General features: G+C 41.9%; 1 protein-coding gene across 1 annotated transcript; it reads right to left on the bottom strand.

The window, feature by feature from the left end:
• Positions 1 to 20,690: 20,690 nt before the first annotated feature.
• Positions 20,691 to 52,064, bottom strand: tomm70a (translocase of outer mitochondrial membrane 70 homolog A (S. cerevisiae)). Its single transcript, XM_063049832.1, has 12 exons — positions 51,797 to 52,064; positions 47,299 to 47,472; positions 42,232 to 42,358; positions 40,048 to 40,157; positions 37,701 to 37,855; positions 36,836 to 37,043; positions 35,861 to 35,995; positions 35,273 to 35,380; positions 33,337 to 33,453; positions 32,173 to 32,270; positions 24,834 to 24,956; positions 20,691 to 23,119 (listed from the first exon to the last, which is right to left on the bottom strand). The coding sequence occupies exons 1-12, from the start codon at positions 52,016 to 52,018 to the stop codon at positions 22,966 to 22,968; spliced, it is 1,731 nt and encodes a 576-aa protein (XP_062905902.1). The 5' UTR covers positions 52,019 to 52,064; the 3' UTR covers positions 20,691 to 22,965.
• Between the last annotated feature and the right edge of the window lie 8,094 nt (positions 52,065 to 60,158).

The raw sequence follows: 60,158 nt of genomic DNA, 5'->3' as shown, positions 1-60,158 counted from the left end.
TGGCTTCTGCCAAACATAGCATTTAGTCTTATGGCTAAAAAGCTCAATTTTGGTTTCATCAGACCATAGAACCTGCTTCCAGCTGACCTCAGTGTCTCCCACATGCCTTCTAGCAAACTCTAGCCGAGATTTCATGTGAGTCTTTTTTCAACAGTGGCTGTCTCTTTGCCACTCTCCCATAAAGCTGCGACTGGTGAAGCACCCGGGCAACTGTTGTATGAGCAGTCTCTCCCATCTCAGCCACTGATGCTTGTAACTCCTCTAGGGTTGTCAAAGGTCTCTTGTAGCCTCCCTCACTAGTCCCCTTCTTGTATGATTATTCAGCTTTTGTGGACGACCTGCTTTAGGCAGATTTACAGCTGTGCCATATTCTTTCCATTTCTTGATAATTGACTTAACTGTACTCCAAGGGATATGCAGTCACTTGTAAATTTTCTTGTATCCATCTCCTAACTTGTGCTTTTCAATAACCTTTTCACAGTTGCTTGGAGTGTTTTTTGTCTTCATGGTATAGTTTTCGCCGGATACTTACTCACCAGCAGTTGGACCTTCCAGATACAAGTTTTTTTTTACTACAGTCAATTGAAACACTGACTGCACATAGGTCTTCAAAAACAGATCTCCATTTAACTAATTATGTGACTTCAAAAACCAAATGGCTGCACCAGTGATAATTTGGTGTGTAATATTGAAGAGGGTGAAAACTTATGCAATCAATTATTTTGTGTTTTGTATTTATAATTAATTTAGATCACTTTGTAGACATCTGTTTTCACTTTGACATGAAAGAGTCTTCTTCTGTTGATCAGTGTCAAAAAAAAGCCACAATAAATCCACTGTGATTCAGTGTTGTAAAACAATAAAACGTGTAAACTTCCAGGGGCGGGATGGGCGGTGAGCACTTTCTTTAGTATATTTGTGTACTTACTGTTTCTGCCTCCACCAGCACCCCAGGCAGTGCATCCTCTGTGTAAAAATAATTGCCTTGCACACCTTTTTTGAACTCACCTTAAGTCCATGTCCTCTATTAGACATTTCAACACCAGGAAATAAATACCGGCGCCCTACTCCCATAATCTTATAAAACTCTATCATATCTCCCCTCAGCTTTCAGTGCTCCAGAGAAAACAACTCAAATTTAACCATCTTCTCCACGTAACACATGCCCTGTAAACCTCTTCTGCACCCTCTCCAAAGCCTCCATATCCTTCCCATTAGGGAACTGAATGCAATACTCCAGATGCGGTCTGACTAGAGTTTTATAAAGCTGCACCATTACTTCCCAACTCTTGAATCCAGTTCCTCAGCTAACAAAGTCAAGTATGCCGTATGCCTCTTCACCATCCTATCAAGCTCTGTAGCCACTTTGAGGGAGCTATGGATTTGGACCACAAAATCCCTCTGCACATCAACACTGTTAAGATTCCTTACACCAACAGTGTATTTCCTCTTTACATTTGATCTCTCAAAGTGCTGCACTTCACATTTGGCTCCATCTACCATTTCTTCACTCATATCTGTACGTGATCTATATCCCGTTGTATCTCTGCTAGTATTCTCTGTTAACAATACCACCAATCTTCCAAGGTGACAATCTGCAAACTTAATAACTTACCTATCTAAGTTTTCACTATATATCACAAACAGTAGAGGTCACAGTACAGCTATCTGTGGAGCACCTCTACACACAGACTTCCAGCCAGAATAAGTCCCATCGACCACTACCCGCTGTCTTATATGAGCAAGTCAATTTTGAATCCAAACTACTATTTCACTGTGGATCCCATGGATCTTAAACTTCTGAATGAGTTTCCCATGAGGGACCTCTCAAACACCTCACTAAAATCCATGTAGATAACATCCGGAACTCTACCTTTTTTAATCACCTTTGTCAGCTCTGGAAAATTCAGGTCAAGTTAGTAAGTCGCAACTTGGCCTGCACAAAGCCATGCTGACTGTCCCCAATTAGGTCATGGTTTTCAAATTGCTCATAAAGCCTATCCTTAAGATTCCTCTGCAGTAATTTACCTACCATTGAGGTGTTTTTGCCCACAGAACTGCTGCTCATGGAATTTTTAATTTGTTTTTTTGCAGCACATCCTCTGTAAACTCTACAGACTGTTGTGCTTGAAAATCCCAGGTCAACAGTGCATGAGATACTCAAACCACCCAGTCTTGCACCTACAATCATTCCGCAGTCAAAGTTACTTAGGTTGCATTTCTTCCCCATTCTGATGTTTGGTCTGAACAACAACAGAACCTCTTGACCATGTCTGCATGCTTTTATGCATTGAGTTGCTGCCACGTGATTGGCTGATTAGACATTTGTATTAACAAGCAGGTGTACATAATGAAGTGGCCATTGACTCTATGTTTCATTTTTCTACTTAGTTAAATTCACCATTTCTCTTGACATCCAAAGTTCCCTTACTTTACCATCCTTATCCTTCTGCCTTACTGGAACAGCTGTTCCTCGTTAACTTCCGCTATTTCCTGCTTAACATTCTTGTAATTTGTCTTGCTCCAATTTAATACTCTCTTGTAAGGTCCATACTTAGTTTTATCTATAACTTTCTTAAAACTTGGGGAGCTGTGATCACCTGATATGTATGGAGTTGACAATGTTGGCATAGATGGGAGAGTGGCTAATGACAGAAAACTGGGAGTCGAGGTAAATAGGTTATTTTCAGATGGGTGGCTGCAGGCATCAGCAAGAGAGCAACAACTATTTACAGCTGACATTGATGAATGAAGAGAGGGTAGCTAGAGTTGCTGATAGTTGATTCGAAGAAGGAGTCTGAGTGGGAGTGCCGAGAAAGACATTTTTGAAATTTTCGTTATTTTTTTTCTCCAACGGCGTTCTGAGAGGCGGGACTGCGCAGGCGTGTGACGTCGGGCAGTGCAGCGCGGCATATTTAAAAGGAACAGAGCCTCATAGAGCGGGCAGCGTAGTTTGCGGGCGGCGGAGTGAGCCGGGAGCAGAGTGAAGACTTAAGGGCTTCGGCTCAACGGGCTTAGGCGGAAACGGGCGAGGCGAGGAAGGTCTGGCATTCATTTTCTGTTGTTATTTGAGGAGAGGGGCAGTATGAGTGTGAGGGCAGTTTGCTGTTCTCGCTGTCGGATGTGGGAGGCCCTGGAGTCTCCAAGCCTCCCAGACGTCTACATCTGCGCCAAGTGCATCGAGATGCAGCTCCTAAGGGACCGCGTTACGGAACTGGAGCTGCAGCTCGATGACCTTCGTCTGGTCAGGGAGAGTGAGGAGTTGATAGAGAGGAGTTGCAGGCAGGTGATCACGCCAGGGCCACGGGAGACAGACAACTGGGTCACGGTTAGGAGGGGGAAGGGGAAGAGTCAGGTAATAGAGAGTACCCCAGTGGCTGTGCCTCTTGACAATAGGTACTCCTGTTTGAGTACTGTTGGGGGGGGACAGCTTACCCGGGGGAAGCGACAGCGGCCGTGCCTCCGGCACAGAGTCTGGCCCTGTAGCTCAGAAGGGTAGGGCAAGGAAGAGGAGGGCAGTTGTGATTGGGGACTCGATAGTAAGTGGGTCAGATAGGCGATTCTGTGGACACAGTCCAGAGACCCGGATGGTAGTTTGCCTCGCTGGTGCCAGGGTCCGGGATATTTCTGATCGTGTCCAAGATATCCTGAAGTGGGAGGGTGAGGAGCCAGAGGTCGTGGTACATATAGGTACCAATGACATAGGTAGGAAAAGGGATGAGGTCCTGAAAGGAGAATATAGGGAGTTGAGAAAAAGGACCGCAAAGGTAGTAATCTCGGGATTACTGCCTGTGCCACGCGACAGTGAGAGTAGGAATGCGATAAGGTGGAGGATAAATGCGTGGCTGAGGGATTGGAGCAGGGGGCAGGGATTCAAGTTTTTGGATCATTGGGACCTCTTTTGGCGCAGGCGTGACCTGTACAAAAAGGACGGGTTACACTTGAAGCCTAGGGGGACCAATATCCTGGCAGGGAGATTAGCGGGGGCTACTGAGGTGACTTTAAACTAGAATGGTTGGGGGGTGGGAATCAAATTAAAGAGGCTAGGCGTGAGGAGGTTAGTTCACAACAGGGGGATGGGAACCAGTGCAGAGAGACAGAGGGGTGTAAAGTGAGGGTAGAAGCAAAAAGTACTAAGGAGAAAAGTAAAAGTGGCAGGCCGACAAATCCAGGGCAAGCATTAAAAAGGGCCACTTTTCAACATAATTGTATAAGGGCTAAGAGAGTTGTAAAAGAGTGCCTGAAGGCTTTGTGTGTCAATGCAAGGAGCATTCGTAATAAGGTGGATGAATTGAAAGTGCAGATTGTTATTAATGATTATGATATAGTTGGGATCACAGAGACATGGCTCCAGGGTGACCAGGGATGGGAGCTCAACATTCAGGGATATTCAATATTCAGGAGGGATAGACATGAAGGAAGGGGAGGTGGGGTGGCGTTGCTGGTTAAAGAAAAGATTAACGCAATAGAAAGGAAGGACATAAGCCGGGAAGATGTGGAATCGATATGGGTAGAGCTGCGTAACACTAAGGGGCAGAAGACGCTGGTGGGAGTTGTGTACAGGCCACCTAACAGTAGTAGTGAGGTCGGAGATGGTATTAAGCAGGAAATTAGAAATGTGTGCAATAAAGGAACAGCAGTTATAATGGGTGACTTCAATCTACATGTAGATTGGGTGAACCAAATTGGTAAAGGTGCTGAGGAAGAGGATTTCTTGGAATGTATGCGGGATGGTTTTTTGAACCAACATGTCGAGGAACCAACTAGAGAGCAGGCTATTCTGGACTGGGTTTTGAGCAATGAGGAAGGGTTAATTAGCGATCTTGTCGTGAGAGGCCCCTTGGGTAAGAGTGACCATAATATGGTGGAATTCTTCATTAAGATGGAGAGTGACATAGTTAATTCAGAAACAAAGGTTCTGAACTTAAAGAGGGGTAACTTTGAAGGTATGAGACGTGAATTAGCTAAGATAGACTGGCAAATGACACTTAAAGGATTGACGGTGGATATGCAATGGCAAGCATTTAAAGGTTGCATGGATGAACTACAACAATTGTTCATCCCAGTTTGGCAAAAGAATAAATCAAGGAAGGTAGTGCACCCGTGGCTGACAAGAGAAATTAGGGATAGTATCAATTCCAAAGAAGAAGCATACAAATTAGCCAGAGAAAGTGGACTGGGAGAAATTCAGAGTTCAGCAGAGGAGGACAAAGGGCTTAATTATGAAGGGGGAAAAAGATTGAGAGAAAACTGGCAGGGAACATAAAAATGGACTGTAAAAGCTTTTATAGATATGTAAAAAGGAAAAGACTGGTAAAGACAAATGTAGGTCCCCTGCAGACAGAAACAGGTGAATTGATTATGGGGAGCAAGGACATGGCAGACCAACTGAATAATTACTTTGGTTCTGTCTTCACTAAGGAGGACATAAATAATCTTCCGGAAATAGTAGGGGACAGAGGGTCCAGTGAGATGGAGGAACTGAGCGAAATACATGTTAGTAGGGAAGTGGTGTTAGGTAAATTGAAGGGATTGAAGGCAGATAAATCCCCAGGGCCAGATGGTCTGCATCCTAGAGTGCTTAAGGAAGTAGCCCAAGAAATAGTGGATGCATTAGTGATAATTTTTCAAAACTCGTTAGATTCTGGACTAGTTCCTGAGGATTGGAGGGTGGCTAATGTAACCCCACTTTTTAAAAAAGGAGGGAGAGAGAAACCAGGGAATTATAGACCGGTTAGTCTAACGTCGGTGGTGGGGAAACTGCTGGAGTCAATTATCAAGGATGTGATAACAGCACATTTGGAAAGTGGTGAAATCATCGGACAAAGTCAGCATAGATTTGTGAAAGGAAAATCATGTCTGACGAATCTCATAGAATTTTTTGAGGATGTAACTAGTAGAGTGGATAGGGGAGAACCAGTGGATGTGGTATATTTGGATTTTCAAAAGGCTTTTGACAAGGTCCCACACAGGAGATTAGTGTGCAAACTTAAAGCACACGGTATTGGGGGTAAGGTATTGGTGTGGGTGGAGAATTGGTTAGCAGACAGGAAGCAAAGAGTGGGAATAAATGGGACCTTTTCAGAATGGCAGGCGGTGACTAGTGGGGTACCGCAAGGCTCAGTGCTGGGACCCCAGTTGTTTACAATATATATTAATGACTTGGATGAGGGAATTAAATGCAGCATCTCCAAGTTTGCGGATGACATGAAGCTGGGTGGCAGTGTTAGCTGTGAGGAGGATGCTAAGAGGATGCAGGGTGACTTGGATAGGTTGGGTGAGTGGGCAAATTCATGGCAGATGCAATTTAATGTGGATAAATGTGAAGTTATCCACTTTGGTGGCAAAAATAGGAAAACAGATTATTATCTGAATGGTGGCCGATTAGGAAAAGGGGAGGTGCAACGAGACCTGGGTGTCATTATACACCAGTCATTGAAAGTGGGCATGCAGGTACAGCAGGTGGTGAAAAAGGCGAATGGTATGCTGGCATTTATAACGAGAGGATTCGAGTACAGGAGCAGGGAGGTACTACTGCAGTTGTACAAGGCCTTGGTGAGACCACACCTGGAGTATTGTGTGCAGTTTTGGTCCCCTAATCTGAGGAAAGACATCCTTGCCATAGAGGGAGTACGAAGAAGGTTTACCAGATTGATTCCTGGGATGGCAGGACTTTCATATGAAGAAAGACTGGATGAACTGGGCTTGTACTCGTTGGAATTTAGAAGATTGAGGGGGGATCTGATTGAAACGTATAAAATCCTAAAGGGATTGGACAGGACAGGAAGATTGTTTCCGATGTTGGGGAAGTCCAGAACGAGGGGCCACAGTTTGAGGATAGAGGGGAAGCCTTTTAGGACCGAGATTAGGAAAAACTTCTTCACACAGAGAGTGGTGAATCTGTGGAATTCTCTGCCACAGGAAACAGTTGAGGCCAGTTCATTGGCTGTGTTTAAGAGGGAGTTAGATATGGCCCTTGTGGCTACGGGGGTCAGGGGGTATGGAGGGAAGGCTGGGGCGGGGTTCTGATTTGGATGATCAGCCATGATCATAATAAATGGCGGTGCAGGCTCGAAGGGCCGAATGGCCTACTCCTGCACCTATTTTCTATGTTTCTATGTTTCTATGTATGCAAGTTAGAAAATTGCAACTAAGGCACAAGGACCTTTCAAAGGGATAGTGAATGGATTAAGTGAATAGATAAGAAGTTGGTAGGTGGAATTTAAAGTGCAAAGATGTGAACAACACTTTGAAAGCAAGAATGATAAAGGACATCCTTATTTACATGGAGTGAAATTGCAAAATGTCATGATACAAAGGAATCTGGAGATCCTAATACATTAAAAACAAAACAAAAGCATGCAGTTGCAGCGAGTAATTAGGAAGGCTGTTGGCTTTTATTGCTGGATTTGGAGTATAAAGCTTTGTTGCAACTTTCAAAAGTAGCACAGAATAGGTCCCTTGGTCCACAATGACCATCACCCACTATTTACATCAATTCCACTTTATATCTCTCACATTCTTATCAAATCCTCCAGATTCTGCAGTTTACCTTCATACTAGGAGAAATTTACAGTGAAAAATTTGCCTACCAATCTGCATGTCTTTGGGACATGGACGGAAACTGACCGGAAGTTATACAGTCACAGGGCAAACATACAAATTACACTTAAGATCAGCTTTGAACCAGGGTGTCTGGAACTGTGAGTCGGCAGCTCTACTCATCACTATCATCCTTACGTCCTGTGTTGTATGACGAGGGCAATCATGGTCTTTCCACGACGAGGATTATTCTCGGCAAATTTTTCTACAGAAGTGGTTTGCCATTGCCTTCTTTTGGGCAGTGTCTTTACATTCGGGTAACCCCAGCCTTCATCAATACTCTTCAGAGATTGTCTGCCTGGCATCAGTGGTTGCATAACCAGGACTTGTGATGTGCACTGGCTGCTCGTACGACCATATACCACCCACTCCCATGGCATCACGTGACCCTGATCATGACCATGTTCCTGATCGCGATGGGGGGGGGGGGAGCGGTAAGCGGGTGCTCTACCTTGCCCAAGGCTAGTGATACACACCAGCTGCTTATACAACCATCTACCACCCGCTCCCATTGCGTCACATGATCCTGATCTGGGGGTGGGGACGCGCAGGTGCTACACCTTGCCCAAGTGTGGCCTGCAGGTTAGCAGAGGGAAGGAGTGCCTTACACCTCCTTCGGTAAAGACGTATCCCCACCCCACCAGCCAAGTAACTCTACCAGCTGACATAATAAAGTGCAAAAGTGAAGCCTCATTAAAATCTTGGTTTTCTTTTTACATATCAATTTTGAAATTAATATTGAAATATCTTAAGCAAAAAAATTGCAAAAACCATGGTTTTTAAGGCAACAGTGCATAACACTAGGGGTCATGTCATTGGCAATTCCTGAGATCATTTTGCAATTTTGTGTTGAAAATTGCAGTTACCAGCAGAAAATAATTTACCCTAACAAACACCTAAGAATTACAGAAATTTGCACATGTCACACAGTATTTAGTACAGTGGAGCAGGACTGGATAGACAGCCTTCCTAATTTGCTAATTATTAGTTAAACTACTGTACACATGAGTGTCAACTGGCTGCAGCTCGATTAACCCGTATATTCCACAAGAGAAGGATATCTTCAAACAGAATTAACTCATGTGTGATGACCGGAGAATCCCCTAATTTTGTAATTTGGACCTCAAAGTGTCTGTAACAGAGCAAGCCTTTCGATCCCAAATGCTATTGATATTAGAAGCACGAATCAATAACTTACTCTAATCATCCTTGTGAGTGCCCAGGCAAAGAGGCAGGTAGCTAACCAGCTTCTCAAAAAGCATTTATTTTAGAGCAATGGTGCACACTCTAAATCACAGTATCTGGCCCATGGGATCCAGAATCTCCAAAGTGAGCGAATAATGCAGGCTTACTGCTCCCATACTTGCACAAAAACCATCAGGCGCAAACACTCTTTACAATTGCTGAGCAAACTTGTGGGCCTGAAGATAAATAAGTCCCCTGGTCCTGATGGAATACATCCCAGGGTACAAAAGAAATGGCAGAATTTATAGTAGAGGATTTTGTGATAATTTACCAAAATTCTCTGGACTTAGGACAAGTCCCGGTGGATTGGAAGATGGCGAATGTCATGCCACTGTTCAAAAAAGGATGTAGGCAAAAGGCAGGTAACTATAGGCCAGTTAGCTTAACATCTATAGTTGGGAAAATGTTTGAAGCTATCACTAAAAAAAGAAATAGAGAGGCATCTGGAAAGAAATTGATCCATCAGGCAGACACAACATGGATTCAGCAAAGGCGGATCCTGTTTGACAAACTTACTGGAGTTCTTTGAGGATACAACAAGTGTGGTGGATAGAGAGGAACAGATGGACATTATTTACTTAGATTTCCAGAAGACGTTCAATAAGGTGCCGCATAAAAGACTTATCCATAAGATAAAGATGCATGGAGTGGGGGTGATGTACTAGCGTGGATAGAGGATTGGTTAGCTAATAGAAAGCAGAGAGTTGGGAGACATAGCTGTTACTCTGGTTGGCAATCAGTGGTGAGCGGTGTGCCACAGGGGTCAGTGCTGGGCCCACAACTGTTCACGATATACATTAACGATCTGGAAGAGAGAACCGAGTATCTAAGTTTGCTGATGATACTAAATTGAGTGGAAAGACAAATTGTGCAGGAGATATGGAGAGTCTGCAGAGAGATATAAATCGGTTAAGTGAGTGGGAAAGGGTCTGGAAGATGGAATACAATGTTGTTAAATGCAAGGTCATCCACTCTGGAAGGGAAAATGGAAGTTCAGTTTATTATTTAAATGGTAAATAATTGCAGCATGATGCTGTGCAGAGGGACTTGGGAGTGCTTGTGCATGAATCACTAAAGGTTGGTTTGCAGGTGCAGCAGACTACCAGGAAGGCAAGTGGAATGTTGGCCTTCATTGCTAGAGGGATTGAATTTAAGAGCCGGGAGGTTATGCTGCAACTGTACAGGGTACTGGTGAGGCTGCACCTGGAGTACTGCGTGCATTTGTAGTCTCCTTACTTGAAGAAGGACATCCTACACTTGGAGGCGGTGCAGAGAAGGTTCACCACATTGATTTCAGAGATGAGGGGGATAGACAGACTATGAGGCAAGATTTTATCGCCTGGGGCTGTGCTCACCAGAATTCAGAAGAATGAAAGGAGATCTTATAGAAACATATTAAAGTATGAAAGGGATAGATAAGATAGAAGCAGACAACACACATCAAAGTTGCTGGTGAACGCAGCAGGCCAAGCAGCATCTATAGGAAGAGGCGCAGTCGACGTTTCAGGCCGAGACCCTTCGTCAGGACTAACTGAAGGAAGAGTGAGTAAGGGATTTGAAAGCTGGAGGGGGAGGGGGAGATGCAAAATGATAGGAGAAGACAGGAGGGGGAGGGATAGAGCCAAGAGCTGGACAGGTGATAGGCAAAAGGGGATACGAGAGGATCATGGGACAGGAGGTCCGGGAAGAAAGACGGGGGGGGGGGTGACCCAGAGGATGGGCAAGAGGTATATTCAGAGGGACAGAGGGAGAAAAAGGAGAGTGAGAGAAAGAATAGTGCATAAAAATGAGTAACAGATGGGGTACGAGGGGGAGGTGGGGCCTAGCGGAAGTTAGAGAAGTCAATGTTCATGCCATCAGGTTGGAGGCTACCCAGACGGCCTTCAGTTAGTCCTGACGAAGGGTCTCGGCCTGAAACGTCGACTGCGCCTCTTCCTATAGATGCTGCTTGGCCTGCTGCGTTCACCAGCAACTTTGATGTGTGTTGCTTGAATTTCCAGCATCTGCAGAATTCCTGTTGATAGAAGCAGACAAGTTGTTTCCACTGTAGGTGAGACTGGAACTAGGGTCGTAGGCTCAAGATTCGGGGGAGTAGATTTAGGAGGGAGATGAGGAGAAATGGCTTTTCCCAGAGAGTAGTGGATCTGTGGAATTCTCTGCCCAATGAAGCAGTGGAAGCTACTCAGTAAATGTGCTTAAAACCAGGTTGGATAGATTTTTGCATAGTAGGGGAATTGAGGATATGGGGAAAAGGCAGGTAGGTGGAGGTGAGTCCATGGTCAGATCAGCCATGATCTTATTGAATGGTGGAGCAGGCTCAATGGGCCAGATAGCCGACTCCTGCTCCTATTTCTTATGTTCTTATGCTAAGCAACCATCAGAGATGCCTAGTGAGCCAGCTCTCTCCCACACTATGACAAATCAAACCAGCAGGCTGTGCTCCTTCACCCTGCAAACAATCAAAGCTAAAATGTGAGGCTCCAGTACAGAAAGTCAATTTTTTTCTGGAAATGTCTTTACAGTGCTGGTCTGAAGTAATAGATAAGACAATGTGACTGCTTTGAGTCAGTAGATTGGTCCATATTCAAAGACTCAGCAGCCGTCCCAATTCAGTATGTAATCACCGTCACACACTTTATAGCAAGTCAGTTGACGACTGTGTACCAAAGGCAGCAATCCAGGTGTTCCCAAGTTGTAAACCATGGGTAAAATGGGAGACCTACTCCCACTTTATTCTTCCTTATTTCTCTTCTAATATTTGTATATCTGTGCACTTGTAATGCTACTGTGACACTGTAATTTCCTTTGTGATTAATAAAGTATCTATCCATCTAATGAAGTTCAGGAATGCAGCGTTCAAATTAGGTGATGCTGACCTTTACAAGAAATCAAGACACAACCTCTGTAAAGCTATCAGGGATGCCAAGAGGCAATATCAGTCCAAAATTGGAGTGCCAGACCAGCTGTAAGTTGTGGCGCAGCTTAAATGCTATTAAAAAGCTACAAAATGAAATTGGGTTGCATCGCCAATAACAGTATATCCCAGACTGATGAGTTGAGTGCACTCTAAGCATGTTTTGGCCAGAAAGGGATTGGAATGCCTCCACCTGCCCTGACAGCCTCCAATACACCGGACCCACTGTCACCTTTGCAAATCAGTCTTCTGGGGGGGGAAATCTGTGGAAGGTATCTGACCAGCCTGGTGTCCCTGGCTGTTCCTTATATCATTATATCATTATATCCTGTACAAATCAGCTGCTGGGGTACCTGCCGATATCTTTAACCTCTCCCTGCTTCATCTGAGGGTTCACCTGCTTTAAGAAAATCACGATCATCATGGTAGTGAGAAAAGGGTAAGAATGTGCCTTAATGACTTCTGCCCATCAGCAGTGACATCAGCTATTGTGAAGAGCTTTGAGAGGCTGGTCATGGCGCACGTCAAAGTTCAAATTTATTATCAAAGAATGTATGTCAACTGTATATTACCCTGAGATTCATTTTCTTGCTGGAATTCACTGTAAGTACAAAGAAGTACAATGGAATCAATGAAAAATTACACTCAAAGATGAACAGACAACCAATGTGCAAAGAAAACACAGCGCAAATACAAAAAAAAATTATAATAATAAATAAATACTGAATAATATCGAGACCATAAGTTGTTGAGTTCTTGAAAATGAGTCCATATGTTATGGAATCAGTTCAGTGTTGAGGTGAATGAAGTTATCCATGCTGGTTTAGGAGCCTGATGGTTGAAGGGTATTGAATTAAATTGACTTTATTTCTTTCATCCTTCACATACTTGAAGAGTAAAAATCTTTACGGGGTTATGTCTCTGTCTGAATGTGCAATGTGCAATTTATAGTAACTTGTAATAAATAGTATGTACAACAGGACAGTCAATATAGCATAGACATACAATTGTATCAATGTGAATTAATCAGTTTGATGGCCTGGTTGAGGAAAGTACAGTTCCCATACCAAGCAGTGATACAACCAGTCAGGATGCTCTCAATTATACTTCTGTAGAAAGTCCTTAGGATTTGGGGACTCATGCCAAATTTCTTTAACTGCCTGTTGTGCTTTTTTCACCACACAGCCAGTACCTACAGATCATGTGAGATCTGCGGTGATTTGTCTGCCGAGGAACTTAAAGCTATTCATAGTTCCTGAACCTGGTGGTGTGGGACCTAAGGCTCGAGAACCTTCTTCCTGATGGCAACAGCAAGAAGAGAGCTTGGCCTTGTTGGTGGGGGTCCTTGATAAATGACACTGCTTTCTTGTGACAGTGCTTCTTGTACATGTGCTGAGTGGAGGGGAGGGTTTTTCCTGTGATGGACTGAACAGTATCCATTACTTATTGTAGGCTTTTCCATTCACGGGCATTAGTGTTTCCTTACCAGGTCACGATACAACCTGTCAGGATACTCTGCACTGTGATTATAAAGAAGTTGGTTAAAGTTTTAGATGACATGTTAAACCTGCACAAGCCTCTAAAAAAGTTGAGGCGTTGTTGTAATGGCAGTTACCTGCTGGTCCCAGAACAGAACCTCTGAAATAGTAACGCCAAGGAATTTAAAGTTACTGACTCTCTCCGCCTCTGATGAGAAATGACTCGTGGACCTCTGGTTTCCTCTTCTTGTAGTGAATTATCAGCTCTTTGGTTGCTCTAGCCTCCCAAACAACCTTGACACTACAATTCACCTGCTGAAACAGGTCTGCAGCATCTCTCTGGCCCTACCTCATTTCTGGAACACTTGCACCTACATTACACTATTGTTTATAAACTATAGCTTCATCTTCAATACCATAATTCCAAGCAAACTCTTCCCCAAACTCCTAGCCCTGGAACTCAACACCTCTATTTGCACTAGATCCATGACTTGTTGACCAGTGGGCTGCAATCAGTAAAGGCAGGCAGTAGCACTTCAGCACTTACATTTTCCTCAACACTGGTGCCCCACGAGGTTGCATCCTCAGCTCCCTACTCTTGACTACGTGGACAGATTCTGCTCTAACGCCATCTATAAGTTTGCAGTTGACGCCACACAGTGGTCTGAATCTCAAATAACAGTGAGTCAGAGTACGGGAAGGAGATAAAGAGAGCTGAGCGACGAGGTGGCATAACGTCAACCTTTCCCTCTCTGTCAGCAAAACAAAAAATAAACTGGCCATTGACTTCAGGATGGGGGTCAGTTCACATGCTCCTTTTACATCACTAGCGCTGAGGTCAAGAAAGTTGACAGCTTCAGTTTCATAGGGTCATAGTTCAGTACAGCATAGAAAAACACCCTTTGGCATATCTAGTCCATGCTAGTCTGGACTTCTGCCTCATCCCATCTACCTGCATCCGGACCATTCACCTCCATACCTCTATCATTCAAATAGCTATCCAAGCTTCTAAATGTTACAACTAAACCCACATTACCACTTCAGCTTGCACCATCCTCTGAGTGAAGATATTCTCCCTCAAATTCCCCTTTAATATTTCACCTTTCACCCTAAAACTATGACCTCTAGTTCTTGTCTCACCCAACCTGAAGGGAGAAAAACTGCATGTATTTATCTTATCTATACTCTTAACGTTGTATGCCTCTATAAGATCTCTGTACTTCAGGAAATAACTATTCAACCTTTCTTTATATTCCTAAGAATGAACACCACCAATAGACTGTCCTGATCCAATAACATTGACGCCCAGGGTAAGAAAGCTTACCAGTGCCTCTTCTTCCCCAAGAGCCTAAAGGAAATTGGCACATCCCCTTTGACCCTCACCAATTTTTATCAATGAATGTCAATAGAAAACATACTATTTGAATGCATCATGGCTTGGTATGGCAACTGCTCTGCCCACAACCACAAGGAACTGCAAAATGTTGTGGACATAGCTTAGCACATCACAGAAACCAGTCTTCCATCAATGAACTCTGTCTACACTTCCCAGTAAAGCAGCCAGCATAATCCAAGATCCCTCCCACTCTGGGCATTCCCTTTTCTCCTGCCTGCCATTGTGCAGAAAGCTTGAAAGCACATAGCTGTCATCATCGATAACCTTGACTCTGGAAACTTGCACTCGTTCCTTGATCACACTTTAGACACTTTGGACAAGGTAAACAGCTTGGCCCCTGTCACAAAACTGTTCTAAAGCTTGAACAGAGAAATACAGAAATCAACAAATTGGATATCTTCTAAACCCTTATTTGCATAATCAATCACCAATCACACTGCAATAATATAGGTATTAATAGTCAATAGAATATACACACAAAAAGCCAATAATACTTCTGAATTAGTAAATTAACTGTTCAATAGTAAGCGTCACACCAGAATCCTTCAATCGCATCCTTAACTTTGTCGTGGTATGCCAAATGGCTATGGGTCCCTACTGAAAAAGGGAAACTATGCTCTTAAAGCCTTTCCTACGTGGGTTGGCAGCACTCTATCTGCAAACTATTCTTGTCCGAGGATTATCTTAGCCCTTGCTTTGCCATGATATCCATAGTCCCACCAGGCTCAATGACAGCTTCCATCCATTATTGGAAGTCTATTGAATGGTTCCCTGGTACAATAAGGTTGGACTTGGACTCACACTCTATCTCATTAAGATCTTGCTATTTATTGTCTACCTGCACTGTACTTTCTCTGTAACTCTTTATTCTGCACTGTTACTATTTTACCTTGTACTAACCCAGTGCACTGTTTTAATGAATTGATCTGCATTGATGGTATGCAAGACAAGTTTTTCACTGTACCTCAGTATATGTGACAATAATAAACTCATTTAGCAGACTTCTTAATCTTACAGCACACTGCTGTAAACACCGCCCTCAACCCAAGATGTGATTTGACAGGACGTCTGTCAAAACTTTGAGCTTGTAATGGCTACAAATATCTCTAATCAGATGTTGAATAACATTTATAATATTAAATGTCAATTGGCCAAGAGTTTCAGCGTGAACACCTTTTTCAAAAAAAATTTACGATAACTATTTAAGTGTGCCCTTCTGCTCTGAACCTTGGTTCTCTAATAAAGGCTGTTTTTAAGCCAACCAAAGGTGCTTTTTCTCTTTGTAAAATTTGTTTTTTACGATGCAAAGAAAATTCTACTCCAAGAACATCGGGTACTGCAGAGTTACTCCTTCAGTGAGCTGCTGATTGATCAGAGCAGCTGGACTGGTGTCTGCGGCAGAGCTGGCCAAGGTGTTGAAGGAGCCAGTTGGGATATCTCTTCTTAACCTCTCTCTCCTCACTAAAATGGAGTTAGTGTTTTCAAGCCCCTTGTCTTTCATCCCACCTGCCTATGCACTCAGCACCTCATTCTTTACAACCTCCGCCAGCTACAATATGATCCCACCACTGGCCCATATACTCCCCCTGCCACTGCTTTGTGCAGAAGCCACTCTCACTCTGTCTCCCCGGTCTGTTCAATGCTCTCCAACCTGGCACTTTTGTCTGTAACTTACTGTAGGAGGTGCAGCATCTGTCCCTGCACCTTCCTTATCACCACCCAGGGGTGGCACAATGGCAGCATAGTGTAACGATTTACAGTGTCAGTGATCAGATCACAAACAACGCATTTCACTGTGTGCTTTGATGTACTTGTGACAAATAAAGCTGATCTTTTTTCTTTAAAACTCCCAAGTTCTTCTACATCTTCACCTTTTTCTCAATTTTTGTTCAATGTACAGCTTAATCAAAATTAACCACATTATTGCTCCATCACTCAGCTGCCATCAACAGAGGGCACAAGAGTAAAGACATGCACATAACAGTTTAGAAACAGCTTCATCCCCTCCGCCATCAGATTTCTGACTACAATGAACCCATCTACACTACTACTTCAATATTTTTTTCTTTTCTTGCTCTTTTTGTACTACTTAATTTTTTATATATATCATTGTAATTTATCATTTTTAAAAATTATTTATTGCAATGTACTGCTGCCACAAAACAAATTTTAATGTATGCCAGTGATATTAAACTTGATTCTGATTCACCATTTTGCCCAGATTCTCAGCCACTAACCTCCAGCCCTACATTCCCCTGAACTCCTGTGCTCCTTCGTTTGCCATTAAGCATCCCTAGCCTATCACGGACAAATTCACTGTGGTGACAGAAGAGTAAGGAAGCTGTGATAATTAAATAACACAAAGCCATGCTGAATATCAAGCTGCAAAGAAGGACTCATAGAGATGGAGACTGAATGTGGGCATCACTGATTTGTGGCTGAAGTAAGATTATAATTAGGAGCTTAACATCCAAGGATACATATTGTATCAAAAGGGCAGGTAGGTAGGCAGAGGGCATGGCATAGATCTGTTGGTAAAAAATGAAGTCAAATCCTTAGAAAGAGGCGACATGGGATCAGAAGATGTAGAAACCTTTTGAGTAAGATTAAGAAACTGCAGGGGTAAAAAGACCCTGTTGTAAGTTATGTACAGACCTCTGAACTGTTGTGGGCTATGAAGTACAGAAGATAGTAAACAAATGTAAAATGGAATCTGTTACAATAGACACAGAGAATTTCAATATGCAGGTAGATTGGGAAAATCAGGTTGGTGCTGGATTCTAAGAGAGAGAGAGAATTTGTAAAATGCCAACAAGATGGCTTTTTAGAGCAACTTGTGGCTGAGCCCACTAGGGGAAAAGCTATTTTGGATTGGGTGTTGTGTAAAGAACCGGATTTGCTTAGGGAGCTTAAGATGAAGGAACCCTTAGGTGAAAGTGATCATAATATGATTGAATTCACCCTGTAATTTGAGAGGGGTAAGCTAAAGTCAGATGTATCGGTATCATAGTGGAGTAAAGGGAATTATAGCGGCATATGGGAAGGGGCTGGCGAAAGTTAATTGGAAGGGGACACTAGCAGGGGTGAAGACAGAACAGCAATGGCTGGAGTTTCTGGGAGCAAATCAGAAGGCGCAGGATAGATACATACCAAAGAAGAAGTATTCTAAAGGCAGGATGAGACAACTGTGATTGACAAGAGAAGTCTCAGAAAATATAAATGGAAAAGAGAGGGCATGTAATAGAGCAAAAATTAGTGGGAAGTTAGAGGATTGGGAAGCTTTTAAAAACCAACAGAAGCTAACTAAAAAGCCATAAAGAGGGAAAAGATGAAATACAAAGGTAAGCTAGCCTTGTATCAAAGACGATACCAATAGTTTTTTGTTCAGATATATAAAGTAAAAGAGAGGCTGGAGTAGATACTGGATTGCTGGAAAATAACACTGGAGAAGTATTAATGGGTGACAAGGAATTAGCAGATGAACTAAATTAAATATTTTGCATCAGTCTTCATTGTGGAAGACACTAGCAGTATGCCGGAAGTTTGAATGTGTTAGGGGACAGAAGTGAGTGCAGTTGCTATTACCAGGGAGGACCCGCTTGGGAAGCTGAAAGATCTGAAGGTAGATAAGTCACCTGGACCAATTGGACTATATTCCAGGGCTTTGAAGGAGGTAGCTGAGGAGATTGTGAATGCATTAATAATGATCTTTCAAGGATCACTCGGTTCTGGCGTGGTTCTCCAGGACTGGAAAATTGCTAATGCCACTCCACTCTTCAAGAAGGGAGGGAAGCAGAAGAAAGTTAGCCTAACAACAGTGGCAGTTGGAGGCAATTGTTAAGGATGAGGCCTTAGGGTACTTTGAGGCACATGATAATATAGGCCAAAGTTCGCATGGTTTTCTGAAGGTAAAATCTTGCCTGACGAATCTGTTGGAATCCATTGAGGAAAGACAAAGGAGAATTGGTGGATATTGTGTTCTTAGATTTTCAGAATACCTTGGACAAAGTGCCATACATGAATCTCTTTAACAAGATAAGATTGGCTGGAGGCAAAGGGAGCCTTTTCTGACTGACTGCTAATGACTAACAAGAGAACATCTGCAAATGCTGGAAATCCCGGCAACACACACAAAATGCTGGAGGAACTCAGCAGGATCTAGGAAAAGAGTACAGTTGATGTTTTGGGCCAAAACCCTTCAGCAGGACTGGAGGAAAAAGCTGAGGAATAGATTTCAAAGGTGGGGGTGGGGAGGAAAGAGAGAAATATAAGGTGATAGGTGAAACCTGGAGGGCAAGGAATGAAGTAAGGAGTTGGGTAGTTGATTTGTGAAGAAGACAGAAGGCCATGGAAGAAAGGGGGAAGGAGATGGGCAGGTAAAGAGATAAGGTGAGAGAGGGAAAAGGGAATGGAAAATAGTGAAGGAGTGGGTGCAGGGGACATTACTGAAAGTTCGAGAAATCGATATTCATGCCATCAGGTTGGAGGCTACCGAAACGGAATATAACATGTTGCTCCTCATATCCAAGTATGGCCTCATCACAATAGTGGAGGAGGCCATGGATGGACATATCAGAATGGCAATGGGAAGTGGAATTAAAATGGGTGACTACTGGGAGATCTCACCTTTTTTGGCAGATGGAGCGTAAACGCTTGGTGAAGTGGTCCCCCATTCTATGTTGGGTATCACTGATGTACGGGAAGCCTTACTGTGAGCACCAAACACAATACATAACCCAACAAACTCACAGGTGAGGTGTCAGCTCACCTGGAGGGACTGTTTAGGGCCCTGAATGGTACTGAGGGAGGAAGTGTAAGGGCAGGTGTAGTACTTGTTCCACTTGCGAGGATAAGTGCCAGGAGGGAGATCAGCAGCACCTATCACCTTGAGTTTCTCCCTTCCCCCACCCCCCACCTTTTAAATCTACTCCTCAGCTTTTCTCTCTAGTCTGCTGAAGGGTTTCTATCTGAAACATTGACTATATTCTTCCCAGACACTGCTTGGCCTGCTGAGTTCCTCCAGCATTTTGTGTGTGTTGGCTGTCAACGACTAGTAGCTTTCCTCAGGGGTTTGTGTTTGGATCGTTTGTTTTTACATTACGTGTCAATGATTTGGATGAAGGAATGAATAGTTCTGTGGCCAAATATGCAGTGAAGGGGGCAGGAGGCTTTAGACAGGAGAATGGGCAAAGAAGTGGCAGATGGCATATAGTGGCATGAAGTGTACAGTCATGCACTGATACAGGGAATAAAAGCACAGACTGCTTTCTAAACGGGGAAAAGATTTTAAAAATCCAAGGTGCAAAGGGACTATGAGTCTATGTGCAGGATTCCCTAAAGGTTAACTAGCAGGTTGAGTTGGTGGTGAAGGTGGCAAATGCAATGTTTGCATTCATTTCGTGAGGACTAGAAATATAAAAGCAAGGAGGTAATCCTGTGGCTGTATAAGGCACTGGCGAAGCCTCACTTGGGAGTATTGTGAGCAGTTTTGAGCTCCCTCATTGAAGATGATCCCTCAGAGGGTGCGCTGTCATTGGAGGGGATTCAGAGGAGGTTCACAAGACCGATTCTGGGAATGAAGGAGTTACTGTTTGAGGAGTGTTTGATGGCTCTGGGCCCGTGCTTGCTGGCACTTAGAAGAATGAAGGGGGAATCTCACTGAAAACCATCAAACATTGAAAGGCCTCGTGGATTTTTCCTATAGTGGGGGTGAGGGCAGGACAGAGGTCACAGCCTCAGAATAGAGGGACATCAATTAGAATTAAGATAAGGTAGAGGGTGGTGAATCTGTGGAATTTGTTGCCACAGGCAGCTGTGGAGGCCAGGTAATTAAGTGTGTTTAAAGTGGGGGTTGATAGGCTCTTGCTTAGTCGGGACATGGAAGATTACGTGATGAATGGGGTTGGGGGGAAAATGGATCACCCATGATGAAATGGTGGAGCAGACTTGATGGGCCGAATAGTCTACTTCTGCTCTAGTGTTTTATGGAGTGAATTCATTCTGGTCATAAGAGAAAGATAGAGACTTTTTGTGAAAGAAGTGGGTGCCAAAAAAATGCTGGAAGTCAGTTTATTTAGCAAGGTCTTGTGGAAAAATCAATATACAATTAGCATGGAGGTAAAAATTGCCTTCTAAACAAACATTAGCTCATAAGTAATAATATAGTTCCAGAGATTTGCCTTCTGGTATCTCAGCCTAGTCATGCATTCATTAATTAGTATTAAATATCTGCAGGCACTGTAATCTCCCACTCCCTTGCCTTCACATTACCTCTGCCACTTTGTAAGTCATCTATGTCTAAGTTGCAACACTTTCATCAGAATCAGATTATGAGTTCAATGTTTCACTTTGGAAACTTGAACACAAAAAAGACTTGGGGTGAAAGTACCTGGTCATTATCATCCTGATGAACGTGGAACCAATACTGTGCGTCTTGAATTTCCAAATTACAATACCAACTATACATAAAATACAAAACTTAATTGTTATCACAACACCACTATCTTCTTCTAAGTTTGCATAAATTTAGCATGTCAAACTTCTATCGATGCACTGTGTGGAGAGTATCCTAACTGGTTGCATCACAACCTGGTATGGAAATACCAATGCCCAGGAATACAAAAAGCTACATAAAATGGTGGATACGCCCCTGCACATCACAGGCAAAGACCGCCTCACCTTTGAGCACATTTACATGAGTGCCGCCATGTAAATCTAGGCTATACCCTCCTCTTGTTACTACCACTACGCAGGAAGTACAGAAGCTTTGGGTCCTGTATCACTAAGTTCAGGGACAGTTATTGCTCTACAAAATCCGGCAGCTGAACTGTTGTGGATAGCTTCATTCACCATTACTCTACACTGATTCTACCACTCACAAATCCCTTTTCAAGCAGTCTCATGTTCTCGGTATTTTTATTTACACCCTTTGTCTTCATTTGAACATTGGCTTTTTATAGTATTTTATAAAATTCAATTGTATTTCTTTTTTCCTTAAATGCCTGCAAGAAAATGAATCTTCAGGTAGTATACGGTAACATGTATGTGCTTTGATAATAAAATTACTTTCAACACCTCACTGGCTGAAAAGTGCTTCAGAACATGGAGGGTGTGAAAGGTACTCTACCTGTGCAACGTTTCCTCTTTATCTCCAGACTGATGTTTACATGTGCACTCATGGATGTAGAGACAATGTCAAAACAAACAATCCTTTAATAGGTCATACTATTGTGGCCCTTTACAATGTAGTGACATTGAAGTTACTACTTTGGTTTGAATATTGTAACCATTTTCATTCTGAATGTAGTATTTATTGGGTACTTTTACATTGTATATCATTTACAAAAAAAACAGTTCAATAACTTTTTCAGTGCACTTTCCAACATACTTAACAGCCATTTAATTGTTGGTAATATGGAATGCTTTTATGAAGAACACATGCTTCCATTTGGGGTTCTTTCCAAAGAAAATATGCCAGACAAAGAACCTTTAGCAAGATCAAAATCTAATTCATTTTGTAACAATTGCACGTGAACGTATATTAAAAAAGATTTAAAAGTTAGTTCAAAGGCCAAGCTGGCAGGCTGACTATCTAGCACTGGTACTGGAAAAATATTTGGGTTCGCGGGTGTCAACAGAAAAAATGCAAAACAAGTATTCTTCCACATTGGAAAATTACCCACTTAAAAAAACAACCAAATTTTTCTTTTTCACCTTGTAATCTATCATGGACACAGCAATTTGAATAGGGCTTTGTTGTATAACATTATTTATTTAAATGGAAATTTTATCAAAGGTTTAGAATATTATAACTCAAATGATGAATGTAAGGACTTTCAAAACTATCTCAAGTTGGATACTATATGATGCATGCTCAACCTTTTAACTGTGACTGCCAGTCTTAAATATTTGTCATTACATTGTGCAATCTAAACAAGGAACATTTGAAAATGCAAATAAAATAATAAATTTTGCTCATTCTCATGGCAGAAAATATGAACAGTCACAATTTAATTTTGTTTATATTTGTTTGTATATCACAACATACTTTTAAAGGGCAGCTCCAAACATACTGTACATAGGTTTCTTTAAAAAATTGATCACCCTTCTGAGAATAACTAAAAGATGTTTCTGTGGCTTGCTCGTGTAAAACAAATATTTTGCTCAGTGCCACTTCGTAGGTCAACTTGTGTGCAAGTTATTTTGCACACATTCATCAATCACTATATAGAATACATATCAAATCTCACAAACTTCACTGTGGCATTCAACAAGTTAGAAAAGGATTCAAAGACTTAACAGAAGAATGTAAATCATGAGTAACTTTTTAATCACAGTGTTGGGGGCTTCAATCCATATTGTTTAGCAACTTCGGTCTGTGCATATGCAGCATCACAAAGTGAATACAGATGAGCCATCTCCATTTCGGACTTGGCCAGGTTAATGGCTTTGCTAAACATGTCAATAGCCTTTGCCAGGTTTCCCCTGTAAACAGATTTTGAAAAGAAATGCAACGTGAAAATTCTTTAAAACAGAAGTACAATTTGGACAATATAGAAAAAAATGTGAATCCAAAAAAACAAAAACTGCAGATGCTAGAAATCTAAATTAAAAACAGTAAACGCTGGGTTTAAGATTAAGAATAGGTTCAGATGTATCGGTGGGAATAGCAGAGCTGATATTTCAGGTGAAAGACCCTTTGAAGTTCTAATGAAGAGTCTTTGACCTGTTCTCTTCCCAAAGATGCAGCCTGATCTGCTAAGAATTTCCATCATTTTATATTTTTAAATTTAAAAATAAGATGCTATTTCCTGGGGTGTATTCACAAAGACTGAATGAAACTCTGAAATTTGACAGTTGAGTTATAAGGAATCCCAGCCAAGAATCTTTGGCACAAGAAAATCTGCCGATGCTGGAAATCCAAAGGAACACACACAAAATGCTGGAGGAACTCAGCAGGCCGGGCAGTATCTATGGAAAAGAGTAAGCAGTCAACATTTCGGGCCAAGACCCATTAGTCCTGATGAAGGGTCTCGGTCCGAAACATCAACTGTTTACTCCTTTCCATAGACGCTGCCTGGGCTGCTGAGTTCCTCCAGGAATCTTTGCCTGACTTTTGTGAAAAAAGGGCAGACAACTATGAACATCCTTGCAAACCAAACTAACTTTTATTGAATAAAAGAAAATCAATGGAAATATAGTAATCGACAGTGAATTATTGACAATGCAAGAGGAAATGTGAAATTAAGGGACCTCAAATTGAACTTGAATAAAAGTTTTACACACTGTATTCCCATCAATACATGAAACCATTAGAATTAACACAATAGTAGTATTGGTAATCGTTGCCCATGGGAATACAGTTGAGAGAACTAATGTGCAACAAGGGAGAAGAAAATGTGTTATGGTAGGCTTGGAGTAAAAATGGACATGATGGTTGCCAAGGACAGGAGGTACAAAGACCCTGACTCAATGCTGCCTCCATTACTTGATAACTGTTGCAGATGCACTAACTTCTTCAATATGCAGTAGGATTAAGAATGAAATGGGACAATTTTGGCGTACAATTTTAATTACTAAATTGATCTCACACTCTCCAGAGCAGTGTTTGGATGGAAAGGAGGCTCATTAGCCTCTTGGCTTGGTCTCCTGGAGTGAAAGAGGCCAAGGTGTGACCTGGTAGGGTAGATAGTCAGAATCTTTTTCCTCATAGTAGGAGTACAGTTTTACAGTGACAGGAACTTATCATTAGGGGGATCTGAGAGGCATAGAAGGATATGGATCTAATGGGGTTTGAACTGATGGGCATAATGGGGTGAATGGCCTGTTTCTGTGCTGTATAACTACACAAATGTTATCTGTGGAGAACTGCTGAGCATTGTTGAACAGGGAATATGTGGTACTTATAAATTCCAGGCAAGTTAGCCAGCACTTTACCAAACAAGATTAACTGATGGAGCATAACCCATAATAGCATTGGTCACTTGGAACTTTATAAAATCTATCGGTATGTGTAATTTATCTTATAACTAAGTATACCGGAGAAAAATTCTTGAGTTTTTACAGGTTTTGAAAACATACTTTTGTGGCAATCCAGAAGTAAGTACTTCACACTATCCATCATCCTCAACGCATTTCAAAGCACCCATCTTTCTAGAAACCAGATTTCAAGCTTGTAAAATCATATAAACTAAGTTACCTCTGGACCTCAATGGTACCCATGGTCTCGTACGCAAAATCACATTTATTATCGATTTCGATGGCTTTGCTGATTAATTCCAAACCTTTATCCAAGTCCTGCTTCCACTGAAGCTGAAGCAAGCTAAAATGAAGTAAATATATTTCAGTAATTATCAATTTATGTATTTGTGATGACCAGTGAACAAAACAACACTAACTTCTCTCAATGCAAGATAACACTGGGTCTTAACTTTTAAAAACCATTGAAAAAAATCAGAGGCTACTCTGATAGGTTCAAGACTTTAAATGTAGGGTAAGCTATACAAACTTGGTTGGTCTCTTTGTGCTTTGTACTTGACCTGAATTGAGTAAGCACAAAGACTTGGCCATTAATACAGCATTCCTAAGACAAAGAGGGCACACATGATTTATACTTTTATACATTAACCTCTGCTGAAAATGTGTATAACATATAGTTTGATAACAGGGAAGTGATTTCAGCTGAATACTCTATTGTTAGTTGCAGCTATTGTCCATGCTGAAGAAATCTCACTTGAGAACTCCATGCGTACAGAATGCCAGGGGCAGAGGGGGGATCGGCAGACACCAGGGGAGGTCACCTGATTCCAAACAATTGGTTTATTGATCATTACAGAATGTCTCTCTGGAGCTTACCGCTCCTTCCCCTTTTCCCATCCATAATTCCCCTCTCCCAGCCCTCTTCCTATTCTCCCACAACAGAGACCTGTATCAGAATCATAGAAACATAGAAAATAGGTGCAGGAGTAGGCCATTCGGCCCTTCGAGCCTGCACCGCCATTTATTATGATCATGGCTGATCATCCAACTCAGAACCCAGCCTTCCCTCCATACCCCCTGACCTCTGTAGCCACAAGGGCCATATCTAACTCCCTCTTAAACATAGCCAATGAACTGGTCTCAACAGTTTGCTGTGGCAGAGAATTCCACAGATTCCCCACTTTCTGTGTGAAGAAGTTTTTCCTAATCTCGGTCCTAAAAGGCTTCCCCTCTATCCTCAAACTGTGACCCCTCGTTCTGGACCTCCCCAACATCGGGAACAATCTTCCCGCATCTAGCCTGTCCAATCCCTTTAGGATCTTATACGTTTCAATCAGATCCCCCCTCAATCTTCTAAATTCCAACGAGTACAAGCCCAGTTCATCCAGTCTTTCTTCATATGAAAGACCTGCCATCCCAGGAATCAATCTGGTGAACCTTCTTTGTACTCCCTCTATGGCAAAGATGTCTTTCCTCAGATTAGGAGACCAAAACTGCACACAATACTCCAGGTGTGGTCTCACCAAGGCCTTGTACAACTGCAGTAGTACCTCCCTGCTCCTGTACTCGAATCCTCTCGCTATAAATGCCAGCATACCGTTCGCCTTTTTCACCGCCTGCTGTACCTGCATGCCCACTTTCAATGACTGGTGTATAATGACACCCAGGTCTCGTTGCACCTCCCCTTTTCTTAATCGGCCACCATTCAGATAATAATCTGTTTTCCTATTTTTGCCACCAAAGTGGATAACTTCACATTTATCCACATTAAATTGCATCTGCCATGAGTTTGCCCACTCACCCAACCTATCCAAGTCACCCTGCATCCTCTTAGCATCCTCCTCACTGCTAACACTGCCACCCAGCTTCGTGTCATCCGCAAACTTGGAGATGCTGCATTTAATTCCCTCATCCAAGTCATTAATATATATTGTAAACAACTGGGGTCCCAGCACTGAGCCTTGCGGTACCCCACTAGTCACCGCCTGCCATTCTGAAAAGGTCCCGTTTATTCCCACTCTTTGCTTCCTGTCTGCTAACCAATTCTCCACCCACACCAATACCTTACCCCCAATACCGTGTGCTTTAAGTTTGCACACTAATCTCCAGTGTGGGACCTTGTCAAAAGCCTTTTGAAAATCCAAATATACCACATCCACTGGTTCTCCCCTATCCACTCTACTCGTTACATCCTCAAAAAATTCTATGAGATTCGTCAGACATGATTTTCCTTTCACAAATCCATGCTGACTTTGTCCGATCATTTCACCGCTTTCCAAATGTGCTGTTATCACATCCTTGATAACTGACTCCAGCAGTTTCCCCACCACCGACGTTAGGCTAACCGGTCTATAATTCCCCGGTTTCTCTCTCCCTCCTTTTTTAAAAAGTGGGGTTACATTAGCCACCCTCCAATCCTCAGGAACTAGTCCAGAATCTAACGAGTTTTGAAAAATTATCACTAATGCATCCACTATTTCTTGGGCTACTTCCTTAAGCACTCTGGGATGCAGACCATCTGGCCCTGGGGATTTATCTGCCTTCAATCCCTTCAATTTACCTAACACTACTTCCCTACTAACATGTATTTCACTCAGTTCCTCCATCTCACTGGACCCTCTGTCCCTTACTATTTCTGGAAGATTATTTATGTCCTCCTTAGTGAAGACAGAACCAAAGTAATTATTCAATTGGTCTGCCATGTCCTTGCTCCCCATAATCAATTCACCTGTTTCTGTCTGCAGGGGACCTACATTTGTCTTTATCAGTCTTTTCCTTTTCACATATCTATAAAAGCTTTTACAGTCCGTTTTTATGTTCTCTGCCAGTTTTCTCTCATAATCTTTTTTCCCCTTCCTAATTAAGCCCTTTGTCCTCCTCTGCTGAACTCTGAATTTCTCCCAGTCCTCAGGTGAGCCACTTTCTCTGGCTAATTTGTATGCTACTTCTTTGGAATTGATACTATCCCTAATTTCTCTTGTCAGCCACGGGTGCACTACCTTCCTTGATTTATTCTTTTGCCAAACTGGGATGAACAATTGTTGTAGTTCATCCATGCAACCTTTAAATGCTTGCCATTGCATATCCACCGTCAATCCTTTAAGTGTCATTTGCCAGTCTATCTTAGCTAATTCACGTCTCATACCTTCAAAGTTACCCCTCTTTAAGTTCAGAACCTTTGTTTCTGAATTAACTATGTCACTCTCCATGTTAATGAAGAATTCCACCATATTATGGTCACTCTTACCCAAGGGGCCTCTCACGACAAGATCGCTAATTAACCCTTCCTCATTGCTCAAAACCCAGTCCAGAATAGCCTGCTCTCTAGTCGGTTCCTCGACATGTTGGTTCAAAAAACCATCCCACATACATTCCAAGAAATCCTCTTCCTCAGCACCTTTACCAATTTGGTTCACCCAGTCTACATGTAGATTGAAGTCACCCATTATAACTGCTGTTCCTTTATTGCACACATTTCTAATTTCCTGTTTAATACCATCTCCGACCTCACTACTACTGTTAGGTGGCCTGTACACAACTCCCACCAGCGTCTTCTGCCCCTTAGTGTTACGCAGCTCTACCCATATCGATTCCACATCTTCCCGGCTTATGTCCTTCCTTTCTATTGCGTTAATCTCTTTTTTAACCAGCAATGCCACCCCACCTCCCCTTCCTTCATGTCTATCCCTCCTGAATATTGAATATCCCTGAACGTTGAGCTCCCATCCCTGGTCACCCTGGAGCCATGTCTCTGTGATCCCAACTATATCATAATCATTAATAACAATCTGCACTTCCAATTCATCCACCTTATTACGAATGCTCCTTGCATTGACACATAAAGCCTTCAGGCGCTCTTTTACAACTCTCTTAGCCCTTTTTAATGCTTGCCCTGGATTTGTCGGCCTGCCACTTTTACTTTTCTCCTTTGTACTTTTTGCTTCTACGCTCACTTTACACCCCTCTGTCTCTCTGCACTGGTTCCCATCCCTCTGTTGTGAACTAACCTCCTCACGCCTAGCCTCTTTAATTTGATTCCCACCCCCCAACCATTCTAGTTTAAAGTCACCTCAGTAGCCCCCGCTAATCTCCCTGCCAGGATATTGGTCCCCCTAGGATTCAAGTGTAACCCGTCCTTTTTGTACAGGTCACGCCTGCACCAAAAGAGGTCCCAATGATCCAAAAACTTGAATCCCTGCCCCATGCTCCAATCCCTCAGCCACGCATTTATCCTCCACCTCATCGCATTCCTACTCTCACTGTCGCGTGGCACAGGCAGTAATCCCGAGATTACTACCTTTGCGGTCCTTTTTCTCAACTCCCTTCCTAGCTCCCTATATTCTTCTTTCAGGACCTCATCCCTTTTCCTACCCATGTCATTGGTACCTATATGTACCACGACCTCTGGCTCCTCACCCTCCCACTTCAGGATATCTTGGACACGATCAGAAATATCCCGGACCCTGGCACCAGGGAGGCAAACTACCATCCGGGTCTCTGGACTGCATCCACAGAATCGCCTATCTGACCCACTTACTATCGAGTCCCCTATCACAACTGCCCTCCTCTTCCTTGCCCTACCCTTCTGAGCTACAGGGCCAGACTCTGTTTATTATCACTCACATGTCATGAATTTTTTTTGTGGCAGTAGTGCAATACATAAAATTACTACAGAATTGTGCAAGTCTCATGCACCCTAGCTCTATATATATATATATATCAGCCCAAGACATTTGCACAGTACTGTATATAGTCCAACAAGAGGAGGGGCCACATTGGATCCGCTGTTGAGTAATGAGCCAGTCAGAATACTGATCTTTCAGTGGGGAACAGTGATCATAACTCAACTTTTAAGTTGGCAAGTAAGGACAAGTATGGACCTTGTAGGAGAGTATTAAGTTGATGCAAGGAAAGATGGGCAAGAATTATGGAGAGTTAATTGGGAATAGCTATTTTGGGCGAATCCGTATGTGACATGCGGAAGGTGTTTAAAGACCAACTACACAGAGCACGGGACAAGAATATTCCAGTACAAGGGAAAGGGAAGAATGGCATAGTCAGGGACCTTGGATACTGAGAGGAGGTTGTGAATTTAGTCAAGTACAAAAAGGAAACTTGTGTAAGGTTTAAGAAGCTAAAAATCAAACAAAGCCACTGAGGATTTTAAAGAAGCCGGGAAAGAACTTGATGAAAGAAATTGGAAAGCCTGGAAGGACCATGAAAGTCCCTGGCAAATAAGAATAAAAAGAATTGCAACACATTCTATACATGCATCAAGAGCAAGAGAATATCTTGGGAGTGCGTAGGACCACTCAAAGGTCAAGGACAGAACATGCGCCTGGAGATGGAGGATAGGGAAAGTACTAACTTGCTTAGATATTTTGAGATAAAGGGAGTAGTGTTAGCTCTCTTAAAGAACATTGAGGTCGATAAGTCCCCTGGACCTGGATCAATATCTTCATATCTCCAGTCACAAACAAGGTCCTACAGGACCGGCGAGTAGCTAATGTTGTTCCACTGTTCAAGAAAGGAAACAAGACTAATCCTCTAAACTATGGACAGTGGGTCTCATTCATGGTAGGGAAGTTACTGGAAAAGTTTCTTAGGTTAGGATTTATGAGCATTTGGAAAATCATGGCTTAGTTAAGGACTGTCAGCATGGATTTGTGCTGGGCAAGTCATGTCTTACTAACTCAATTGAGTGTTTCAGAGAATATGACAAAGGTGATTGATGAAGGTAGAGTGTGGCTGTTGTCTACATGGATTTTAATGAAGCATTTGACGAGGTCCCTCATGGGCTGCATGGTATCCATGATGAATTAGTAAGTTTACAGATAATATGAAGACTGATGGGAGTTATGGATAGGGTAAAATACTGGCAATGGATACAGTGGGATATAGATCAGTTACAGATATAAGTGGAGAATGGCTGATGGAGTTTAACTCTGCCAAATGTGAATGTTGCATTTTGAGAGATCAAATATAAAGGACAAGACTTTTAACAGCATTGATGTGAGAAAGTATCTTGGGATAAAGCTTCACAGCTCCCTGACATTGGCTACACAGGTTGATAGGCTGGTAAAGAAGGCATATGGCATGCTTGCCTTTATTAATCGATAAACTGAGTTCAAGAGTTGGGAAGTTATTTTGCAGCTCCATAAAACTCTAGTAAGGTTACATCCAGGGCATTGTATTCAGCCCATTATAGGAAGGACGTGAAACCTTTGGAGGGGTGCAGAAAACATGCTGTTTGGATTAGAGGGCATGTGCGATCAAGGCAGGTTGGAGGAACAAGGGTTGTTTTCCCTGGTGTGGCAAAGGGTGAGGGGAGATCTGATAGAGATAAAAGGATTCTGAGAGACATAAATAGGGTGGACAGCCAGAATATTTTTCCTAGGGTTGAAGTGTTTAATACCAGAGGGCATGCATTTGAGGTGAGAGTGGATATGTTCAAATGAGATGTGTGGGGCAAGTTGTTTTTTTAAAAATACGGAGTAGTCAGTGTCTGCATTGTACTGCATGGGGTGGAGGTACATATGATAAAGGTGTTCTAGAGGCTCATAGGTAGACAGATGAATCAGCAGGAAATGGAAGAAAATGGACATTGTGAAGGCAGAAGGTATTAGTTTACTTGGGAAACTGCTTACTAATTCAATTAGTTTGACACTACACATTGCACTGTTATACAGAATCATAGCATAGAAGTGGGGCCCAGACATTATTAATACCATCTTCCAGCACCTGGCCCAGGTGATTCAATGGTCAAGGTTTGTTCGATGAAAGATACTGACTGAGATGCACCCTGCAGGTGCATCCCCAAAGCAGTCAAAAAAAAAATCGGCAAAATTGTCAAATGGACCAATTTCTGATAGATAGCAATAATTGAACATTACTGCTGTAACCAGCTAAACACCTTTTTGTAGCTAGCATAAGACAGCACAAAGAAAGAAAAGCTTTAGTCCTGATTTGTACCTTCACTTAAAATTTAATTTGTGCAAAGGGAGTTGCCCAATGCCTACGGTATTAAAGAGTTAGAGGTTCTGCAACCTAGCCTCTCAGCTCCAACCACAAGCTAGGTGGACAGAAAAAACAGATCTAATTTGGTGCTTATGCCAAACAAAGAAATCTTTATAGAAGTTTAAAAAGTTAAAGTTATAATCTATTTAGAACTCACAATTACACCAATTTCTTCTGTAACAGGACAGCATACAAAGATAAGCTAAATCATACATAAAATCAACTGCAAATTCATGCCAAACAACTTCAAGCAGGACTTCTAGAATAAATTCAGCCATAGAAACTGAATTTTTAAAAAAATGGGTCATTCTATAACAAAGTTTTTTAAAATATATTTCCAGTCATTAGCGCAGCACAAGAGATTTAGTTGTGAAAAGTTTGATTTTGTTGGGAAACTACAATACTAATGAAGCGATCGTTACACTTAGACACAGACCACAGCAGGATTTAACAGAACATTAGCAAGACAGTCAACTCTTGATTTCTGACAAAATGTGAAATATCTTGGTTATTCAAATGCTTATAAATCGCAGATGACTTACCCTTTGTGAACATATGTTGTTGCATTGTCTGGTTCCAGTTCAATGCATTTATCGTACATTTCATCTGCCTTACTAAAATGTTGCTGGTCAGTTAAAGCCTAGAACAAATATTTTTTGTCAAATGTTGCATTTGCATCTAATAAGTGCCTATATACAAGACTGCACAGACTAATATTCAGAATGTTAGTGAACCAGGATTAGAATTTAACACATCTTTAGGATACTGCTAAAGGAAAACTTCTGGCCAATTAAAATTTCTTATAAATATTAGATAAATGGTCAGAAATGATGATTTTGGAGTATTGATTGATAAGGATACTGAAGAAATTTTCTATCTTTCAAATAGCATAATACGATCTCTTATTTACAGTTTAATTTCTTTCAAATTTTTTAGTCTAGAATACAACTGTTTGGATTTGAGGTGGAACATACAATATTCAGAGTGAGAGTACTCCACTAGCCTAATTCATAAACCAATGGTAACTAAAAATAAGTTAGTATTTGCAAATCAAAGTTCCCGGGGGAAAATATGGCCTCTACAAGTTTATTATTGAATTCAATGAGGTAGTCCCATCTAATTGTACTGGCACTTTAACAACTTATAGAGCATGGGAATCAAATAACACTATAATTATTTTTCAACAAAGCTATTTTTAACTGCTCTGAATTCAGACAGCAAGAGAAGGTGAGTACACCTTCAAGGTTGTGAAAGATCAATTTATGGCAGTAAAGTGTAAAAGACAAATGAAAAGTTGCAAATATTGGCAATCTTACATAAAAACAAAACTAGTAACATAAAGCAAGCTGATCAACAGATAGACAGTAGACAGAATGTTTTATCAGTCTAGATTGGGCTGCTATAGTATGTTAGGACAGAACACTAGGCTCTGAACAAATCGATCCTGAAATAATAATTTGTAAACTACAATAATAAGTTTAAGAGCAGAACAGTTCTTTTTAAATAATATCTTTTGATCCTTGGAGAATCAAAACTTAGTAACTTCAGATTGAAGTGAAAGACACATTTAAACAATATACAAATACTGTATCCAAATGAACAGTACTAACAAGGTCCTCAGATATTAAAATGTTCCATCCTTCATAACCACACACCAATGATCTAAACAGAACTACACAAACTTCCACTGAATGCTGGAAGCTTACCTGTGCATATAATGCATAACCTTCTGCGCACTTGGGAAAATTTTTAATGACATCTTCAAATCCCTTTACAGCCACTTGAATCTGCAAAGGATTATTTCCAGTGTAGGCCTGACGATACTGGAAAAGAAAGATGATAAATGTCATTTAGCCAGTATCTGTTGAAGATCGAACTGAGAACATTTTAGCTGGAAGTATGAACTGTAGACACAGAAATAGTACAGCACAAGACAAGCCCTTTGGCCCATGTCAACGTACCAAAATAATTTTATTGATATATGTAAAGATTGCTGGATTAGGGTCTAGATTGTTGTATTTTCTTATAGTTTTAGTTTTTTTTAATACTTGCTTGCATGTTTGTATGATCAGCTGTACATCTGTAACCTTTTAGTAACGTGGTATAATTGGCTCCATATTTCTGTATTTTTTTCTATATAAGACTGACATATCATGGCACTGTGACTCAGTACTTTTCCACTGGCTGCCTTATCAGAAGACCCTTCATCTTTGCTGAATAAAGAGAGAGCACAAGGACAAGTTCTTTGTTACTTTCATTTACTTGCTGACACTGCCAGACCTGTACTCTGATGAACACCTTATAAATTTGCCTATAATCATAAGATTGATGCCTCATTCTTGACTTCTGAAGAACCTTCAAGATAACAATATCTCCAGATCCAGGAAAATTAACCAAGTACCATTACTCAGTCGGTGAATCACTCAGTGAAGCCCATTAACAGTCTGAATTCTTTAAAAATTTCTGACTATAGGTAAAATGGTGTTCAATTCATCACACTCACAGGAGGCACAATGAATTCTATTCCTAGATAAATCTCCATTATTGACACTGTACTGTTACATAATTAGCTGGCAGAATCTTGCACACTAAGAATTAAAATTCTTACATTCAGTTTACATATGGATATTGATAACAGAAAGGTGGAGTAATCCAAGTACATGTGAGAGAGGGAAAACAGCCTTCTGTAATACCTGGCTAGAGAATGTAGGATAGGTGAAGGGCAAGGATGGCAGTGACAGGAATACAAGGACACAAACCAAGAAATATCTGATTCGCAGAGAAGACAAAGTGGGAGGATTATTATCCTGAAGATTATTTACATGCATCATAGCACATCAGAGGATAATGGGAAGGATCTGGGCAATGGGAATTCGGGCACTGGTAAAGGTAGCAGTCTTATGAGTGCTGAAAGATGTGGATGACAAAAAGCAGTGGTAAAATCCAGCTATGATGTATTACTTGGAGAGAACATATCCAACTGTTGCATTAATGAACTAAGCCCAAGGTGGCAACCAGGGAATGAGTTGGAACAGAGCATGCAAGATTCTGAGATAGAATAGCATTAGTTGGACATAAGGAAAATGTGGCTTATTTTGGCTTTTCTGTGGTAAGCACTTGAAAATGACGACAACAATGTATGGATGAATGAATGGATGTAATAGTGAGGCAGATTTGGGATTCATCAGTCCTCCTGTGAAAACGGACACTTTCAAGTAACATCACAGGGGCAAAAGTGTTGCAAAGGAAACTGAACCTGACTCCAAAGGCTTAGCCAGGTAAATACCTGTTAGTAAAGTATTACTGACGGGCCACTGCAGACTTCTGCTGTATTCATGGCTCTGGTCCAGACCTTTTTTCTCTGCATAGCTGTATCTTACTGATATTTTCATGTGCTGGCTATCTTGTATGTGCTATGTATGCTTTGTGTTGTTGACCGTTGGTATTGTGTTTTGCACCTTGGCCCTGGAGTAACATTGTCTCATTTGGCTGTATTCATGTAGGGTTGAATGACAATTAAACTTGAATGGAATTGAACTATTGATCCTTCCCAATGAATATTCAAGTAGGCAGCTGCAGTATGTGGCAAGACATTTACCAGTAATGGAATTTACTAAATAAAATTATAGATAGACTGCTTACCAAAGCAAAGCACTTCTGAGCTTGTGCTAGAGCAGAGTCTGGACGCAGCCTAATGCACTCATCAAAATCTGCAACAGCCTCTTCAACGTTGTCAAGTAAAATCTTCAACTGTAAGCAAAATTACCACAAATCAAAGTAATACAATCAGGCCAAAATTAGGAGATCATAGGCATTATCCCAACACTCATCACTCCAATAAGTATACCGAACATAGAACAGAAACACTAGGAACATGCATGATTGGTGACTGAGATAGAGTAGAGAAAAGGAGACAAATAGAGAGAACAAAGAAAAAATAAAAACAGCTTCTCCCATTAATTCTTTATGCAAAAATTGTCAGCAAGAAGGATTAACAGTAGTGTTGTCTGAAAGAGGTTTAGTCCAGTTTACCACAATTATTAGACATGGGGAATAAATGCAGCCCTGTCACTAACATTGAAAACAATTAAACACAAGGAATTTTACTTCAATAGTGCTGCATGATTAATCCATTTTCCCAATTAATCAGAAATTTGCTGGTTATTTAAAATTCCACTAAGAACTACAGATAACTGGCTTGCAGGGGTACAGACAAACCTAGCTCCTCACCTGTCCACGATGATGGTAAACATCAGCATTTTGAGGATCAATATCAGCAGCCATGTTGAAATCTTGTGTTGACAGCTTTGACTGTTGTTGCTGCATGTACATGCTTCCACGTTTGATCAGTGCGTTAGCACGCAGCTGAAGGATAAATACAGATGGCAGAATATTACTTAATAATTCCCTTCTTTGAGCTTACTTGTTACATGAGATGCTGACGGCATGCTTTGGTCACCCACATTTTACAATAAATAAGGTGCAATTCTGCAGCACTTTGCCTGTGGAAAAAAAATTAAACTTATTGTTTTAAGACTGCTAAGTGAATACCATTATATTAATAATTTTTCTTCAAATAATAATGCACCACTAGCTTTATTAGTCGTGTCAACTTGGTTTGGTGGCAACATTAACACCCAAATCAAATGATATGCTCAAGTCACATTTCCTCAATTACTGAAGTCAGGTAGTGCATTACTGAGGTAGTGCTCTTTTTCAGAGTATATACCCAAGGCATTTGATATAACGCTCTTTGATAAGCAAGCTCTTCCTATGTTCGAGCTTCTATTCACCCAGCAATCATATTCACGAGAACAAATCAACTGACTAGTTATGTTGATGGTACAAATCTTACTTCAGTGAAGTAAATTAATTGTTCTTATAATTACACATTAATACCTACAATTTGATATATGAAAAGATCTGTTTTCATGTCTTATACATTGTGTTAGTTTTAAATTGGTTATTCTTTATGGTTATTCACAGATGCTGCAGTAGTTAAAATAACTAAGAACTTCTAGATATGATGTTGATTACAGTAACACAGGAGACTGTTATACATTGTATTCAGGCATTCTTAATGACCAATAATTGAAGAACTTATTTTAAAAGTAAAAGTTGACCAGTTAATTTTTCCTTACAAAAAGGACAACATTCTTATTTCAACATTGGTAAAATGAAAGGAAAGTTAGATGAAGAACCTACTTTCACATTTGCATCTTCCATACTAATAACCATATCAAGGTCAGGTTGAGCAGCTGCTGCATTGCCTATTAGCAGGTAGAAGGTAGCCCGAAGCAACAAGGCTTCTGCCACATATTTTCCCTTTGTCTCTATCTCTTTAGTGCATTCACTAATAATTTTGTCATAGTTCTCTTCCTCCATGTACTGTTTTGCCTTCAGGTAGCCAGACCTGAAAAATACAAAATGTATCATGACTGAATAGCATTATTAACGAGTATTTGCAGTCTATTCTATTTATGAGTCTCATGAGCCAATGGACCTGCTAAAATTTTACAGGAGCCACAGCAAATCCTTACAACTAATCACTCTTCCTTCTTCAATCAATATTGGTGACTTCAGGATGATTCAAATAATTAAAAACTAATCAAAAGCTAGGTCGATCCTATTACCATCAAAAAAAACCTTCAATTAGCATCAGTAAATCGCCAGTGACAAGAATCTTGGCTGATTTCAATTCTTTCTAGCCATAAGATTATTGTTGTTCCTTTACGTGCCTTGTGGTGCATCAGGCGGCGTTGTTTTGCCTTCTCCTTAGTACTTGTCTGTTTTTTTTTTACAAGGCCGAATTGCTAGCTCAACACTCAGCCTGGCACAGATGGAAAGCGTGCAAGGGGCCGGCTGGCTTTCAACCCAGGACCACTCACCCTGAAGTCTGGGGCTGATGCCACTACACCACTGACCACAGCCATGAGAACAACAAATTTCTGCTGGCCCAAGAGTAACAAATTCACTCAATACATATCATGGATTAATAAACGGGACCTTTCTGACCTGAAATGAACCATATTGTGAAACCTTCTATTAATGCTTGAAAGACATTGATCACCTTCCTGTTCTCCTGACATCAGCAGCTTCACCCTCTTTATCCTTGTCTTCATCAGGCTTTTCACCTTTAAGCAAAGGCTGTGAGATGATATCATCAGTAAATGAATTAAAGTACGATTTGATGAACTGTGGGGAGGGCATCAGGGGCTCTCTATTCTAAAATAAGGAACAAGAAAAAAAGAAAGTGAGAAGATTCCCAAAATGGTAAAATACTTCATAAGACTCTAAACCTGTACAAAATACAGGATATTTTCATTTCAGCATTTACTAAAGAATTCTTATTTGTTGCTGCACTAATGATACAAATATTTTACATCCAGCTTGTATTTGGTTGCTTTCAGAGTTATGCATGTAGCACTAGTTTCATCGGCAAGCCAATTCCTTAGCTGACTTTACCAAGTTCATCACTGAAAACAGTGACTCACATCACTATTTATGGTGCTCAATTACATACTGTTATTATCACTGATAAGCAAGTGTTCACTCACAAATGACAGAAGGTAGAATATAGGCAGAAAGAAGCCAATACCAACTGACCCAAACACTTACTATCCAAATACTGATACGTACACCAGGTCTGCAAGGATTTCAAAATGTATCACCCAAAGTCACATACTCTCAACCATCTCTTATGAAAACATCTCTCAGTTCTTGGATTGGAAAAAGCATTTGCTGCATCATTTGGCAGTAAAGGTAATCACCCCTGGAAACCAGCATCAACCATGATTTTCTATGAACTCTATGTCACAGCCACTCACACAATTTTGACCATGCTCAATACACCAATGATAATGGATTCACATGCTTGGATATACTGTATTCAGAACACAGAGCATCCATTCTGTTGCTTCAACTGCTCTGGACTCTCCATTGCTTTCCTGATACTAATCACTCCAATTTAAGTTTTATCTGACTGGAACTTCTGTCATCACTAAACTTAAGGAATCACCCCAGTTTCTCTCAACTTGCTTCCTGTCATTGCCATTATCAAGTCGTCCCCATTGTTCAATGCTGCTGTTCCTGATCTGTCACAACCTTCTGAACAAATTAAGGAAGAATTTTCAAATCTCTTACTATCTCTTCTTTCAGTTAGTCCTGACGAAGGGTCTCGGCCCAAAACGTCAACTGTACCTCTTCCTATAGATGCTGCCCGTCCTGCTGCGTTCACCAGCAATTTTCATGTGTGTTGCTTGAAATTCCAGCATCTGCAGATTCCCACGTGTTTAAGGAAGAATTTATTGGTTTTGGAGGCACAGCTTAGATTAATGACATTGATTCCAAGAATGAAGGACTGTTTAATGAGAAAAGATAAGCTGAGAGAGTTTCTGCTCTCCAGAGTCTAGGAAAATAACAGATCAATTTCAGCAAAGGCTCTTGTTTTGCTGAACGTTGTGAAGCTATTTCCCTTGGTGGGGAATCTTGACTTGAGGAACGGGGTCAGGATAAAGGATCAGACTTTCAATACAGGATAAGAAGGGATTTCTTCTTAGAGGAATCTGAATCTTTGGAATGCTTCACCCCGAGGAACCTGGAAGTTGTTATTGTACATTCAAGGCTGAAACTATTACTATAGTTGAAATTTTTGGTTAAAGGAGAAAATCAAGATTAACAAACAATCAAGTTGTGAAGTGGAGGCCAAATATCAGATTGGGCATGACGTCCTTAATAGAGAACAGGCACAGGCAGCCACAAGATTGATTCCTGCTCCTATTTCATATAATTATTATTCCATCTTCAAAATGATCTTTTAGTTAATATTGCACCTTACTAACTGGGATCCCACCTTAGGAAATTGCTGGGACTTAAAATCAGCCATTCTATGAAGCCTATGGATGATATTTCCACCTTCCTTAAGTTTACAATCCTCACACACGCTGCTTTCCTCAATAATGTGTCCTTAGCAGCACGCCTCTCATAGCACCGCTGCCTTCTGATTTCACAATTAGATACTGCCTTCTGAATACCACACTATTTAGTTTCCCCTTTCTTGTCCGCAGTTATGCAATGTGCCATAGTGCTTCACCGCTTTGCACATTTCTTTACCCTCCCTAAACCCCATCAGTACACCTGTATCATCACTTTCCATCATGCTTCCAAAGTTCTTCTGTTTGAGCTTTTACGGAGGTTCCCTTGCCATTCAACTGTCTGATAGCCAAGTCATCCAAAAGTTTGGGAGTTGCTGGCCTCTGAACAAATATAAGTAGACTGGAATGGGGTTTATTTGAAACAAAACTGTACACTTGTATTCTCATTCTGGCAGATGAAAACACTGATTGTATTGTCCTGCTTGAGAAAAGAATTTCACACTGACATTTCTAACAAGCATCTATAGTACTTTAGCCACTAACCTTATACTTTTCTCTAGCTTTCTCCTTTCCAAGTAGCTTAAGGACTTTATCAGCAAGCAGCATACTTTGTTGGTTTTGGAATCCTTCCAAGATGCAAACTGCAGTAACATCTGAAAAAATGTAAAGACACTAAATATATTTCCGACAAGAACACTTTGAAATATCTTCAGCAATGGTTAAAGTCTCAATTAAAAAAAAATTCATGGCATACAGTACTGTGCAAAGATATATCTACCTGTGGTACCTAAGACTTTTGCACAGTACTGTATTTGTCAATGTGGAGTGGAAAGTGAGTTTATAAATCAGGTGGGAGCAAAAGATGTTGGGAATGGTGTGGATGAAGTGCTGTGGGACAGGCGGCAGAGGAGTGCCAGAGGCGCTGTTCAGATACACCCAGCCCTGAGACCCAGGCATGGTCATTTGATTCCAAACAACTGGCTCCCTGATCATTACAAAATGTCTCTCTGGTGCTTCCTGCTCCCTTCCCCTTTTCCCAACCGTGATTTCCCTGTCCTCGCTCACTTTCCACTCTCAGTCCACAATAGAGACCCACATCAGAATCAGGTTTATCATCACTCACGTCATGAAATTTGTATTTTTTGTGGCAGTAGTACAGTACAACACAAAATATTTCTACAGTACAATAAAAGTCTTAAAACATCTTAGCTATATACATGTGTCTAAGACTTTTACAATCAGCTTGTTTAAAAATTGAACGAGAGAGCAAGAGAGCGAAACAAATATGCGGTGATCTAGAACACAACAAATCAAACAATGCTACTATTAAACTAGCTTTGGTCATCTTTTCTATAAAATAATTCCAAATTTTGTATCATTAATTTGAATCTAAATAGGAAGTTATAGCATAAAAATATCAACAAACTGGTGAATTAATGATAGTCTGAATGAAGAAAGTCATCCAGGAGTTGAAAGATGGTGCCATCCCACATTGGTTGGGGGGGGGGGGCGGTGGTGGGAATGTCTTAGATGCAATCAACACACAAAATGCTGGAGGTGCTCAGCAGGCCAGGCAGCATCTATGGAATAGAGTAGTCAATGTTGCAGGCCGAGACCTTTCTTTAGATGTAATAATCAGATTGTTACTATGCTTCTTATTTTTAAGGGGATAATGTGGGTTCCCATTCATTCTTCACTTCAACAAGCAGGAAGATATTAATGGGTGAAAACTTCATCTTTTGCAAAATGTTAGCGTTTTCAGCATTCCACTTTTTTGGTGCCAAACTGATGAATAATATATTATTCTGAACATGCCCTAGAAGCAAAAGTAGATCAACAAATCTAGATTTTTTTTTACTATGATTTTAAGTTGCATTTCTTTCCTCCCATGAAATGCATACAGAATTTCAAGTCTTTCAGCTACAGTATGAAAATTGGAATTTAAATGTATTTGTTCCCTTGTCCTAGAAACAATTAAGGAAAGGTCAGAGAATGATTTGTTTCTATTGACAGGAGGAGAGGCAAGGGTGCGTTATTGGTGCCTTAAAACCAGTCACTTTGAGCAGATGGGGCTCGCCAGCCATGGTTGGCAGCTCATTTAGCTCATTTAGAAGAAAAACTCTGATCTCAAACCTCCACAGGCTTGTAGCTATATCCACTCACGGAGAAAGCTTTGGGAGTAAACCTCGAGGAAAAATCTGGAGCTGGAGTCCCTAAGGTAATGCTACGTTGAGTTCAATGCTGACTGTCAACTCCTTCGGCGCCACTAGTGCCAAATTGTATTTGCCTCTGCCATTCATATAGATCCATCAGCTGCATGGACTGGGAAGAGCCTGCTGCATGGGCAACAGCTTGCTTGCCATATTGTACTTCCATGGCTTGCATATCATGTAGATAGGATGCAATATTTATGTTCGACCCCGATCAATGGAGGGTCTCATGCACACTTGAAATATTACTGGAATATATCTAAATTTCAGCTAAAGTTCCCATTTCTAAATGCTACTTAGACCTGAAACTGAAAACTGCACGATGGCAAACAGGGAATAGGTGTAACTCTGCTAAAGGTTTGATTTAACTGATTTTCGTTACCTAGCTTTCTTTTAGAAAAATTATAAATGATGATTATCTGAAGACTATATCCCAGAAAAATGCCTATAGAACAGATGTAGAGAAAATTGATGATGTAGGAACAAAATCAGCTTGAGGCAAAGACTAAATACAAACCTTCCAGACACTCCTTCTTATTATCTAGTTTCTCAAAAGCCTTTGCACGGCGGTATAGTGCCTTTATGTATTTGGGGTTCAGTTCTACAGCCTTGGAGCAGTCCTCAGCAACTTCCTTCCATTTTAGCTGCAATACAAACGTGTTGCATTGTTAAAAAAAAATCGTTGATTTTGTTCCAGGATCAATGACCAGACTGTAGAGTGATGACACTTAAACTAATGCTGTTAGTGCATATAATTATATACAGGCTCTCCATACGTTATAAAGAATGCTATGGAAAATCTATTGTCCATAGAAGGTAAGTAAACTCTTTTACCCCACCCAATCAGGGAACCCAATATACAGCATTCTATTATTGCAGATTTGCTGTGGAAACGGTAGTGTAATGCAAGTGATGCAGCTTTGCAACCAACAACTGCCCCAGGCATTCTAGAATGCCATTTTTTTGCTATAAGAGAAATTTGAACAATCTCTGAATACACTATTGTTTTTGATAGGTAATATTATATTTCATGACATAATTCAGAATTAAGTTTTATAGGCAGGAACAAGGTATAAAAGAGAAAAAAATGACATCTTATTTAATTCAATATGTAACAATGCAGTGATCAGTTTTGTCTATGGGTGTGATCTTCAAACAGATTTTACCTCAATTTACCAAAAGAATTAATTGAAGATTATGGCAAATTCCATCTTCTCTGCTGTCACAGAAAAGTGGTGAACAAGGAGCAAGCAGTGGATGATATTTTCAGAATCTCACTGTTAATCATTGTTATTGGTGGGGTGAGTAGAAGATGGACTGGTTGATGGAGCATCTTTGTCTTGTACATGTTGAGTGAAAGACCCACCCTCTCATAAGCTTCATAAACAAGTTGAAGATGGCTTGTCCTTTAATTGTGGGCATAATCTCTATACTGCTGCTCAACTATTGAGGTTCACATGTCCTCTGTTCTGGAGTGTAGTCACTAAATTGAACAGTTTTCCATTAGCTCCAACTCTTCAGGCATTTTGTTGATGGAGAGGTGCAGTATTATGGGGAGACTGAATGAAGTTTTATGGCAATTCTGCAGCCTTGTTTGGTACTTGTCTTCAGACTGATTAGTTAGGATCACTCCTGTAGAGACCCATTAGTTAGGATCTTGATTTGCTTACATCATGAAACAAATACAATATGGGAATACATTTCTATGGGTCACTAAATTTCAGCAGAGTACTATACTCCACCTCCCCTCTCGGACAGTGTGGTGAAACACTTTCAGTGAGGCGAACGTAAACAAAGTCAGTTGGCTGCTGCTGCTCTCTGGTTGCTCTTAGAGCTGTCACAGCGATGATCTCATCCAAGGTGCCTTCAGATGGGCAGAGTCCACACTGCAAATCAGGGGCTTTACAACTACAGGGACATGGTTGCAACTGATTTATTCACAACCAACTGTTGATGCACAGCTGACAAGGATTGCAGCCGAGTGTTAAACACTGATTAACACACTATTAATTTCCATTAACATCGATGGCAGGATTGTGCATCACTACCATAAAGAATTCTCTGCAACAACTGTTTCATCCATTACCATGGAAGACTAACGAGTCTACCACTGAGATTAAGGAGCTACTTGCAGAACTTGTTCTATTTTCAAATCAACACCAATTCATCTGAAGTTTCCGATACCATTCTTTTAAAATTAAGTCCAGAGATGTGTTTTGCAGGCTGAGCCAGTGTTTAATTATTCATCACCAATTGTCCTGGGAAAGATGCCTGTGAGCTTCCTTCTCATACGACTGCAGTCATTGAGGCGTGGGTATACCCACAAAGCTTTCAGGGAGAGTGCTCCAGGGTTTTGACCCAACAATAGAGGCTTGCCATTACATTTTCATTGTTAGAAATCATCATTGCCTGTCACTTGTGAGGCACGACTGTTACCTTCCCCTTATCAACCTAATTCTGGATATCATTCAGGTCTTGGTTGCATTTGAACATAGAGAGTCATAAATGGTGCTGAATATTGTGCAATCATTGGCTAAATCCCTACTTTTGACCTTGAGGTTTAAAGTAGGTCACTGATGATTGGACCTTTCTTCAACTGAATAACCCAATTTACATAGAATATACTCCACACTAAAATGGCTTTCAAACCAATTAGACCACACCAGAATTTATGCCCAACTCAAGTCTTGTCCTTTCTTTTTATGGCTTTGCCATCCTGTGGCATAAATTTTTAGCAAATATTAATTTATTCAGGTCACTTTGTCCTTTTACCTTGCACCTTAATTTGAACTTTTGAGGTAGTAAGAGATCTCACTTTTCTCCCAACCAAAATGTATTACTATGTATTTATGAATGACTTGCCCCCCCCTATGAATTTAACTTCAAGGTCATCCACACTTCTGACAATCCAATCCAATGTGGTATCATCTATGAATTTATAAATTATATATAACTTAACCAAAATTAGGTTATTCGGTCTTTCGAGTCTGCTCTGCCATTTCATTTATTTTCCTCTCTCAACCATATTCTCCATCCCAAATCAAGAACTTTAAAAATACCCAATGACTTAGCCCCCTCAGCTGTCTGTGGCAATGAATTCCAAATTTACCACTCTCCTTATCTCTGTTCTACAGCAGCGGTACCCAACCACTGGGCCGCAAAGCATGTGCTACCGGGCTCTGAGGAAACGATACGAGTCAGCTGAACCTTTCCTCATTCCCTGTCACGCACTGTTGAACTTGAACATAGGGTTGCCAACTGTCCTGTGTTTGCCGGGACAACCCGTATATTGGGCTAAATTGGTTTGTCCCATACGGGACTGCCCTTGTCCCATATTTCCCCTGCTAAGGTAGAGCGTTCCTATGAAACCTTTCGTGCCGAAATGACGTAAAGCACAGAAGCAATTACCATTAATTTAAATGGGAAAAATTTTTGAGCATTCCCAGACCCAAAAAGTAACCTAACAAATCATACCAAGTAACACATAAAACCGAAAATAAGTAACACTAACATATAGTAAAAGCAGGAATGATATGATAAATACACAGCCTATATAAGGTAGAAATAATGTATGTGCAACATAGTCGGGAAGATGAAGGTAAAATTGATTTGTGGGGAAAAATCGGCAAGTACGCGCATGTGCACACAAGTGCCCGTGCAAGGCCTCATGGTAGTCTTTCCTGGGGTAAAGTGTCCCGGGATTTGACTGCTACTTTTGTCCTTTATTTGGGAGTGAGAAAGTTGGCAACCCTAACTGTAAGAGACATGTTGAGGTGAGTTCAACCCTACTTGAACAACCCCCCACCCCTCTGGTCCGCAATAATATTGTCAATATTAAACCAGTCCGCGGTGCAAAGAAGGTTGGGGACCCCTGTTCTACAGGGACACCCTTGTATTCTGAGTCTGTGCTCTCTGGTCCTTGGCTCTCAGAATCAGATTTATTATCACCAGCATGTGTCGTGAAATTTGTTAACAAAGTAACAGCAGTTCAATGCTACACATAACATAGGAGGAGGAATAAAAAATAATAAAAATAATTCTCCTACTATTGGAAAAATCCTCTCTATATCTACTCTATCTAGGCCTTTCAATATTTGGTGGAGTATTAAACAAAGCAGTCTCCAAAATTCCAGGCTTACAAAAATGTGCAGGCCAAAGCCCAAGTTAAGAAATACATGTGGAAATGGTATTTTGATTTTGAAGACTGTATTGACAAGAGTTTTGGGAGTTAGAAGTTGAAGACCACCAATTTAGGAAATACTTTTTTTCACCAACTATATAATGAATAAATTTTGGTATTCCAACTTGTAGAATTGACAGTTTCAGGACAATATATTTTCTGGCTTCATATTTTAAAAAATTGCTCTCTGCTTTCATAACTCATACATAATTATTTTGGATAGGTGTCTTCACTCTCCTGGCAATTTACTCTCTAACTTAACATTGCCAACATCAGCCTTATAGCTAATACTAGACAATGGGGTGACCCGTTGGGGCACCCTTTGAGAGAAGGGTAGTGCAGTCTGATGTGACCAGAATGAAAATTAAATTTTCCTGAATGCTATTGGTATCACTTTGCTTTGGAAACTGAAGTAAAAAACCTCAGTTTATTAAGGAAGAACGACACGTAGCAAAGCAAATATAGCTCCTCCTCGTTTAACGAAGGACACTTTTAATGGCATCATTTCTGGTTTATCTGCCACCCTTGTGCCTCTCGTTGTTATTCTGGAGATGTGCAGTCCTTTCATCCTCTGTCTCTTCATCTCTTCTGCTGTTTGTTGTTTGTCTCTGATCCTGGAGACGTGCATGCCTCTCCTCCGTCTCTTCTTCTCTCATCATTTTTTTGTCCTGACTCTTTGATCCTGGAGTCGTGCGGCCCTGGCCTCATCTGATTCTTGTTCTTTCCCTCTCGTCACTTCCCAAAGACGCCTGGCGTCATCTCTTGACCTTAATGTCCCCCTTCCCTTTCCACGCGGCATAATTAGGCTGACCATTTTTTTGTTACCCTAATGCTGGATAGAAGATATGAAGCAGTAACACCAAAGGATGCTGATTATTCTTGATGATGTGGTTGGCGCTCTCTGAAATGGACGTGATATAGTCACCGCTGTCCTTTGACTGCAGCAAAGGGTTTTATGGGTGTCTTGAAGTACATCATTACAATAAGATTTAAATATCTCTTATTGATGGGTGGCAGTTAGATCTGTCTCAATCCTGCACATGCTGATAGTGATTAGCAGAATGTGAGCCTCGAAACAGAGCAGCCCTGTCCTTTTGCTCCGGTAGGTGTCGCCGCTGAGGCTGGCCGTGCACATGTGTCGGGCTGTCGTGTCCCAATTTCCATGATGGCCGATCGGCTCTTGGGTGAAAATGAGCCTGTTGATTTTGGCGAATGAGCCATTTTATACGAATATATAACCCTGAACTTCGCCTGCATTCTGTAAGCGCATTTTAATTCGACTTCGCCAAAAAAAGTGCCGCTGTAATGCACCGTTTGCGCTAATTGGAGGTCACAAACAGAGCATGAGAGTTTTAGTAGTATATAGATTTAGGTAAGCTCAATTTTAATTGAAGTATTACATACCTGCTGTTCAAATGCTGCAGCCCGATTTTGGTAAAAAGTTGAAAGGTCTTGCTTCTGGTCCAAAGGACACATGCTTATTGCCTCAGTGTAACACTGAATAGCTTGTTCAAATTTTCCAGCTTTAAAATACTTGTTTCCCTTATTCTTTGCAGATTGAGCTTGATCCAGCATACTCTAAGGAAGTAAAATTCAACTTAGCAAAGTGGCACAAAAGCTTTGCCAGAGAAAATTAATGTGGCACAACAACAGTACTTTTCAAGGGCAATTAGGGATGGGCAAAGCCCACATCTTTTCAATGAATATAAAAAAGCCATTTACCCCACCTAGCTATCATCTGTAGTCTATTTGAGCCTCCCCTATGTTTTGTAATCTAAAACATATCAGTCTATTTCCTTCTCCTTCATATAATTGCGCAGCCTTTCCTGGCTATTCACTTCATAACTGCTTACGGCAGCGAATTCCACACTGTTAGTATTCTATAGGAAAACGTTTCAGCCCAGCTCCCTCCTCATTGAATTTATTGGTTACTATCACATTGCTCATCCTGTGTTGTGCACTGCCAAAGTGAAACGATTTCCTTTACACCTGCTATCAAAAACTTACATAATTTTGAAATGACACACATCTTAAGGTAGCATCTATGGAGAGGAATCTTCTGAAGAGAGTCCTAATGAAGTGCTTTGGCCCAAAATGTCAGCTCTCCATCGATGGTGCCAGACCTGCAGAGTTCCTCCAGCATTTTGTGTGAGTTACCCCGGATTTCCAGATTCTGCAGAATTTCTTGTGTATATCATTTGGAAGTCATCAGAAGCAACACACAAGATTCTGGAGGAATCCCTCTAGCATTGTTGTGTTGTTCCAGATTTCCAGTATCTCCAATCTTTCTTGTATCTCTAATACATCAACATTTTCTTTACAATAGTTGGACTGGCCTGTCCATCAGGTATCATTCTGTGCGTATACCCACTCCAACAAGTCTACATTCTAAGTCACTAACCACTCCTACTTTTATCCTCACTCTGCTTTCTATCCTGAGGCACAATCCACTCCACACTTGCCTGTGACTGCAATCTCCAATCATAATCATTAGTCTGCCATCAGAAATAACTCTATATAGCTAATAATTCCCAGGACATTGTAATTTAAGGTATTACACTATCTGACAATCCTCAGGTTCTACGGCATTTTTCTAAATTAATTATTAAACACATTTAGTGAAACTTTTCGTATCTCCTTAAACATTAACATTTCAATTCACACTAACTCAAAGACTTTGGACACAGAAAACAAAAAGTACGAACATCATCCCTCCTCTTTTACCACTGGGAATGGATTCTTTATTTCTGAAAGCAATCATTTTCTGTTCCCTCGCCTTTCCCTTGAGCCAGGAGAAAATGTTAGCTTCTTAGCTCCATGTTTTGTTTCCCTGCAGCAATTAGTATAAATGGCCAGTTTCCAACTACTTCAGCAGGAAAGCTGAAATCAAAGAGGACATCAATGTGGGAAAAACTGAATGCACATCCATCACGTATAATCAATTTGCATCATGGCTCTTCAACGCAATGTCCATCTGATACAAATATTACAGTATTTGTTAGTAATGTAAGACCATAAGATACAAGAGTAGAATTAGGCCATTTAGCCCAACGAGTCTGCTCCGACATTTCATCAGGCCTGATCCAATTTTCCTCTCAGCCCCAATCTCCTGGTCCTCCCTGTATCCCTTCATGGCCTGACCAATCAAAAACCTATCCACCTCTGTCTTAAATATACACACAGACTTGGCTTCCATAGAAGCCTGTGGCAAAGAGCTCCACAGACTCACCACTCACTGGCTAAAGAAATTCCTCATCTGTTCTAAACAGAAGCCCCTCCATTCTGAGGCTGTGCCTTCTGATCTTACGAAACTTCGACCATAGGGAACATCCTTTCCACTTCCACTCTATCAAGGCCTTTCACCATTCCATAAGTTTCAATGGGGCCTCCCCTCATTCTTCTGAATTCTAGTGACTACAGGCCCAGAGCCATCAAACGCTCTTCATATGACAAGCCATTCAATCCTGGAATCATTTTAGTGAACCTCCGTTGAACCTTCTCCGGTTTCAGCACATCCTTTCTAAGATAAGGGGCCCAAAACTGCTCACAATACTCCAAGTGAGGCCTCACCAGTGTTTTATAAAACCTCAACATTACATCCTTGATTTTATATTCGAGTCCTCAATAGCCTAATTCTGCTCTCGAATGCTAACATTGCATTTACCTTCCTCACCATGACTTAACCTTTAAGGAATCCTGCACAAAGACTCCCAAATCTCTTTGTGCCTCAGTTTTTTGTATTTTCTCTCCATTTAGAAAATAGTCAACCCTTTCAATTCTTTTACCAAAGCGCAAGACCAGCACTATTCCAACTGCCATTTCATTGCTCATTCTTTTAATCCAAGTCCTTCTGTAGCCTCTCTACTTCCTCAAAATCACCTGCCCCTCCACCTAAAGCCTGCAAACTTTGCAACAAAGCCATCAATTCCATCATCCAAATCATTGACATAGAATGCAAAAAGAATTGGTCCCAACACCAGCCCCCATGGAACACATAACAAAGGACATTGGAAAATGGAAGAAATTTGTTAAATTATGTTATGAAAAAACAAGAATACTCCAGTTATTGAACTCTGGTGCTGAACTACCTTTGGCAGGAAAACAATATTGTAAAAACAGGATTCCGGCTAATAAGTCAAATATTCCATGAGAGGGATGAAAATGTAAAACACCTGAACAGCACACTGATGTCATCTCCTCGTATGGTAACAAAATGTCTGCAAATAGATTGCCACAATCTGAAAACAACACAACCCAACCATCTGAAAAATTGTACTTAGGCAATATCCTTAACTTTCAACAGTCTGATCATTTGTATAGCTGGTTTATTACACAAGGAAAAATTAAAGAAATTAGGCTTACATTCTGCAGAGTTTGAAAGAATGCAAGGTGATCTCATTTAAATGTATCAAAATCCCGAGGGGGAATCAACAGACTGGATGCAGAATTGTTGCTTCACCTGGCGGGAATGTTTCAAGCAAGGAGCCAGCGAATCATAAAGGAGGTCAGTTATTCAGGACAGCCAAGAAGGAATTTAATTCTGCCATGAACGGTCCCAAGCCTGGCTGCGAATAGAGGTGGACTGAGCATCTCGTTAAAAACCAGAGCTACAGAAATGCCGACAAAAGCTCCAAAGACCTCATCCTTGGGAGAGGAAGGATCTTCGAAGACGGGGGACAACTTTAAAGACTGGCCCAGGACACAGGACTCCGGTGAGCTGTAGTCAGCAGCCTACGCCTCAGAAAAGTTGATGGGCTTAAGTCAGAAAAAATTCCTTCACTCAAAGCATAGTTGTTTTTTTGGAATTTGGAGCCAAGAGGGCAGTGAAGGCTCAGATGATGCATTCAGTAGATTTTGAGACGACCTGGACATATGGGGGTTAATGAAAAAAAATGGTGCGCAGTCACAACCCTGGTGCATAAGTAGAGCAAGCACAAAGGGCTCAGTGGTTGTATTGCAGCTGTAATTTCTCATGCTATTACATCCCATCCCATAGTCATACCTTGTGGTGAATACAGAATCCACTGAAGCTTTTCAGCAGCAATAAAATCAATATTTGAAAAGTAAAAAGAGTATAGAGAAAGGGGAAAGTTTATTTCCTTACAAGGTAACAACAGGGTTGCGAAATGATGACCTCAAAAAAAAGATATTTGGAGCAACACACACAAAATGCTGGAGGAACTCAGCAGGCCCAGCAACAACTATGGAAAAACAGTACAGTCGACATTATGGAATGTGACCCCCTCAGCAGGACTGGAGAAAAAAAAGATGACGAGTAGGTTTAAAAGATGGGGGGAGTTCCCACCACCTGCTCAGGTTCCCCTGGTTTGCTGAGTACCTCCAGCATTTTGTGTGTGTTGCTTAGATTTCTAGCATCTGCAGATTTTCTCATTTGTGATTGGATATCTGAAACAAATTGTTTAAAATGAAAACTAGCTGTAAGATGCATAATTTCTACAATTTTCTAGCCTGTTACGTCCTCACAGTATAACTCACCCTCCTCCTTCATTCAGTTGCTCCTGCTCATCTTTATCCCCCAATAACTGACCCAAATAAAACAGATATTGCTGATCGGACTGAACAGGTCAGAAAGGATCCACGGAAAGTGAAGCCGAGTTAACGTTGCAAAGCGATGACCTTCCACCAGAATCCATCACTCTCCTCCCCCCTCCCACTCGATCTAATGAAATGTACTCAACTTGCAACAGTATCTCTGTTTGTCTTTGATGCTGGCAGACCTGACGGATAGTTCTAGCATTTTCTGCTTTAGGTCAGATTCCCCGCAACTGCAGTTTACGGCTGCCTCTTGTTTCTCTCGCTGCCCGCTTCTACCAGTCTGCTCGGGGTTCACCCTGCTCCCCTCTCCCCAGCGATTATTCTACTCCTCTCCCTCCCAGCGTACCTGGTTATCCGTCTGGTTCTCCTCACGATCACTCCCCTCCTTCGGCACGGGACTAGAGCTACCCTCCGGCGCCTTCCTCTCGCTCCGCTTCGACACGGACCTTTTCTTCCAAAGGTAGAGGGCACCGGCCCCCAACAAGACGGGGGTGCCGATGGCGAGCGCCAACTGCCACCGGGACAAGCCGGTGCTGGCCTGCGAGTCCACAGGCTTAGAAGCCGCCATCAGGTATGCTCGCTACCGAGAAGGAAAAGGGAGTCAAGGGGAAGGACACCGCTGGCAAACACTTCCGGGGCGCATCCTCCGCCAATCACAGCGAGATTTTGTGCTGCAGCGCCACCAATCGTGCGGATGACCAAGTAGCATAAGTAAACCCCAATATCCCTGCACGCTGTTATCCACATTCAGTTTGGTTAATAGGACTGGATGTTATAATCCCTTAAGTTTCTGCACTGCACAACTTGAGTGGAAGTAGTTCTTAAAGATGACCAGTGGTTGATGTTACTACCATTACGACACATCTTCAGTTGTGTACCTCAACATCACTGGGTGTTTTGGCCTCTTATCACAAGACACCCTCAGCTGCGGCAGGCCCACCACAGGCTGATCAGACCTGGGTGTGTGTCACATGGTTAGCCTCTAGATGGTCACTTGGTGGCCCAGACAGCATCCCTCCTTTTCAGCCACAGCCAGTGACTGCTCATTTCGGCAGCATTAGCAAGTGAATTTGTCCTGATGAAGGGTTCCGGCCCGAAACGTCGACTCATCGTTTCCACTGATGCTAGCCGACCTGCTGAGTTTATCCAGCATGCTGTGAGTGTTGCTTTGATCCCAGCATCTGCAGATTATTTTGTGTTGGCATTAGCAAGTGCTTTGATTGCCTTCCTATGGGCCTGCCCTCTGACTCCTACTTCCCTCAGCAGCCTTACGGTGGAACTGGCTACAAAGCCCCTGCACCCCATCTCAACTGGGCGCACTTTTACGTTCCAGCCTCGCTCCTCTGCTTCAACTGCAAGGTTGGCATATCGCAGCCTTTTCCGTTCATAAACTTCATCCACAGCATCCTCCCAGGGAACCGTCAGCTCAATGATAAAGTCGCGCCGACAGGAGTTGGACCAAAGGACCAGGTCAGGCCGCAGGTTGATCGTTGCAATTATTTCAGTTTTTTAAAAGTCTCCTCAAATTGTCCCATCCCTCTGCTGGCACAAGGCTTTGGTGAAACCATAGCCAGGGAATCGCGCGCAATTTTGGGCTCCTTGCTTAAACAAGGATACATTTGTTTAAAAAGATTTACTAGACTGGATGATGTGTATCATATGGAAGAAGCCATAGAGTTTAAAAGACGGAGTAGTGATCTCACTGAAATGTTCAAATTCTAAAAGCCTGCATGTAGGAAATACAAGGAGGTTGATTCCCAGTATTCAAAAGTGCAGTCTCAAATTTAGGGGTAGACTATTTATGACTGAAATGAAGAAATCCTTTCACTGAAAGGTTAATGGTCTTTGGAAATCTCTTCTCCTGTGGGCTATAGAGGTACAGCCATTGATTTTGTTCAGATTTGTTATCAATAGAATTCTGGAGTAGTTGGCGAATTCCAAGGAGATGAGGGCAGGGTAGGGAAATGTCTTTACTCAGAACAGTGGTTCCAAATCTGGGATCCACAGACCACCTTGGTTAACGGTAGGGACCTGAACCATGAAGAGGTTGGGAACCCCTAATCAAAGGCGTTTGACTGTGCCCAATACACCAGACTGTGGACAACAATGATTCAACTGGGCGTGGCACCACACCTAGTGACTCTTCTAGAAACACTGTATGCTACGCAATCCTCCAGCCTTCGGACCATATCTGGCGAGACCGAAGCATTCTGCAATGGGAAAGGAGTCCGCCAAGGCTGCATCCTTTCTCCACACCTTTCTAACATCTACACTGAGATGATCATGAGACTGGCAATTCCAGACAACACTGGCATTAAAATAGGAGGAAGAACCATCAGTAACTTGAGATACGCAGGTGACACAGCCCTGCTAGCCAGAACGGAAGAAGACCTACAAGCACTACTCAATAATGTTGCAAAAGTCTCTGCTGAATTTGGATTGCTGATAAATGGTAAAAAGACCAAAGTTATGGTGATAAGCAAAACTGCAATTCAAGCTGACATCTACATCGAAAACGACAAGATTGAACAAGTGTCCTCCTTTATATACCTTGGTGCAGAACTAAATGACACAAACAAATTCAGCAATGAAATAAGGTGAAGGCTAGCAATGGGACACACAAGCACTACCAAACTCTGGAACATCTGGAAAGATAGATCGGTGAGCACGGATACCAAGATACACCTCCTCAAGAGTCTCGTCTGGCCAGTAACCCTATATGGCTGTGAAACATGGACCCTAAAAGCAGCTGATGAAAAGAAGATGAATTTGAGTTGTGGACATACAGACAGATCCTCAGGGTATCATACATTGAAAGGAGGTCCAACAATTTCATCCTAGAAAGGATTGGCACAAAACCAATATTTCTGGAAACTGTTATCCGAAGGAAACTTCGCTATTTTGGACACATCTCAAGAACTAACGACACACTGGAACGCACTGTGCTTGAGGGCAGAGTAGAAGGAAGCCGCTCCCAAGGCAGACAGAGGACAACCTGGATCGACAACATCAAGAAGTGGACCAGCCTCACCGCCAGAGATGCAAGAGGTTTGATTGCCGACAGATCGCAGTGGAAGAAAGTGGTTGCTGAGGCTCTGGTAGAGTATGGCACATCATGATGATGATGATGATTTAGAAGATGATCTTGTTGGCCTTTCATTTCCTGTGGCCATGGTCACCTGCATGGGCCTCAGCCATGCTTGCTCTTTGATGGCTATGTAGAACACTCCATGTTCCATGTGTTATGTGTCCACAGTTTCGTTTTCCTGGGACTCCATAGTTTCGTTTACTGTGGGCATGACCCCAGTTTCATTTTACTTTGAGTCCACAGTTTTGTTTCTGTGAGCGTTGCCTTACGACGTATGCTGACTGTATAAAAGAAATGTGGACATTTTGCTGAGAAGGAGTTGAAGGAAAGAGAGAGAGAGTGAAGATCGTAGGCTTTCAGCTATCCGGGAACAGCCCACGATCGAGAAGGGTAAAGTCTAATGCTTACCCAAACCCAAATGATTGGGTTAATTAGCGGCACACTATGCATTGTGGAGAAGTGTCTGTCCTTCGTATGATTCATGCGTGTTGGATTTCGTGATAGTCACTTCGTAAAATCGCTTGTCGTGGACTTCAGAACAGTATCCCTTGGCTGGGATCTTTGGTATCTGTGGTATCCGTTTCTTCGTTCGCTAGCCGTGGAATCTTTGGAATTTGTCATGATCGCCTCATCGCTGCACTGTGAATCCACAAGTCCCTCCTCACCTATTTCGTGAATTACTGGGACTCTCTGAGCTGCCACCTTAAGACTGTGCTGAGTAAGATTTGTTAAGAACGGGTTCTAAGTTTGACTGTAAGGAAGCTATAGACACATAACACTGTTAACTTCTGTTTAAGAAAGTAGTTTATTTAATTTTCTATATTTGTGAGTAGATGTAAATAAGTATAGTGGTTTTAATATTAAAACCCGACTCAATTTGTCATCTCTTGCTGCTGGTACGTTACGAAATCGTGACAAAATTGGGGGCTCATCCGTGAAATGAACAAAATTGGAGTTTATTGATTGATTGATTATCGATCTCATTGGCTACTACGCTTTTGATTGACTTGTGTGGGGAAACCAGCAGCAATGGATATTGGGGCATTTCTGGCATCGCCAGACCCTAAGGCATTAGGGGATGCCAGCAAGGACGACTTGTTGGCCATTGCTAAGGAGCTGCGACTTACTGCGGTAAAACGGGATATGGAAAAGATACAGATTCAGAGGAGGATAGCTGAGCACTAAATTTCTTTGAGGAAGTTTGAAGAGGGGGTGTTAGAAAGCTTTCCTGAAAGCAAACCCAGTGATCTTGAGCTTCAGTACAAGTTGGAAAAACTAAAGATGGAGGCTGAGGGTAGGCGAAGACAAGAACAGCTCGAGGGAGGGAAACAGCTTGAAATTGAGTTATGACAAAAACAGGTTGAGGCTGAGGAAGCAGATAAACAGAGGCTGTTTGCAGCTGAAGAAGCAGAGCCAAAAAGGAGGTTTGAGCAAGAGAGGATAGAGAAGCAAGGGGTCCAATATTTGACTCTGTTGACAAGTTTGTTGCCAGTCGGGAAGTTAAATTGGTCCCTCCACTTGATGAAACTGAGGTTGATAAATACTTTCAGCATTTTGTGAAAGTAGCTCAGAGCCTAAAGTGGCCGAAAGAAAGTTGGCCTCTCTTGTTACAGAGTGTATTTAAGGGTAAGGCTCAGCAGGCTTATTCTGCTCTATCAATTGGAGATGCAGCTAATTATGAGATCGTGAAACGGGCTGTACTTAAAGCCTATGGATTGGTTCCAGAAGCCTCTGGGCAAAGGTTTAGAAATTTGAGGAAATCTGTGAGCCAGACTTATGTGGAATTTGCTTATGAGAAGTTTGTGTGTTTTGATCACTGGTGCACATCTAAAAATCTGGATGGTAATTTTGACAACTTGAAAGAGTTGGTTTTAATTGAAGAACTTAAGAGGTGTGTCCATTATAACAAAAAGGCATATTTAGATGAAAGGGATACTGCCATTTTGCAAGAGTCTGCTAAATTAGCAGATGACTTTGCCTTAACCCACAAGTTTAAGTTTACCCCGAGTAAGACCTTCCAAAAGAGTAGCATGGACAGTCATGATAAACCAGAAATCAAATCTGGGCCTAGTGACAAAGGTAAGGGTGAAGGGAAACAATTAAAGGAGAAGCCCTCTGCTCCTGCTTGTCACTATTGTAGGAAACCTGGTCATGTTATGGCTCAAACACAAGGAAATCTGAAGATGCTGGAATTTCAAGCAACACACATAAAAAATGCTAGTGAACGCAGCAGGCCAGGCAGCATCTCTAGGAAGAGGTACAGTCGACGTTTCGGGCCGAGACCCTTCGTCAGGACTAACTGAAAGGAGAGATAGTAAAGAGATTTGAAAGTGGAAGGGGGAGGTGGAGATCAGAAATGATAGGAGAAGACAGGAAGGGGAGGGATGGAGCCAAGAGCTGGAAAGTTGATTGGCAAAAGGGATATGAGAGGATCATGAGACGGGAGGCCTAGGGAGAAAGAAAAGGGGGAGGGAGGAAGCCCAGAGGATGGGCAAGGAATATAGTGAGAGGGACAGAGGGAGAAAAAGGAGAGAAAGAAAAAAATTAATAATAACAAATAAATAAATAAATGATGGCTAGAGTACGAAGGGGAGGTGGGGCATTAACGGAAGTCAATGTTCATGCCACCAGGTTGGAGACTACCCAGACGGATTATAAGGTGTTGTTCCTCCAACCTGAGTGTGGCTTTATCTTGACAGTCGAGGAGGCCGTGGATAGACATATCAGAATGGGAATGGGACGTGGAATTAAAATGTGTGGCCACTGGGAGATCCTGCTTTCTCTGGCGGACAGAGCATAGGTGTTCAGCGAAATAGTCTCCTAGCCTGTGTCGGGTCTTGCCAATATATAGAAAGCCGCATCGGGAGCACCGGACGCAGTATATCACCCCAGCCGACTCACAGGTGAAGTGTCGCCTCACCTGGAAGGACTGTCTGGGGCCCTGAATGGTGGTGAGGGAGGAAGTGTAAGGGCATGTGTAGCACTTGTTCCGCTTACAAGGATAAGTGCCGGGAGGGAGATTGGTGGGAAAGGATGGGGGGGACGAATAGACAAGGGAATCGCGTAGGGAGCGATCCCTGCGGAAAGCAAAGAGAGGGAGGGAGGGAAAGATGTGCTAAGTGGTGGGATCCCGCTGGAGGTGGCAGAAGTTATGGAGAATTATATGTTGGACCCGGAGGCTGGTGGGGTGGTAGGTGAGGACAAGGGGAACCCTATTCCTAGTGGGGTGGTGGGAGGATGGGGTGAGAGCAGATGTGCGTGAAATGGGGGAGATGCGTTTGAGAGCAGAGTTGATGGTGGAGGAAGGGAAGCACCTTTCTTTCAAAAAGGAGGACATCTCCTTCGTCCTGGAATGAAAAGCCTCATCCTGAGAGCAGATGTGGTGGAGACGGAGGAATTGCGAGAAGGGGATGGCAGTTTTGCGAGACAGGGTGAGAAGAGGAATAGTCCAGGTAGCTGTGAGAGTCCGTAGGCTTATCGTAGACATCAGTGGATAAGCTGTCTCCAGAGATAGAGACAGAAAAATCTAGAAAGGGGAGGGAGGTGTTGGAAATGGACCAGGTAAATATGAGGGCAGGGTGAAAGTTGGAGGCAAAGTTAATGAAGGGAACAAGCTCAGCATGCATGCAAGAAGCAGCACCAATGCAGTCGTCGATATAACGAAGGAAAAGTGGGGGACAGATACCAGTATAGGCTTGGAACATGAATTGTTCCACAAAGCCAACAAAAGGGCAGGCATAGCTAGGACCCATACAGGTGCCCATGGCTACACCTTTAGTTTGGAGGAAGTGGGAGGGAGCCAAAGGAGAAATTATTAAGAGTAAGGACTAATTCTGCTAGACGGAGCAGAATGATGGTAGAGGGGAACTGGTTAGGTCTGGAATCCAAAAAGACACGGAGAGCTTTGAGACCTTCCTGATGGGGGAAGGAAGTATACAGGGACTGGACATCAATGGTGAAAATAAGGTGGTGGGGGCCAGGGAACTTAAAATCATCGAAAAAATTCAGAGCGTGAGAAGTGTCACGAACATAGGTGGGAAGGGATTGAACAAGGGGGGATAAAACAGTGTCGAGGTATGCAGAAATGAGTTTGGTGGGGCAGGAGCAAGCTGAGACAATGGGTCTACCTGGACAGGCAGGTTTGTGGATCTTGGATAGGAGGTAGAAATGGAAAGTGCGGGGGGTGTGGGAACTATAAGGTTGGTAGCAGTGGATGGGAGATCCCCGAGCGGATAAAGTTGGTGACGGTGTGGGATACAATGGCCTGGTGCTCCTTAGTGGGGTCATGATAGAGGGGTAAATAAGAGGAGGTATCTGCGAGTTGTCGCTGTGCCTCGGTAAGGTAGAGGTCAGTACGCCAGACTACAACAGCACCCCCCTTATCGGCAGGTTTAATAATAAGGTTGGGATTAATGTGGAGGGAGTGGAGAGCAGAGCATTCGGAAGGAGTGAGGTTGGAATGGGAACAAGGTGCGGTGAAGTCGAGACGGTTGATGTCCCGTCGGCAGTTAGCAATAAAGAGATCCAGTGCAGGCAGAAGACAAGACCGGGGTTTCTGCTTTATTATAGCATCTTATAACCGAATTTAAAGCTTTTTTTTAGGGACTTAATGTTAAATTTAAAAATGGTAAAAGCTTTTTGTATGATGCATGGCTCCGGGGTTGAACACCTAATGGGGTTTTCTTCTCACTTTTTCTTGCTTAGTAGGGTTTTTTTCCCTCTCTTTTTTGTCACCAAAATTTTTTCAATCTTTAAAATAATTTCTTTTTTTCTTGAGACATTGTAAGTGTTGCTTACTTCAATGTACTCTTGTTAATTTTGGATAATAATAATAAAAAGATTTGAAAAGAAAAAGAGGAGGAGGGTTGAAAACGGAAGATGGGGTCATCGGTGGGGGTGGGAGAGTCCTTGCCGAAGAAGTAGGCTCGAAGATGGAGCCGGCGGAAGAAGAGTTCAGCATCATGGCGAACGCGGAACTTGCTGTGGTGTGGGCGAAGGGGGACAAAGGTAAGGCCCTTACTGAGGACAGAGTGCTCTGCCTCAGAGAGTTGAAGGTCAGAGGGGATGGTAAAGACCAGGCACGGATGAGAAGTGGGATCAGAGGGGGGAGGGGGAGGGAGGCTGGCGGTGTCAGTGGAGAGGGGAAAAGAGGAAGGAAAAGGAGGCAGTTCCAGATGCCTGTATTCAAAATGATGAAACACCTGTGAACCCACGGGGTTCTGAACATTCTGATGAAGCTCTATCAAAGGCTAAAACGTCTGGTCATGTCAGGAAAGAATTCGTCATTTTACATCAGATGGGTTTGTTTCAGTAAAGGAAGGGTCAACCCTGGTACCGGTGAAAATTCTCCGAGATACTGCGGCTTCTCATTCACTTATGTTAGACAGTGTTCTAAAGATTGGTGATGAGACTGACACTGCTGAGGTAAATCCTATTCGAGGTATTGGGTGCGGCATTGTTCCTGTGCCTCTGCACAAGGTAATTTTGAAGTCAGAGTTAGTTTCAGGACTTGTTAAAATAGGTCTATGACCCAGTTTACAGGTGGAAGGTATTTCTTTGTTGTTAAGGAATGATCTAGCAGGTGGTAAAGTTGTTCCTGCAGTGCAGCTGACAACTAAGC

The sequence above is a fragment of the Mobula hypostoma genome, chromosome 6 (assembly GCF_963921235.1).
Source record: "Mobula hypostoma chromosome 6, sMobHyp1.1, whole genome shotgun sequence".
NCBI lineage: Eukaryota > Metazoa > Chordata > Chondrichthyes > Myliobatiformes > Myliobatidae > Mobula > Mobula hypostoma.
This window is presented reverse-complemented; position numbering and strand designations above follow the sequence as displayed.

What these genes read in the sequence shown, in the direction of transcription:
- tomm70a (XM_063049832.1), bottom strand. Translation starts at nt 52,018, where the DNA reads ATGGCGGCTTCTAAGCCTGTGGACTCGCAGGCCAGCACCGGCTTGTCC. An exon ending in GATGTCAGGAGAACAGGAAG is followed by an intron (nt 37,044 to 37,700) that starts GTGATCAATGTC and finishes TGTATTTTTCAG; the next exon opens with GTCTGGCTACCTGAAGGCAA. An exon ending in ACAACATATGTTCACAAAGG is followed by an intron (nt 24,957 to 32,172) that starts GTAAGTCATCTG and finishes ACTTCATTTTAG; the next exon opens with CTTGCTTCAGCTTCAGTGGA.